The 72089-nt window shown below is 34.3% G+C and overlaps 5 protein-coding genes and 2 non-coding genes across 11 annotated transcripts in view; 3 read left to right on the forward strand and 4 right to left on the reverse strand.

Annotated features, from left to right (window-relative positions):
- The first annotated feature begins 7310 nt into the window (after positions 1-7310).
- Positions 7311-10344, forward strand: LOC122307975 (desumoylating isopeptidase 1-like). 2 transcript variants are annotated; one of them, XM_043121111.1, is made up of 5 exons: positions 7311-7520; positions 8101-8178; positions 8310-8407; positions 8775-9091; positions 9696-10344. In XM_043121111.1, the coding sequence occupies exons 2-5, from the start codon at positions 8170-8172 to the stop codon at positions 10097-10099; spliced, it is 828 nt and encodes a 275-aa protein (XP_042977045.1). In that variant the 5' UTR covers positions 7311-7520; positions 8101-8169; the 3' UTR covers positions 10100-10344. The 2 variants fall into 2 exon arrangements, with proteins under 2 accessions (XP_042977045.1, XP_042977047.1); XM_043121113.1 differs by lacking the exon at positions 7311-7520 and adding an exon at positions 7589-7761.
- Positions 10345-11984: 1640 nt separating this feature from the next.
- Positions 11985-24558, forward strand: LOC122306256. The gene is made up of 7 exons (XM_043118688.1): positions 11985-12264; positions 21735-21825; positions 22109-23201; positions 23352-23609; positions 23776-23893; positions 24009-24067; positions 24295-24558. The coding sequence occupies exons 1-7, from the start codon at positions 11985-11987 to the stop codon at positions 24556-24558; spliced, it is 2163 nt and encodes a 720-aa protein (XP_042974622.1).
- Positions 15421-15528, reverse strand: LOC122308629. Its single transcript, XR_006242148.1, has one exon. It is a non-coding gene; the product is annotated as a small nucleolar RNA R71 (small nucleolar RNA).
- Positions 24559-27032: 2474 nt separating the features above from the next.
- Positions 27033-33578, reverse strand: LOC122306257 (probable serine/threonine-protein kinase PBL25). The gene is made up of 5 exons (XM_043118690.1): positions 33471-33578; positions 29139-29399; positions 28842-29031; positions 27905-28293; positions 27033-27653 (listed from the first exon to the last, which is right to left on the reverse strand). The coding sequence occupies exons 1-5, from the start codon at positions 33576-33578 to the stop codon at positions 27276-27278; spliced, it is 1326 nt and encodes a 441-aa protein (XP_042974624.1). The 3' UTR covers positions 27033-27275.
- A 5183-nt stretch (positions 33579-38761) lies between these two features.
- LOC122307807 (guanine nucleotide-binding protein-like NSN1) lies at positions 38762-46218 on the reverse strand. Its single transcript, XM_043120901.1, has 9 exons — positions 45994-46218; positions 45644-45888; positions 43721-43850; positions 43432-43605; positions 42413-42630; positions 41246-41510; positions 40146-40325; positions 39756-39967; positions 38762-39489 (listed from the first exon to the last, which is right to left on the reverse strand). Exons 1-9 carry the CDS (start codon positions 46127-46129, stop codon positions 39106-39108), a joined length of 1944 nt encoding a protein of 647 aa, XP_042976835.1. The 5' UTR covers positions 46130-46218; the 3' UTR covers positions 38762-39105.
- TRNAM-CAU lies at positions 46198-46283 on the reverse strand. Its single transcript is given in 2 exon segments — positions 46198-46233; positions 46246-46283. It is a non-coding gene; the product is annotated as a tRNA-Met (tRNA).
- Positions 46284-67167: 20884 nt separating this feature from the next.
- LOC122307583 overlaps positions 67168-72089 on the forward strand; it is a 10358-nt gene continuing 5436 nt past the window's right edge. For 2 of the 4 annotated variants that reach the window (XM_043120532.1, XM_043120535.1), the window contains exons 1-4: positions 67308-67594; positions 68138-68338; positions 70057-70383; positions 70524-70746. In XM_043120532.1, coding sequence (XP_042976466.1) covers positions 68229-68338; positions 70057-70383; positions 70524-70746 — 660 coding nt within the window. In that variant the 5' untranslated portion in view covers positions 67308-67594; positions 68138-68228. The other 2 variants (XM_043120533.1, XM_043120534.1) reach the window with 2 other exon arrangements.

The raw sequence follows: 72089 nt of genomic DNA on the forward strand, positions 1-72089 counted from the left end.
ATTTCATTAATATAAATTTGAGCAATGAGTATTGCGTACTAGATTTTCTGATGAAGAGATTCCTATCTTGTCCTCAAGGGAACCCATGTTCAAGTAGATATGCTGTAAGGCTTTCATACCAAGCACAGGGTGCTTGTTTTAGTTGATAAAGGGCTTTTTTCAACCTGTAAACATGATCAAGACAAAGATGGTTAGTGAAACCTTTAATTTGTTCAACATATACCTTTTATTATAGAAGGCCATTTAAAAATGCACTCTTAACATCCATTTGGTACAACTTGAAGTTTAGATGACAAGCAATAGGAAGAAATATACGAATTGATTCCAAACAAGCAACAGGAGCCAAGGTTTTGTCAAAGTCAATTCCTTCCATTTGAGTGTAGCCTTGTGCAACAAGCCTAGCCTTGTTTCTCACAATAGTTTCATGTTCATCTAACTTGTTCTTGAAGATCTACTTGTTTCCAATGATATTATAATTTTCAGGTCAAGGAACTAACTCCCACATCATTTCTTGTGAATTGATGAAGTTCTTATGCATGACATTAACCTAACTTTCATCATTCAAGACCTCCTCTACCTTCTTAGGTTCAATTTGGGATAAGTAACACAAATAAGAAACTTGATCTAGCACTTTTCCTCAAAATCTCATACCTTCATCCAGATCACCAAAATGTTTTTTCCTTGAATGATTGTGTGTAAACTATGAGAAGGGTTCTTTGTTGATAAGTGTAATATTTACATAATTTTTATTATTCTTTTATTTATTAAAATTGTTAATTTTCCTTTATTTAATTTATTTGTTTTTTTTTTTTAATTTGTTTGTGTTTGAAGGAATGGGAAAAGGATTATTGATAAAGAACACTGATTCCTGGAAAGCACTGAACCAAGTCTAGAAGACATATAGCCGAAAGTTCAAACCAACAAGAATACTTTAGTCACCTGGTCAAAGTTAGTGGCCTTTACGCTCGAAGAAAATCAAAATTCAAAAGTTGGTTGAAGGCTAAAGTTCAGGAAGTGGGGTCTAGCGCTATACATCTCATCCATTAGCATGTAAAGGAAATGATGGCCTTTACATCATTTTTTCATCCCATGCCATTTAAAGTCTCACTTCCTCGTTCCTCATAAATAAAAAAAATGGCTTCGTTTTTATTTTTTGTAATCTAAAACATAGAGAGACAGACAGATAGATACAGGGCTGTTCATCTGGGTTCCGACCTGGGAACCCAGGTACACCCAAACTGAAACCCAGATTTGAAATCCGGACCAGAAATTGGACCGGGTGAGCCCGGGTCAGATCCGGGCCGGAACCTGGATCAATCCGGGTTTTGTAAAACCCAGATTCTAGATTCCGGATTGAACCCGGTTTTTTTTTTCTCGCTTTAAAAGCATAATTTTTTTTTTAATAAAAACCTATATTATAGCCCAAGGCTAAAAAGTTATCGAGTCTTCGGCTCATTTTGTCAAAGAATAAAAAGGCAAGGCTGGAAAGTTCAAAGAAATCAGATGTTAGTGTTGTGCATTCAGCCTAGCTTGCCCTGGAGAATTTGCTATTGAGTGAAATTGTTTTCCTCTCATGACTCATTTTGATTAGATAAAAAGCAAAATTATTTATTTTAGTGGTGAAAGGGGTTTGAGAGGGTTGTCAATGACAAAACCAGTTTGCCTCGTTCAAAAGGAGCATGTCCTGAACCAATCCAGTATAACAGTTTCGCTATATTGCTAATTAGCCAAGATCTATTTCAACCATTTGTAAAGACTGCCTTAATTGAGGAAGCTAGTTTGGACCTTCCACCCAAATTACAGTAATGTCTTCACCTGGTCAATGTGTTCATATTCTACCCACCAAGCCGTCACCATCAACAATGTCTAGTCTAGCCATCTTATTCTGTCATCCATCCCTGGCAGTCTAGACTTAGTGATGTAGAACATTGTTTGTAGTAGTTATATCTGAGTTCGTGAACAAACTATCTAAAAGACTACCCTTTTTGGAAGTTTTGCTCTTCATGTAAATATTTTCTCCATTTTCATGCGTGCACATAACCTTCATGTAATTTTTTTTTTTTTCGCTTATGACTGGATAAAATCATCCAAACTAAGTGGTCTTAAGACTAGACCTACACCACTTTTGTCTCCTTGTAAAAAAATTAAACGAATGCAAAAGACAGATAAAAGGAAATTATTTAAGATTTTAAAAATATCAGAAGTTGAATGATTAAACAATAAGGTTAAGACCCACATATACAAGTGTATTAGGAATGGAAAAATAACAGGAATGTAGTTTAATTAGATCATCAACATATATGCTAGAGAATCCATCTCCATCTGAGAGAGGGAGAGAGAGCAAGAGAGGTGTACATTCAGCCGCAGTTGAGGCTTCTTGAAGCCAGATTATGAATTTGCAGAAAATTTTACAGGTTTCTCTGATCATGCTTAGCAAATTCACAACCATGAATACGGAAAAGAAAAGCCCATAAATAAAATGAAAATTCAAGTTTTTGGCAAACAGAGTCCTAAAAAAATCACCTTCTTTCTAGATGTATATGGTCACGTTGGAATGTAAACTACTTCATCTTCTCTGATCATGCTCAGCAAATTCACAACCATGAATACGGAAAATAAAAGCAAAGAAAGTTTGATATGAAACTGAGATTATTTGTCTTTAAAAGAAGCAAAATCTAAGCAGAAAATATGCAATCATACATTCCTGGACATATAATAAATCCTATAGTTCCAATGCATAATCCAGAAATATTATCCTCCCATTTTCCAAAGAAATATCACATATATAAGTTGGGAAGGGAGCACGAATCTATATATATATATATATATATATAGAGAGAGAGAGAGAGAGAGAGAGAGAGAGAGAGAGAGAGAGAGAGAGAGAGAGTTTACTTAGGAGTTCATGTAGTTCAATGACCCCTGATGAGCAAACTGACATTTTTTTTTTTTTTTTATCACCAACAATGTAGAAACAGAACACGGTAAGATAATATTTTTCCTTCGTTCAACTAAACAGACCTAACCCAAAAAATACCTTATAGTTTCAGGCTTCGGCTAAGAAAGAACAAACCCAACAAAGAGAAGATAGAAAGCAGATCAGAACCTTCTTCCTTCTGCTATCAATGAAACTGAAAGAAACACAAAAACCCAATACGTAAACAGATCTAAACATGTACATAGCAACAAACCCAATCTTCTAGTGCTTAGAAAAATGTTTTTTTTTTTTTTTTCCTTTGTTCAACTAAACAGATCTAACCCATAAAAATATTCCTCAAACCTTAAAAAAATTCTCACGAAAACAAACCAGAAATCAACAAATAGAGAAGAAAGAAAGTATACCCAAACGTAATAGAACCCAGAAAGAAAAGAGATCTAGCCAAACACTTCCACTGTTCGGCATCGCAGATACACAGAGAGAGATGAGAGATAGATTTCGATAGGGGCTAGGGCATAGCAGAGCAGAAAGAGAGAGAGAGAGAGAGAGAGAGAGAGAGAGAGAGAGAGAGAGAGAGAGAGAGAGAGCAGATGAGAGAAGGTGAATCGGGGGGAAGGAGGCGTAGGGCATCGCCCCATCGGAGACCACAGAGAGAGAGAGCAGAGCAGAGAGAAGAGATAGAGCAGTCCTGTCTGAGAGTGAAACCATGGGGTTGTGGCCTTTGGGGGGGGGGGGGGGCGGGGGAAGGATGAAGGAGCGGCTAGGGCATGAATAATTTGCTTTTATATTAAACCTGGGTATCGGTTTTAAATCCGATACCCGGGTTTTAAAACCACATCCGGGCCGGATAGACCCGGATTTAAAGATGCGGGTACATGCCCGAATCTATTCTGGTTCGGAACCCGTAACCAGAATCCGGTTTGTCTGGATTCTGGACTAGGCCGGGTTTACCCGACCCATATGAATAGCCCTAGATAGATAGAGAGATGCGGTAGTCATCAAGGCCTTTACGGAACTGTATGGAAAACGGGTCAAATTTGGTTGATCAGATTACGAAGTCACGACATTTTCGGACCGTACCAGAATATTGATGTTCTTGCTCAACGAGATCATACAAGAAGGAAAAAAAAAAAAAAAAAACAGAGGAGAATGAAGGCTGTTGCCAAGTCTCAATGAAGACAGATTTTCATAAATCTTAAATGCTTCATCAACTTATTTCAAGCAAGAAAAGTTTTATTCTCTTTTCTTTAATTTTCTTTTGATGTATTTCAATAAGAACATAGTTGATTTTAGATTTGTTATGAACTAATTTTATTTTTCTAGAGCTTTAATGTAATTTAGCTTTAAATACACAATTTCAATTTCAAGTTATTTTATTTCTATTTTTTTTTTCATGTTGAATGTTTATCTTTGAACTTATTGCGTACAATTTTCTAGCCAATTATTATTTAATTTATTGAATTATAATGAAACTGAGAGGTAATTTGTGATTAGAAACTTTTAGGATTAAACATCATTAGTTAAGCGAAAGATAGAGATACTTTACTGTAGGGGTGAAAATTTAAACCAAAAAACTGAGAATTGGCCCGGACCGATTTTAAACCTGTCCGATTCAGAACCGGTTCTTACATTTTAAAAACCAGTTAAATTCAATCCGATTTCGATTCTTGACTTTCCGAGACCAGACTAGATCGGTTTATCAAATATATATAAATTAATTTATAATATTATATAAAATATTATATATATAATTTTTTTATATATAATTATATATGAAATAATTTTATATTACAATTTATAACATAAAACTTTAATCTCAAATATGAACATTTGTTTGATCATATAATATAAAATATATATATTAATTATATTTTATGGCCTGATAAATTTTCAACATATTCCTTTTGATAAATATATAATACATTAGTAATACTAATATATATTAGTATATTAATTACATATTTGCTTTAATTAATTAGTATACATTAGAAAATTATATATTTATTTTTATGACATTGGTATTTGATTAAAACCGAAAAACTGGATCGAACCGATAAAACTTGAAGTATAGGTTTGAGAGGGTAACGGGTCCAAAATCGATTATTAAGAATATAAAACCGGTGTATACTAGCTTGATCTCAAAATTTATACAAAATCAAACTAAATTGGACTGATTACACCCATACTTTACTGTAGCTAGTGTGATTTTAGATTAAGAAAGTTCAAAGAACTCAATAAATCTTCAAATAATTTAATTTATATAGAGATATGATGAATTATTAGGTGGAGATATTTATAATGTTACTCGAGAGAAAACATTGAATAATTAAGGGATTTCTTTTTCGTCAACTTGAAAAATTGGAATTTTATAATAAAGATTAATAAATTGTGTGAGATTAGTTAGGTGAAATCAAAAGCTCTAGATTTATTTGTATTATCTCTACAACCTTAAGTTTTATTCTCTTTTCTTTTACTCTATTTTTGTCAAGCACTTAGTTTAATTTAGGTGATAAAATCTTTAAAACTTTGGATTTATTTCCAAATAGTAAATAATTTGGTAAATTTCACTACTAAATAGCATAATTAGTCCTTGTAGGTATGGCACTCTTTTCTCTAAAACTTTATTACTTGTTGCGATTTTATTTACTTGCAAATATTTTGCCCATGCTACTGAAAAGTATGATAAGAAAATAGATGATGAAGACCACACAAAAGAAACTCCTCAAAATATATTTTTTTCATCACTCCATTTTGTCGATGAGTGATAGGAGCAGAAAATTCTTGATGAATGTCATATTCATCATAAAAAATAAAAAAAATTAGAGTTGTCAAATTTCTTACCATGATCATTGTGAATTCTATATATAGAAAGATCATTCTCTATTTGTAGCCTCTTGAATAGCTTCTTGGCAAACTTGAATACTTCAGATTTTTCCCTTACGAGGATAGTGCAAGTAAATCTTGAGAAATCATCTATAATGACCATGATGTATTTCTTTCCTCCTAGACTTTCCATTTATGTAGGATCCATCAAGTTCCTGTGAAATAGCTCAAGTGGCCGAGAGGCAAAGATTTCTATGATCTTCTTATGTTGCGCTCTTATTTGTTTTCATTCTTGGTAAGATCCACAGGTCATCTTCTTTTACTTTGAAGAATTTAGGCAAACCTACGACAGGTTTCTTTTTAGAGATCTTAAACAAGTGCCTGGGGTTGAGATTCATACAGATCTTAAGTTGTGGCCAGATGTGTCCATGGAAGGTTGCAGAAAAAGTAGAGATTCATCATTTTCCGTCCTAAAAATATAGACAAAAGAAGACCAACCCCTAAAGTCTTGAAAGATAAATTTGAGAGTGGAAAGTACTAACTAATTGTTATGAGAGATGTGCAAATGTCAAAAGTTGGTGACAATAAACTCAATGAATTTAATATGGGTTGGTGCTACTATGACAGTTGGGAGCTCTGGTGGGCTCCCCGCCAGTACAATTTTGTGTATTTTATATATATATATATATATATATATATATAAATTTTAACATTTTAAAATATTTTTTTAAAAAAAATTTATAAAATCATTAAAAAATACTTTTTTAAATACAAAATTTAAAAAATTAATAATTAAAATACCAACATTAGCATCCAGTGGTAAGCCTAGCATTATTCTTTAATATTATCATGAAAATGTTACTGTCATTTAAAATAAATTTTGAATTAACTCATATGTTTAATAAGAAATATCTGATATATAGAAAAAAAATAAATTATAAATTAACATAATTTAATATGAGACAACATATTATATTTAAAAGTTTGTTACTAATCATTCTCACATACCATAAACTATACTTATTTTATTTATTTTTTAAAAAAAGATTTGATTTTATTTTTTTAAAATAATTGAATTTTTCTACTCATTATTCATAAACCAAATATTTGGTAAGATAAAAAAATAAAAATTAAAAAGACTATATATAATGTGTTGTGTGAAAATTATGAGTAATTATTTACAATTTGACGTATAGCATATTCATTTTCTATTTTTTTATAAAATTAATTATTTAAAGTTAACAATAACCATCCTAATTTGAAATTCAGAAACTATATTAAATAATAAGATAAACGATATTTTTAATTTTATGATATATAAGTTTTGCACACTCTCTTTTTAAAACAAATCTAAGACTTATTATATATATAATCAATTAACTTTTAATAATAAATTTTATTTTTTAAAAAATATAATATATATTTTAAAATTGTATCAAAAATTACTTTATTAATAGACGGTAGATGTCAAATTTATCTATTGTTTATAAAGGAGTGAATAAAAAAGAAAAATTTATTAAATAAAAAATGGTCGCCGTTTTGAAATGTCAAAACAGCAACGTGTTGGTAATGGCAGAATCTAGAAGGCCATGAAACAAAGAATGTGGATTCGAGGAGTCCCCTCCCGGTGGTCGTAGAGAATCTTGATCTCTCTTTCTATATAAACAGAGTTCCCCACCGCTTTCTCAGTCTCCGTTTGGCTCCAGTTTTACGCGTTTTCTTCCTCAAGGCCAAGGATTCGTGATTCGCTCCTCTACCTCAGGTACATTCTATATCTTACTATTTTATTTATCAAAACATGTCAAACCAGGATCGATCTCTCGGGATTTTCTCCAATTGAATATGTGGAAGTTTTCTTCTTCTTCCCTCTATTTTTTTTTTTTTTTTTTTCCCCGAGTTTTGGAAAGGAGCTTTGATGGATTTCCCGTGGGAGTTTGAAAGTTGCCTTTGGTTTGTGAGATCCGATTTCTAATTTTGTTTCCTCTGCTCGAGGATTTCAATTGGTACATTTTATCCTCGTCAACTCTTATTATTTTTCAAATTCTTGAATATATGTGTAGGCATATTGTGGAGTTTCTATCTGATTTTTGGGATTTAGGCCTTCGGCTTGCGGTTAGTTTTGGAGACCAATTTCTATGCAAACTTAGAAGACTTTTATGACTTTTTTAACGGAAGCTTAAACAAATGGAAATCTTCTTTGTTGATTGCTTCGATTTCTTAAACCTCATTCTATCGAAGTCGGAGTCGTTTTGATTTGCATTTTTTGTCATGTTCGTGGCTGGTTTTGTGCTCTGATGTGTTTCATAGGCCATACTAATTGGTCCTTGTTCTGGTTTGTTTAGGTCTTCTTGATCGATTTTATTTACGATTCATAAAGCATCGTGTTCTGAACTTTTTGATTCAGTAGTATCATGGCCGAGGTATGTAGTTCTTTTAATTTTTATCGTTTTTATTTTATTTTTTTTAAAGGTTTACCGTCCTTTGTATGTGTGTTTCTTCTCCTCTTGTGTTCTGCAAGTTCTTATGTATTAGTTCCTTGAACTTGCGGCAGGAGGGTCAAAGGGTTACCTTGAATGTTTATGACCTTAGCCAAGGACTAGCTGGGCAGCTTTCCACGTCTTTTTTGGGGAAGGCTATTGAGGGTGTATGGTGAGTGCACGCATTATTGATTCATGGTCATGGTACAGATGTGGCAGTACCTTTGATAAGCATGATATAAGTTTTATGTTGGTGTGTATGGAGTGTGTAACTGACATATCAAATGCTGATACACAGATCAGATAGGTGTTAACTAGTTCGTATTGGTGTTGCATTTTTTGTTTAATCATTGTGTGCTTCTCTTTAAATATTTAGGCCATTTTTCCTTCTAAGGATATGTTGAATTGATGCTTCCAAGGATTATTTGTGGTTTTCGTTTAAGGTTTATATATCCTATATGTTTTACAAGAAGGAATAATTGACTCTGGTTTAATACTTTAATCCAAGACATTTTTTGTAAATATCTTTTGCATGACAGGCACACCGGAGTTGTTGTTTACGGTAATGAATACTACTTTGGGGGAGGCATACAACATGCTCCTGCTGGATTGACACCATATGGTACACCGATTAGGGTTGTAGAATTGGGAGTTACGCATGTGCCAAAGGAAGTATTTGAAATGTATCTTCAGGAAATAAGCCCTCGATTTACTGCTGAAACATATAGCTTGCTCACACACAATTGCAATAACTTTAGCAATGATGTTGCTCAGTTTTTGGTTGGTGCAACCATTCCAGACTACATTCTTCAGCTTCCTAACGAAATTATGAGTAGTCCAATGGGAGCACTTATCTGTAAGTTATTATTGACCTCATTTGTTGTTCTCCTTTAGTGTGAGATGTTAATAGGTATAGACATCTGCTGTGATATCTTTTGTTTTAATCCCAAGTAGCTTAGTGGTCGAAGGTTCTGCATCTTCCTGTGATAATTCAACCTACTGGATGGTGGGCTTATTTTATTTTATTTTTTTGGCTGGATAAATTTATTTTTTGCTCGAAGTTTCTGTTTGAGTTAATGTTATTTGCCACCTGCCTTCCTCCTGTGCGCATATGGAGGTGTTACCAGATTGAGCGAATGGTATTCTTAGTGCTATGGCCTTTTGTAGAATCTCCCTACCTTGGAGGGTTACTCGAAACTTCCATTTTTCTTGGTTCTATCTCTACATTTCTTTATTCATTGCTTTCTCCCCTTTCTGTGGACCCTTCCCCAGTGTGAATGGGTTTCCAATTCTATGCCTGTTGATAAAGAAATTTCTCAAATTAACAAAATTGAGGAAATGGAGTTATATTTATTGTTGGTTAATTCGTGGGAATATTGTTGTCCTTTTTTTTTTCTTACTTGATCAGTAAATAAGCAATATTGTCCTTTTGTCTTTAATCGTTAGAATTTATTTTGCAGTGCCCATGATACAGAATCTGGAGACAACAATGAAATCTGGTGCTGTTCCCCAAGTCCCACAATTTAGGCCTTCGATGGGCCAGTCTTCGCGACCGACCACAAACATCAAAGCGAGTGATAACAAAATGAAATCTGTAGAGAAACGGTCCAAGTCTGAGAAGCCAAGGACACCCGAAAACACAGTGCCACCTGCTGTCAAAGTTGCAAAGGAGAAATCTACAATCAATGGGATTGCGGGAGACCCACTTGGGAATGCTCGGAGCAAGGTGCAGAACGAGATAAGCAATGAATTCGCTGCAATCATGGCAACAGGGACATTGCGTGCAAGTGAGGCTGCTGCGCTGGCAACAAGAAGAGTTATGCAAAGATATCAGAATATAAATGCAGCAATGCCAAAGAGTTAGTATCTGGAGGAAACATATTCTTTTCAAGAGGACTACTGTTAATTTCTCTATTGTGGGTCAAGACCCAATCTATATCGACATTTTATGGTTTGACTCGATTAAGTTGTGCCCAAATTGTGGGGCATCTAAATTTAAGCTTGCTTTTATCGATCTGATGGAAAATACTTCAGAATTGAGCATGAATACGATATCATTAAGTTTGACGAGGTCGTGATTTTTATAATAAAAGTGAAGAGAAACTGACAGCCAAAGGTGTTATCTTTTTTTTGTATTTTTTTTAAATCTAAGACAAGTTAAGGAATATGCCAAATTAATGGGAATTAGACTAGAGAACTCGGAAATTCAGCCTCTTTTTCCAACAAGCTTCTGAGGTGCTTAAACAAGTTATCTGGGAACTGAACTTGTTCTGTATTTCTTGCATTAAACCTTCCAAACTTCGTTACCTCTCCAAGAAATAGAAGAGTATTCCTTTGAATAGAAAGTTCCAACAAGGAAATACAAGCTTTTGGGTGTTGGGCAGGTGCTATTCAGTATTCACATAGAAGAAGGTGTCTGCAAGGCAAGAATGTGATGAAAGTTATGCTTATCTTAGTAATGCATTTTTAGGATAAATTACACCTTGCATGTCTTTTCTTATTACATAATAAAGAGGATGCTGCATGTCGTTCTACAGCAGCTACATGCAATTTGGATAAAGGATGGTTAATTGTTTTATTTTGATTATTTACATTTTATACTATTATTTCATTCTTGGTAAATATATTTGTAATTAGTAGATTCTGTTAGAGCACAATGCCTATATTAGTTGGGTGTACTGTGTAAATTGGGATCACACGAAATACATGAGAATTTCTTCAGACTTGGCTCTGCAACCCGTCTTCTTCCTCCGTTTATTTTCGATACCTTACATGGTATCAAGAGCCTAAGCGCCATCTCCATGGAAGAACAACTTGAAAGCTCTACCGATTCCTCTTCTACCCACATCTCTACCCATTCTAACCCAAACACTCGTGCCATCGATATGGCCCGATACCTAAACTTGAGCAATCCCAATAATCCTTTTCGACTAGATAATGGCGATAATCTTGTCGTTATTCTGGTCACCGATTTACTCACCATAGATAATTACATCACTTGGTCGTGTGCTATGCGATAGGCACTTCGTGCCAAAAATAAATTGGGATTTATTTCTAGTGATATTTCCAAACCAATCGACTCCATGGATCCTCTTCTTCAGCTCTGGGAGTGTTGCAACAACATGGTGGTGTCGTGGATCCAAAATTCCATCAATTCTTCTATCAAGTCGAGCGTTGTGTTCGTTGATGATGCGTGCGACATATGGCTTGACCTTCAAGCCCGATTCTCCCATCAAAATGGTCCACGGATTTTCTAGCTAAAGAAAACTCTAGCCAGTCTTACTCAAGATACAGACTCTGTAAATATCTACTATGGTAAGCTCAAAACTCTTTGGGATGAGCTTTCAATTTATGATCTGATTCCTATGTGTACTTCTGGCACTGCACCAACACTCCTGGATAGATATCAACGTGACTGTGTGTTTCAATTTCTCATGGGTCTACATGATACCTATTTCAATGTCCAAACCCCCTCCCACCCGTGACCAAAAATTTTTCCCTCATTTAACAACAGGAGCGACAACAGCAACTTATTTCCCATAACCCATCCCTTGATTCCATGGCCTTAGCCATCAACTGATCCTTTGCACCACATACTAGAACCATCAATTAGTCCAGAAATACCCTTAAGAAAAGACTGTGCCTATTGCACACATTGTAAAATTTCTGGTCACACATTTGAAACTTGCTTTAAAGCTGGAAATGGAGAGCCCTCTATCTGTTCACACTGTAATTTGTCTGGTCATACCATGGAGAGGTGTTACAAATTGCATGGTTACCCACCAGGTCGTAAGTTCTTCACCAAAAGCACCAATTCCGTTGCTCTTGCTAAACAAACTACATTGTCCCATGCTTTTGACCTTGATAAGACTAGTGATGGAAGAGTGGATTTAACCCAAGCCCAGTATCAACAACTACTAGCTTTGCTTCAGCCAAGGGATTCTTCCGCTACTGCTCAACCTCCTTCACACCTAATTCAGTCCAATCTCACATCTACCAATCTACCTAACCCGCAACCCAACCTCTCTGGTATTTCTCTTTGCCTCTCTACATGCGCACACATTCCACTTCACACCACAAATATTCCCTAGATCATTGACACAAGTGCAACAGACCACATAGTCTGCTATACCTCACTACTCACAACTATCACTGCTCATGTTAATGATTCTGTTAAAATGCCAAATGGCATTGAAGCCTCTATCACTCATGTTGGCTCTGTCCAACTCACTCCATCAATTTGCCTCCATGAAGTTTTATGCATACCATATTTCCAATTTAATTTAATTTTTGCAAAAAAAACTGGCCGCTACTTTCACTTGTTGTCTAGTTTTTTTGTCTAATTGTTACCTTATTCTGGACCTTTTATCTTGGACGACGATTGAGAAAAATGAAGTATGGAGTGGCCTCTATCACTTCTTGAGCACTGAGGTCTCTCCCTCCACTTTAACCAATAAACATTCAACCTTCTCCATTGCTCCATTCACTGGTTCAGTTTCTATTTTACCCAATATAGATGTTTTTGACCTATGGCATTGTCGTCTAGGCCATCCTTCTTTTCCATGTATTAATCTGATTATAGATCCTATTGTAAAGAAAGATGTTTCATCTATTAATACAAAACCTTGTTGCATTTGTCCATTGGCTAAGCTCCATTGATTGCCATTTCCTCACAGCCAACATAAGACCTCTAAACGTTTTGAAATAATACACTGTGACCTATGGGGGCCTTGCTCAACCATTGCATATGATGGTTTCAAATTTTTTCTAACCATAATTGATGACTACACAAGAAGTACTTGGTTGTATTGATTACACCCAAAGAATAATGCGGTAGTTGTAGCACAACTTTGTGGTATCAATTCCACAGGGAGACAAATTAAAAGAATAGCAAGAGGAACAAAGAAACTAAAGAAAAATATTAAATAAGTAATGGAGAATAAAGATTAATTTTAAATGTAAGTTAAAGTGAAGCAAAGTGATTAACAGAAAAAATACTCAAATTTGACGAACAGTAGAGCGTCGGGAATCCCTTGCACAAATCTGGTATTTTAATTATTCTTAATTCATTGGATAATTCAATTAGGAACTCAATTTACGAAATTTTCAATCGGAAGGTATCGATTTATAAACCAAAATTAAATCAAATTTAACCCTTTGAAAAATCATTCACCACTTTTAAGATACGTAAATTACTACCCCTATTGAGAAAAATTCAATAACGACAATATATTCAGGGAGTAATATTGTAGCAAAAAACTAAATCAATATAAATAAATAATTGGTCTAAACATAATTAAAGAACTAATCCATTCAATAGAAAAAAATATGATTGAATCCATAAATAGAATAAATTCTATGATTATTCGGAGAAGAAAACATAAACGATGAATTGAAAATGATAAAACAAAAGAGTTTTAACAATTGAAAATCGAATACATAAATTAATAATAAATTAGAAATACCATCTAATGTGTAAGTTCATCCATAACCCTACTTGAAAATTTAGTTACCCATAAATATATTGGACAACAAAAATCTTAAGAGAAAACTGAAGCGAACGGTGGCCATGAAAGTGATTTTCTCCTCTTTTCAAATCTACCTCTTGTGCTTCCTCCTCTTCCCCTCCATTTCATACTAATGATATGCTTATATAGGGTAGGAAAGAAACCCTAATGTCCTCTTAATTTCTGCATAAAAAAATCGCCTAAATTTTAGGACTTATCTTGGCAGCCACATACATCTTTCAAGAGTTCGAATTTGGAAATCCTTATTAGAGACAAAGTTATAGCCATTTAAGATAGATTTCTAATGTATTAAGAACCACATCAATCCGATATATGAGTAAAAAGATACAGTCAAAAGACTAAAATATGTCCAGACTGTCTCCTAGCGAATTTCGAACTTGGACTTCTTGTGGTTTCATTTTATGATTTTTTTTCTTTTTCTTTTCTTCCAAATTGCTCTCAAACCCCATGAATGTCCTCCTTTAAATTTGACTAGGCTTGACTTGCTCTTTTATAAATTCTGAAATTAAACATAAAAAAACTGCTTAGGAGTATCCCAACGTAAATAGAAATTCAATTTAAGAATACAGATTAATTCCTATGATTTCTATTCAGATTTTAGCATTTTAGTTCAATAATAGGATATTTAGAGTGCACTTTCGTACACTCATCACAAGTTAAATTTGATTTAATTTTGGTTTATAAATCTATACCTTCTGATTGGAAATTTCGTAAATTGAGTTCTTAATTGAGTTATCTAATGAATTAAGAATAATTAAAATACCGGATTTGTGCAAGGGATTCCCGACGCTCTACTGTTCGTCAAATTTGAGTACTTTTTTCGTTAATCACTTTGCTTCACTTTAATTTACATTTAAAATTAATCTTTGTTCTCCATTACTTATTTAATATTTTTCTTTAGTTTCTTTGTTCCTCTTACTATTCTTTTAATTTGTCTCCCTGTAGAATCGACACCCCAAAACTGTGCTACAACTACTGCATTATTCTTTGAGTATAATCAAATTTTGGGGCTGTTACCGGGGAGACAGTAGAAGAATTGTGAGATAGTTTTTCTTTTCAATAGTTTGTAAAGGCGGTAACTTCGTTCCCTCTTTTAGCTTGCTGCATCTTTATTTTATTTTCTATTTTTTTTGTAGTTTTTTTTAGTATTGCGTTTTTCTCTACCTTGCATGCATAGTTATAGAGACGCCTTGAGTCGGTTTGCTTGTAGACCTGTGTTAGAGTCAGAGTTTAGTTTTTCTGATCATTTTTTTGATAATTCTTATAATTTTGAGAAAATGAGTGAACACGAAAATCAACTCACTAGGACCCTTCAGGATTACCTCCACCCTACACGCACAGCCACACCATCTTGTATCATGTTTCCAGCTAATACTCGCCAATTGGATTTTAAAACAGGGATGATACAATTACTCCCTACTTTTCAAGGCTTGGATAATGAAAATTCATATGTGCACATTAGGGAGTTTGAGGAAATAGTTGCGACTTTTCATAGTCAAAATGCAACTGATGATATTGTGAGACTTAAGTTCTTTCCTTTCTCTTTGAATGATAGATCTAAGAGTTGGCTATACTCATTAAGACCACGATCTATTGGGTCATGGAATGAGATGACTTAGGTCTTTTTTAATAAATACTTTCTCCAACATAAGACCAATGCTTTAAAAAGGCAAATCTCCACATTTGTACAAAAAGACAGTGAGACTTTGTATCAGTCTTGGGAGAGATTTAAGGAGCTATTGAGTATGTGTCCTCACCATGGATATGAGAATTGGCACTTAGTATTTTTATGAGAGACTTATACCTAGAGAGCATCAATTTGTGGGGATGATGTGTAATGGTGAGTTCTTACAGAAAGATGCTGATAAGGCCATAGAATACCTCAATGAGCTTACTGAAAAAGCTCACACTTGGATTGAACCTAGTGCTACTGAGAGCACAAATAGATCACGACCTACAGGAAACCTAAATGGTGGTGGAATTTACCATCTCGGGGAAGCAGATAACCTAAAGATTAAGGTTGAGATGCTCACTAGGGAGCTAGAGATGTTGAAGAATAAAGACTTAACGCCAACACACATGGCTAATCGTGCAGAGTCTTTTGGACCATGTTTTGTGTGTGGCGGGTTAGATCACCTTGCCCAAGAGTGTCCCACATTTGCTGAGATGAGATAGATGTATGAGGAACAATGTAATGCTTTAGGTATGTACATAAAGCATGTTGCACCTTTCTCTAATACCTACAATCCTGAGTGGCGTAATCACCCTAATTTTAGTTGGAAATCTGAAAACTAGCAGCCTGCACAACCCCCTAAATCATATCCTGCACCATATCATGCACCTTCATCTTCTAGGAGTTCTTTAGAAGACAATTTGCATGCTTTTATTGAGGCACAGAGTAAAACTAATCAAAATTTTGAATCTTTGATTATGCAGGTTGTTGAAAAAAATAAAGAGATAAAGAGTCATATATCCAAAATAATGAGCTCCTTGAGTGTGAATGAGCGTGACAAGTTTCCTTCTCAAGCTTAATCTGCACTGGTATGCAAACTTTGGATCCTAGTAATGAAATCTTGGAGAACCTCAGGCTAGTAAAGATTAACTTTCATCTTTTACATATTATTAAACAAGTTCACACTTATGCAAAAGTTCTTAAAGATTTGTATATAGTTAAGAGGAAGCACCATGTTAAGAAGACAATATTTCTGACAGAGCAAGTTAGTGCTCTAATTGAACAGCGAATTCCTCCTAAGTACAAGGATCCTGGTTGTCCAACCATTGCATGTAATATTGGGAATCATGAGTTTGGGCAAGCCTTGCTAGATCTAGGAGCTAGTCTTAATTTGATGCCTTATTCCATTTATTTGCAGCTTGATTTTGGTGAAATTAAGCCTATTTCTGTTGTGCTTCAGTTGGCTGATCATTCAGTTAAGAAACTGAGAGGAATACTTGAGGATATTTTGATCCAAATTGACAAGTTTTATTATCCTGTTGATTTTTTAATTTTGGACACTCAATCAGTTGTTGAGTCAAACTCTAAAACTCCTCTCATATTAGGTAGACATTTCCTTACTACGGCTAATGCACTTATAAATTGTAGAAATGAGTTGATGAAACTATCTTTTGGAAACATGACCATGGAGGTCAACATTTTCTATATTGAGAAACAACCAACAGATGATGAGTGCCACCAAACGTACATGATTAACGCACTCATAGACAAGGGAGTTCACATAACTCATGATTTTGATCCCCTTGAATATTCCCTTGTGAATTCTGAGTTTGATGCTATTAGTGATTCATCTGATGTTATTGATATTTATGTTGTTTTTGATGAAACTCAGGATTATGACACACAGGCTTGGCAACAGAAATTTGAGGAGTTGCCTAAGAAATGTGGAAAACAGATTCCTGTAAGTATGAAAGTACCAAGAGTTAAATTGAAACATTTGCCCAAGTTTAAATTCTATAAGGTTAAAATGAAAACGTTTCATGATAAAAATAATCTTAGGAAGAGGTTTGAACCTAATGATCGAATCTACTTATATGATTTTGGATTTCACAAGCACTAAGGAAAACTTCGATTTAGGTGGACTGACCCATTTGTAGTGAAAAATACTTTTGAAAATGGGGTGGTAGGAATAGAAGATCCTAAGTATGGTCGGATCTTTAAAATAAATAGTCAACGCCTTAAAGTATTAATTGATAGACAAGTTCCGGAAGTGGAAGACATTCCACTTGTGGCTCCGGTCTATCAACCTTGACCACACCACCCATGTATGTTTTTCTTTATTTGTTTTGTTTTGTTTCTCTTTTCTCTTATTTTCTTTCTTTTCTTTTTTTTTTGCTGTTGTTTTCTTTGTTTTTGATTGCAAGATAATTTCATTTCGTCATTTCAAGTTACCATCTTTGATGCTTAGCGAGCTACCATCGTCACTCATCAGGTATATTCTACCATTTTCAGTTACTCCCCGTTCAAGTTTGATTCTTAAACATTGAGGACAATGTTTCATTTAAGTTGAGGGTGGTGGTGTAAATTCAGTATTTAAAATGCTTGTTGAAACTCTGTGGCATATTTTTATGTGTCAATTTTTTTTTTTTTAATTTGCATCACATATGCATCATTTTCACATGTGTACTCATTCTCATTTATAATTATTTTCGTGAATTCACCAAACCCACCATAATTATTTTTGCTGAAGCATTCACAAAACCCTTAATGCGCTTATCCAAGTTTTGTGGTAAGATGGTAGTTTGACACATGTAACTAGAGAACTCTTTTGCTTAAGTATTCATGTGAGTTTGGAGAGGATTGAGAGCATACAAATGCAGCAAATTGTGATAAACGTTCATTGATCTGTTGAATTAGGCACTTCTTTTGAGAATATCATTACATGGTTTGTGGTACAATGATGGATATACTTGGGATATGACGAAGGTTAACTTAGGATTAACGTTTGACCCTTTCAAACTATCATTTTCCATCATAGACTCCTAATAGCCAACTTTGAACCAATAAACACATGTAGCTTTTTTTTTTCATATGCCCATATCATCCATGCCTCTCTACATTGGAGTATAACCTATACATTGAATTTATTACCCTTTTTACTTCCAAGTGTATACTAGGTGTGAAATTTACATTCTCTTTCTTTATTTTATCATTTTTTATTAAAAAAAAAAGAAAAAAAAAAGAGTACAAGTTGCATTCAATTGAGTGAGCTCTCAAAAAAAAAAGTTGATAGAAATGGAAAGAATACAAAAGTGGCATGTGTTGGTCCATCAAATTGTTAAAAAAAAAAAAGGAAGAAGAAAGAAAAGCATTATTATTTGATGATCTGAAAAGTTGGAGAGTACATCAAGTGAGAAGTATGATCTATTGAGATATTTAATAAAATTCCATTTGTATGTATTTGGAAGTTTTTGAATCCCTTTTATCCTTTTTTTTTCATATAGTCCCGAAACCAAGTCACATTACAACCTTTTGTGTTGACCGTTCTGATCCTAAGTAAGCTATTAGAAAGACTGGTGGAAGTTTCATTGGTTAGTATTCCTATCATAAGATCAATGTTTGTTTGTTGCTTGTACATAATTGCCTAATTTTTCATGAGTGTGTATACACCTATTGTCAACTCCATAGAAAGAGCCCTTACACGAAACACTATTATACCCATGAGTTATGGAGTTGAACATTTTGCTTGAGAAATTCTTGATATTGCATGTGTCAAAATTAGTAGTACGATGGTTATGGCTTGGAGAACACACACACATACTCTGTGGATTGCTATAGGTGGATTGATCTTGATGGGTTATTGGATTCCTTAAATTGTTTTGATATGTGAATCTGGAAAGTGTGACTTGATGACCTTTATGTGTGATTTTCTTTGGGCTCTTTCGTTGTTTTGATATGAAAATTGCTAAGAACTAACAATGAGTAAGTTGGAAGATGTGATGAGTGTGCGAAAGTGTACTCTAAATACCCTATTATTGGACTAAAATGCTAAAATGTTAATAGAAATCATAAGAATTAATGTGTATTCTTAAATTAAATTTCTATTTACATTGGAATACTTCTAAGCAGTTTTTTTACGTTTAATTTCAGAGTTTATAAAACAGCAAGTCAAGCCCAGTCAAATTCAAAAGAGGACATTCGTGGGGTTTGAGAGCAATTTGGAAGAAAAGAAAAAGAAAAAAAAATCACAAAATGAAACCACAAGAAGTCCAAATCTGAAATTCGCTAGGAGACAGTCTGGACATACTTTAGTCTTTTGACTGTATCTTTTTACTCATATCTCGGATTGATGCGATTCTTGATGCATTAGAAAGCTATCTTTTTTTTTTTTTAACCATAATTGATGACTACACAAGAAGTACTTGGTTGTATCTTCTCCACAATAAATCAAAAACCAGAAACTACATCACTTCCTTTTCTAACTTAGTTGAAAATCAATTTAACCACAAAATCAAAGTTTTATGAAGTGACAATGGAAGTGAATTTCAAATGACAGATTTTTTTAACACTAAAGGCATCATATATCAAAAAAGTTGTGTGGCCACCTCACAACAAAATGGTATTGTGAAAAGAAAACACCAACACTTACTTAATGTCGCTCGAGCATTGAAAATATAAGCAGGTCTTCCACTTGAATATTGGAGTGATTGTGTTTTGATAGCCGCTTACTTAACCAATCGAACCCCCACTCCCCTTCTTCAAAACAAAACCCCTTATGAACTTTTATTCAATTCAAAACCAGTGTATGCACACATGAAAACTTTTTGTTCACTTTGTTTTGCAGCCATACTTCCTCATGGGAGAAAAAAGTTTGACCCTCCGAGGTCGCATGTGTATCTTTCTTGGCTATCCCTTTGGCATCAAGGGATATAAACTCCTTGACCTTGGCACCAACTCAACCTTCATATCTCAGGATGTTGTTTGCCATGAGACAATATTTCCCTTCCACTATTTTCCTTTCAATTTTTCCCCATCCTCACATAATGATCTTGTTTTTACTATACCACCCATCCTTACATAATGACCTTGTTTTTACTAAACCACTTCCAGACCTCCTTGACTTTCCCCAAACAACTCCTCAAACTTCTCCTTTACCCTCCCAAAATAATTCTGGACAGCCCACTTCGTCTTTAGAAAACACAGCATCCTCATCTCACACTTCTCCCTCCACTTCTTCCACACATCCTTCTCCACCTTCCCCTCCTAAACCAATGTTTTTGATACCGTACCGTACCAACCGGTACATGTCGTACTGGTATTTAGACCGGTACAGAAATATATGTATTTCGTACCAATAAAAATACCGGGTGTACCGGCCGGTACGGGGACTGTACCGGCCGGTATTCTGGATTTCGGCCGGAATATGTGTTTCGGCCGATACATAAATTGAAATTCTGAAAAAATTTCAGCTGATTTACTATTATGGAAATTTTGTAATTTATGTGAAAGGTCAAGGTTATTTATGTCATTTACGCATTTAGTCTTTAGGTTTACTTTTACTCTTCCCTGTGCGTGGATTGCTTTCTCCTTTGTGCCGTGCAGTTGCAGCCCGTGCTCCTGGAGTCCTTCATCTCCAATTCTCCATTACAGGTAGCATAGATAAAAAGATAATAAATTAATAATTACTACTCATTAAATTGATTAGTTGCTTTTTATATTTTGGCTCATTTCTCTTTTTTATTTTTTTTTTCTCTTCTCTGATGATCTGATCTTGTTGCTGGCACTGTAATTTTTTTCTTCCTTCTCTTCTTGGCCTATGCAGTACACTTGCTGGTTTGCTTGTCCCATTTTACTTGCTGATTTGCTATTGTTTTGGTTGGCCATTCGGATTTGATGATGCAGGTATTTTAATTTTCAAGTTTTAACTTCTTGAATTCTTTTTTTTGTTAATCTTTATAAGAAATAAAAAAAAAAATAACATTTCATGATTTAGCAATAAGAATTAGCTATCTGATCTATTATCTAGTATCTACTCCCATATAGAATTTTTTTTTTTTTTTTCCCTTCAATTGCCTAAAAAAGAATAGAGATTTATTAGCCACTCATTAGGAGCTCAACACTGAAAATGAAAATTTAGTATAAGTAAAAGTAACACCATGATTTAAAAAAAAAAAGGATATTACCACAACCATGATCATCATGATCACGACCATAAGCACGGTAATTTTTTTGTGTCGTACATAAAATGCTTTTTTCTTTATTAGTATTAAGGTGTGTGTATCAACAATGGATATATGTTGTTCAACAGTTGTTTAATATTTATCATATGTCATTCCTCTTTAAAAATCTCCTACTTTAATTTGTGTGTGTCTAATTACTTGTTTTTAACATCATGGTCATCAATTAATATAAAAAGTTATCGTTACTCACGTACAAAAAAAAAATTATTGTTACTCTTTTAGGTTTTATAACTATATAAATCTATAAGTTATAACAGTTATATTGGTATTCATATGCAGAAATCATGATCATCACCACTCATGATCACAGTCATGATCCTGGTGTTTCTTCTATCAGCATAGTTTGTGAAGGGAGCTTAGACCTTGAAAAGTTTGAATCTCTCTCTCTCTCTCTCTCTCTCTCTCTCTCTCTCTCTCTCTCTCTCTCTCTCTCTCTCTCTCTCTCTCTCTCTCTCTCTCTCTCTCTCTCTCTGTATATATATATACACACACGCATGCATGCATGTATAGAAACTTGAATTTATTGAGGCTAATTAATTTACAAATGACAGCAGTATTTTTTAATCCATTTGATAAATTATGTTAAGTTTCAGTCTATTAAGTGTTGAACACTTAAATTTGAATAAGTGTTGAATTATGAGGTTGTTTTATAGGAGTATAAAAATGTCTAGTTGTCAATCAACCGGTGCTACATCTACAACACTTGCTCCTGTAAGATCAGAAGATCCAACATGGGCCCATGCACGTGCAGTGCCAGGGGCAAGAAATAATACTGAATGTTTATACTGTAATAAAATAATTAGAGGTGGCGGGATCACTCGATTGAAGTATCATCTAACTGAGATTCCAGACAATGTAGAGGCATGTAAAAAGGTCTCTGAAGATGTAAAATGGCAAATGAAAGAGTTGCTTGATGAAATGAAAAGAAGCAAAGAGAAGAAAAGAAAAATAAGCTCAGAGATTGGAGACGATATAGATTTAACATTTGATGATATTGATGATAGTAATAGTATGGAGGGACAGTCTCAGCTTTCAAAAGGTAAGAGGAAGTCGGGAGAATTTGGAACTAGAAAGTCAGTGGAGGGATTAAGTAGATTTTTTGCTCCAAGAACAACTCTTGGGGCCCAACCTTCAATTAAGAGTTCTATGTGTTCGAATGAGATGTTTGTAAAAGCAAAGATGGCTGTTACAAGCTGGCGGTATGATTCTAATCTGCCTTTCAATGCGGCTCAATCTAAGTTTTATCAACCAGCTATCGATGCCGTGACTGCTATCGGGCCAGGATTTAAGAGTCTTTCTTTATATGAGTTGAGAGGAAATTTGTTAAAAATGGCTGTAAATGAGATTCAAGATTATTTGCAACAAATTAAGAAGGTTTGGAATGACACCGGTTGTACACTAATGACAAATGGTTGGACAAATCAGAAGCAACAATCAATAATCAACCTTTTAGTTTATTGTCTGAAAGGTACAATGTTCTTGAAGTCTGTTGATACATCTGGCCTTAGAAAAGATGCTGAAACATTGTTTAATATCTTTGATGAGGTTGTTCAAGAAATTGGACCTGAGAATCTTATGCAGTTCATAACGAACACTGATGCAAGTTATAAAGCTGCAGGAAAAAAGTTACAGCAGAAGTATGGCTCTTTCTACTGGTTCCCTTGTGCAGCTCATTGCATAAACTTGATGTTAGAGAATTTTTCTGATCCAAGATATTTTCTCCTTATTGATGATACTATAAAAAAGGCAAAAAAGATAACAAAGTTCATCTAGAACCATGGTTGGGTTTTGGCATTGATGAGACAAGAGTTCACCAAAGGTCATGATTTGTGTCGTCCTGCAATTACAAGGTTTGCGACAAATTTTTTAAGTATCCAATGCTTGCTCTTGTTTAAGAAAGAACTGAGACAAATGTTTACTTGTGATAAATGGATTGCATCAAGTCATTCTAAAAGCATCATAGGGAAAGAGATAGCTGGAATTGTTTTAGAAGATAAAGAGTTTTGGGCTCAATATCAATTTATTGTTAAAATTAGTGAGCCTTTGGTTCGTGTTCTACGACTTGTTGACGGGGATGAGAAGGCTGCAATGAGATACTTGTATGATGCAATGGAAAGAGCCAAAGAGAACATAAAAGCAAGATGTAATAACAAAGTTAGTATATTCAGTCCATTCACCAGGATCATTGATTCTAGATGGGATAAGCAGCTTCATAGTCCATTACATGCGGCGGGTTGTCTTCTTAACCCTGGAATTTTCTATAGCCCCAGCTTTAAAAAAAAATGATGTTGTAAGAGGCTTCAACAGTTGTGTTATGAAGATAGAACTTGATCCTGATGATCAAGATAAGATCATTGCAGAACTTGACTTGTATAATAATGCAGTAGGTGAGTTTGGACATGATTTAGCAATCCGCCAACGTGATAAGCTTAATCCAAGTATTATCATTTATCAATATCATTTGTTAAATAGTGTGACTTTATACTTTAAATTTTATCTTATTTTATTTTACTTGCATTTAATTAATAATTTATAATTGCATTATTGTTATAGTTGCATGGTGGACCCAATTTGGTTGCGAGGTTCCAACACTTCAAAAGTTTGCTGTTCGAGTACTAAGTCAATGTTGTAGTGCAACTGGATGTGAGAGAAACTGGAGTACATTTGATTTTATTCATTCGAAGAAAAGAAATAGATTAGTACATAAACTTTTGAATGACTTAGTATTTGTTCATTATAACTTGAAGCAGCGAGAGAGGTAAATTTTTTTAATATTAATGTCTTTCAATTTTGAAAAAATATATAATATTTTTAATTACATTTGATTTTATTTTGATAGGAGCATAAAAAGGGAAGAGATGCTTTAAATCCAATCAATCTTGAAAATATTGACTTGATGGAAGAATGGGTAAGTGAAGAATCTGAGCTTCTTGATGGAGAAGATTTGAATTGGGCAAGTATTGAGGAGCCATTAATCTCACTAAATGAGGAAGACGTTGATAATGTTGGTGTTGATATTGATGATGGTGGTGACATTGATGAAAATATTTTGATTAACATGTCGAATCTTGATTCTTATTGTCTTTTTGATGAGGATGAGTGATTTTATTTAATGGTTGGATTAAGAACTTATTTAGTTTGTAACTTAAAACTTAAGACTTGTATTGAGAAGTATTGAATTTATGACTTATTTTGTTATTATTTTGGAATACAGTAAATGCTTATATATATCTATATATATAATTTATTCAAGTATAAACTATTCCGAAACGGTACACGAAATGGTGTCGGTACCGAAATGGTATCGGTACCAAAATATTATTCCGAAACGGTACCGGTACCAAAATATTTCGTTTCAGTACCTTGACCGGTACGACATTCGGTACGGTATTCAAAACATTGCCCTAAACCCCTCCTCCGCAGGTCAACTTGGGTAAGGAAAGCCACTCAGTACCTTCAACAATTTCACTGTCAACAGGCATCACTCCCTGCTTCCCCATCATTGTTGTCCAAGCTGAAAGACACTGTTTTAAGTAACAATTATTCCCTCTCTAACTATCTCACTTACCAGAAATTTTCTCCCTCGTTTACTGCTTTGACCACTTCAATGTCCTCTATTTCTGACCCACAAACATACAAACAAGCCGTTAAGGACCCTGGTTGGTGTGAAGCTATGAATTTTGAACTGCAAGCTTTATAACAGAATCACACTTGGCTCATCACTGATCTTCCTCCTAGCAAATAAGCCATTGACTGTAAATACGTGTACAAAAAAAAAATCAATTCTGATGGGACTGTTGAGAGGTTGAAAACTAGACTTGTTGCCAAAGGTTTCACCCAACAAGAGAGTATTGACTACACGGAGACTTTTTCTCCTGTTGTTAAATTAGTAACTGTTCGGGTCTTACTTTCAGTGGCAGCTATTAAAGGATGGTTCATTCATCAATTTAATGTTAACAGTGCAGTTCTCCACGGTAATTTGGATGAGGAGATCTATATGCGTAAACCTCCTAGATACACCAAAGGAGAACCTCACCAAGTGTGCAAATTGCTTAAGAGTCTATATGGCCTCAAGCAAGCTTTAAGACAATGGTATTCCAAATTCTCTTTCTCTCTTATTGCTTTTGGGTTTCATCAATATAAGGTTGATTATAGCCTCTTCACTAAGTTGGAGGGCAACTCATTTACTGCATTGGTTGTATATGTTGACGATATTATTGTGGCTGGAAATTGTTCTTGCTCTATTGCTTCTCTCAAAACTTTTCTCAATACTCATTTCAAAATTAAAGACCTTGGGTCTTTGCGCTATTTTATTGGCTTGGAGGTTGCCTGTTCATCTAAAGGCATCCATTTATGTCAAAGAAAATACGTGATGGATATCTTAGCTGACTCGGGTACACTTGGGAGCAAGCCTCTCTAATTACCTCTTGACCAAAATTTTAAAGTCAGCAAAGCCACTGGTGTTCCCCTAGCTGATCCAAGTCCATACCGTCATCTCATTGGCCGTTTATTATACTTAACAATCACTAGGCCCGACATATGTTATGTTGTTCAGCACCTGAGTCAATTTATGGATCATCCTACATCTACACATATGGCCACTGCACACAAAGTATTGAGATACGTCAAAGCTGCCCCCAGCCAAGGCATTTTATTGTCCTCCTCTTCTCAACTTCAACTCAAGGCTTTTTGTGACTCTGATTAGGCTTCTTGCCCCGACACTCGTCACTCAGTCATCGGTTATTGCATCTTCCTTGATCACTCTCTGATTTCTTGGAAAACAAAGAAGCAATCAGTTGTTTCTCGCTCCTCAGCTAAAGCCGAGTACCGTTCCATGGCTTCTACTTGTTGTGAACTCGCATGGTTGCGATATTTACTCACTAATCTCCAGATTTCTCACCCTCAATCTGCCTTACTTCATTGTGACAACCAGGCTGCCTTACTTCATTGTGACAACCAGGCAGCCTTACACATAGCTGCAAATCCAGTTTTTTATGAAAGAACTAAACACATTGAACTAGATTGTCACCTAGTTCGGGACAAAATTCAAGAAGGCATCATCACAACTTCTCATGTTCCTTCTCACAACCAACTCGCAGATATGTTTACTAAAGCTCTATCTTCTTTTCTTCTCAAGTCACATTTGTCCAAGATGGGAATAGTCAACCTCTATTCTCCTTCTTGCGGGGGGCTATTACATAATAAAAAGGATGCTACATGTCGTTCTACATCAGCTACATGCAGTTTCGATAAAGGATAGTTAATTGTTTTATTTTGAATATTTACATTTTATACTATTATTTCATTCTTGGTAAATATATTTGTAATTAGCAGATTCTGTTAGAGCACAATGCCTATATTAGTTGGATGTATTCTATAAATTGGGACCATGCGAAATACATGAAAATTTCTTCATACTTGGCTCTGCAACCCGTCTTCTTCCTCTGTTTATTTTCGATACCTTACATTTCTGGCACTATTGTTATAGCTCTTTTTGACTTGAATAAAATATATATTAATTGAGGAGTTTTCTCCCCTGATATGGAAATGTCATTTGAAACACGAACATCAGCCTCATGTCACCTTCAATTGAACTTAAACTTTCATGAAAGAGATAACATGATAGTTTTGTTCTCAGCCATTGTGAGGACTGAGGGTTACAATATGTATTTGCACACCAGGTGCCCCTGCTTGAATCCAATATCATCCTTGCCGTTTGAATAAAAATGTCACGGGAGAAATTCATGACAGATAGGGATTATCTTAGCATAGAGATACATCATACATTTGCAACAACACTACCATGCAGAATTGCAGATTTTACAAAGAAGAAAAACTTCCACGCCGTGATGCATTACGTCTGGAAGTTGAACCCCATTCTATGGCTTCTGCCACAGCTTGTTGTCGTTCACTTGTGCTTTCTTCATCATGAAGATTCCCATTTTCACCCACCATTATTTGGTTAGATGGTGGAGAAGGATCGTCAGAAGATGCTGCAGCTGCATCCGGACCACCGGTCCCAAGGAAACTGAGAGCAGTGACAACATCGGTCATTAAGGGTCGAACTGATGGTTCCTCCTGGAGACACATGGCTGCGACTGCTACTGCTTGGTGTTGTGCTCTGACAGGGAAATCTCCATGAAGAAGTGGATCGGCTAGCTCTTGGAATCTATGAGGATTCTTAAATACAGGTCGTGCCTGATAAGAGGAAACAAATTCAGTACATTCTAGTCTGATAAAGATCTTCGAGTTCCCTCAACTGGGAGAAAGATGGACACATGAAGTGTACTCTACAGTATTTATTAAGCATTTAATAATGTCCAAAAAATGCATACGGTTAAAAATAAATGTCGTACGGCTCATTTTATAAGTCTGCGATCTTTTTCCTTCAAGTCAATGAATTGACAAGATAACAAAAATTTGAAAAAGAATGGCCAGGAGAAACATACCCAAGTAACTAGATTTTGCTCCTCGATACATCTCGTATTGTCAATGGCTCTCCTTCCAGTGATTAGCTCCAATAAAACAACTCCAAAACTGTACACATCCGACTTCACTGTGAGTTGTCCTGTTCTCTGATACTCGGGAGCACAATACCCATATGTCCCCATGACTCTTGAAGACACAGACTTGTCCCCAGCAGGTCCAACCTTGGCTAATCCGAAGTCAGAAAGTTTGGCATTGAAATCCTTGTCCAGCAAGATGTTTGAGGATTTTAAATCACGATATATGACGGGTGGACTGGCCTCACCATGTAAATATTCAAGGCCCTTGGCAGCTTGTAAAGCTATTTTCATTCTTGTGAACCAATCTAATGGCTTTTTCCCAGGTGCTAGATCTGAACATCCAAATGTTTTTCATGATAAGCTCTAGTGTAGTTTCTGATGCAGGGTAAACATGGTTATTGAGAAAAGATGTATAGAGAAAGGAATTGACTCATTTTTCTCATGTTGTTTTAGTGCTTTTTGGGAGAGGTGTTTGAAGGTCTAAACAATTGGGTTTTCAACCCAAGACTCAAATGACAAACTGATAGATGTCTTAAGAGAAAAAACTGATGAACGTCTGTTACTTTTGCACAATCAAATCATTAGAGGGCTTTACACTTTACGTCCCAAACTACCAAACTTAACATCTTGTATCTTTCTACTACTAAAACTTGACAAATAGCATCATTGTCTAATTACGACTGGTAAGATAGACTAGAAATAGATAACGTGACAAAATCTTGACTATTGGATCTCAATAAAGAACGTACATTGCAACTTTTTATAGTTTGAGGCTGATAATGTGGAATGCAAAATGCCACAAACTTCTGATACTCACCCCCATATTTATCTATAACTTGTAATAATTAATTTTAGAAACGAAATATAAAAGGGGTAGTACCAAGTAGATGTTCCTCCACAGACCCCAATGGCATGTACTCGTACACCAGAAGTCTCTGCTCCCCATCGGCACAATATCCTATCAGATTCACGAGATTTTCATGGTGCAAGGCGCTTAACATCAATACCTCAACAAGAAACTCCCTATTTCCTTGCAATCCATTCCTATCAAGTTGCTTCACAGCCACAACCTGAATGAAAACAACCGCAAAATCACTACTAGAAATCTTCTAAAAGTTTTGCATGAACTGTGGAAGCTTTCAAGGCTAGACAAAGCATCAAACAGGACTGCTTTTACCCGGCCAATTTTCTCAAGTCGCCCCTTGTAAACTCTTCCAAATCCACCTTCACCTATTAGGCATTCATGTCTGAAATTCTTTGTCGCCGTAGCCAATTCACGGAAAGTGAAAGCTTGGGCTGCATTGTTGTTGTTGGCAACCTCTTTACAGGAATCCTTCTTGTTGGTGGTTTCAACTGGTGCCACCTTTGGCTTTTGATTTTCTGAACAAGATATCTCTTTTTGTGAATGTGACAATTTAATTAGATTTTCGTAGAGTACCTCCAAATAAGAAATAGAATTTAAGACAAGGTATTATGATACCATGTTAAATCATAAATTGTTTCAAGAAGATAGATTAATTGAAAATGGCAAATTTAATTACTTAACCAACTTTTTAAAAGAATTATGCTAAAAACCCAGCAGTCTCATAATAATTAAGGCGGTCGCTTAAGAGAAGCCATTTCCATTCACTACAATCTACCTAATTAAAGAAAACCTGGTAATTATAAAATGCTTCCATGAAATTGCAGAGGTGAAGGTGATGAACTGACCCAGCCTTGGCTGATGTGGAATGGCTGCTTCTCTACGAGGCGGGGCGCCAGGCAACTCTCCCTTGCTTCCGTCATCGATCTTCTTTGATGATTTCTTATCATGGGATGAAAAACAGGAAAAACAACTCATTTCTTGTACAAAGAATTTTCTCTGTTATTCTCCCCTATTTTGTCTTTGAATTCCCACTTTTGCGATACATCCCAAAAAAAAATTGCATGCACTAGCTAGATAAACTATTTGAAGAGAAAAAAAAAAAAAAAAAAAAACTTCTAAACTCGATAATGGATATAGCTATAAAAATGCTTATCGACAATGCAAGTTCAACCAAAATCCCAACGTCAAACCCCCCATGCATGAAACTTTAAAAAGAAAAAAGAAAGATTCAACTAACTCACCAAAAAGCCACGAAACGGGTTGACAGCTTTTGGCGTCCCCGCAAAAGATGGAGAGACGTAGGTAGAAAGGGAGGTTTTGGAAGTTCGGTAAGTGTGACAGTGCTGAATACAACACATGCGGCAACATTTTTCCAAGTTTTAGCTGTGTTTTTAGCTGTGTTTTTATCTGTGTTTTGAATACAACGAGAAAAATTCTAGACTTCCAAAACTCGCTAAAAGTCAAAATTTCTAAGAAGTTTGCCCAGAGTTAATACCTTAAACCTGTATTTAGTATTATTTTATAAATTAATTAACGATCATGGTGGCATCGTATACAGATCTTCCTTTAATTACTTAAATTATATCGTTAAGCTTAACTCAACACATGTAATAGATGATTAAAACTGCATTTGGATATTGAGATAATATCAGATGATTTTAATTAATATGTGAATAAGTTAATATTTTGTAGATCTCATTCATAGGTGTTTTTGTATGAAAGGAGCACCATAGTATGCACCTCTTCACATTTTCTTGAGAGTTATGAAGTGACTCTTAAATCACTTCATGAGACTTGATGGCTGGCCAGCCAAGGGGTTACATTAGAGGGGCTATTTACATAGCCCCTCCCTTCTTTGGATGAGACACTGGGATAAACAAGCTCTTTTTCTCAAATAGTTTTTTCTAATCCCGATATCTAGGGTGTAATCGGTCCGGTTCAGTCCTATTTTGGATAAAAATTTAGGATCAAATCGGTATGCATCGGTTTTATATTTTTCAAAACCGATTATGCACCGATTATTCTCCTAAACCGATACTCCAGTTTTACCGGTTTCCGATTCGATTCGGTCCGATTTCACCGATTTTAATGTACTATATTATATATTATATAATATATATATATATATATATAAGATAGTATATTATAGTATATAATACTATAATGATAATATATTGTAATATATTATAATATATAGTAATATAGTATTAGTATAACTATTAATACAATAAACAAAATAATATAAGATTTTAAAATTTAATATTATATTAATTAGTAATTTATCATATAATAAAAAACTATTTTATATATATTTATATATTATATATAAATAATATATTCAATATAAAAAATTAAAATATATATAAACTGGTCTGGTCCGGTTTTAGAAAAAGAAAAATCAGAACCGAAATGATTTTGACCAGTTTTAAGAAAGATAAAACTGATACTAGACCGAACCAAACTCAGGACCGAACCGATCCTACCGGTTTGGTCCGGTCTAGTCTAGTTTACTGGTTTATCGATTTTTTTTATACCCCTACCGACATCTAGGTTGTAGAATTTGTGGGTATTTCTCTAGTATTACCACGTAACGCACTCCACCATCGCCGGAAGGATTTTGGATAAACAACAAAGCCAGAGAATACGTGAAACAATTGTTCTAGATCCGAAATATTTTCAACGAGATAATATCGCTTTCACTGTGTATTCTAATCTAGTTTTTCTAATAGTTTGAATATAACTAAGTTGAAATATATATTTGAATAAATGAAATAAGTTGAGATAAGTTTAACTTCTTTATAAAAAGTTAAAAAAATAGTGAGTTTCATCAATGATTAATTTGGGATGAATTGAGCTCACACTCCATCAACCAAACACAGTCTAAATAGAGTAAATGTTGAATTAGAATTTAAATTCATGATTTATGTTCTGGTATCACCTTGTCTTAAAAACTTAAACCGATATAAATAAATAAATAAAATTATATCCTATTCATGTATTTATTTATTCACAGTCAATTATTCAATATATGGAAACACTCTTGTATGTTCCATAGTTTTTTTTAATTAAGTTCTTGAACTTCGAGATGGGGACTGCATGTTGCATGCATGTTTTTAAAATGCATGTGCAGGACTATATCATGGATAAACCAAGGAGGAGAAGAGTAGGACTTCTTCCATGAAAGAGTATCATCTCTCTATCGTTAAAAAGCATGCTTCACAGTCACTAGTGGTATCCTCCAATCAATTGAAAATAGATCTCATCAAGCTATTGTACTCTTGTTCAAATATAAAGCTAATCCCATCATGTTTTCATATATTCCAAAATGATTTCTCGTCACTAGAACTCTACTCATCTTCCTTTCAAGGCTTCTCTTTCTCTCTTTCTCTCTTCCTGATTTGGTTATTAAGACATCTCATCTCATATAATTATTATAATTTTTTTAAATTTTCACACAATCATAAACAATTCAACTTTTTCAAATCTTAAAATAAAAATAATATTAAAAAATTATATTATAATAATATTTTATTTAATTTTTAATTTTTATCTCATTTTATTTGTATAACGAAATAAAGCCTTTTTCTTTTTGGGTGTCTTCGCAATTGAGTATTTTTTATGTATGTCCTTGGAATTTCCATTTTCCCTTGACGAGGAATGAATATGAAGTGACATATTGCAAAGTCATGAGAAAAACTTGTTAAAGATTTAATTATTGATCCAAAAATTTTAAGATTGTTGGATACTAATTGGATTAATCTTTATTCCTCAAGATCATAACATTCTATTACCCTTCTAAATCCGATGTTTACAACAGTCTACTCTATCGACATCGATCCATTCGTAACCATTTTTATTTTGGCGGCTTCATTCATCTATCAATATTCAATGACTTAATATTATGCCCATAAATAATACCAAGACATTTTAATCTTGCCTATAAATTATCCTTTCCATAACTTGAACTCATGACGTTTTTCCTACTCTTATACAAATAGTTAAAGTTCCAACTATTAATCTGAAAGTCTTAAGACTGTTAAATACTAATTTGATTAAACCTTTAATCCTATGGATCATGAGTTGTCCATTTTTTTGCCAAAACTGGAAGGGTGCAAATGATACTTTTTCTTCACAAGGGTGGCAATTGATAGGAAATTCTAGATTTAGAGTAAGTTCAAGCCACAAATGTACAAACCCTTGCACAAACTTTTTGTAAAAATGTGAACCCCACGGAGAAAAACTCACTTTTCTCTTGATGGAAATCACTTTTTTGTACAAGGCTTGTACTAAGATTGTGAATTTGAAACTTATATATATCATTATTCATGGATGTAGGGTACCAAGTGCTGAAAATCCAATTTCTGAGATTTCATTCGTAAAATGGCCGATCTCTTCTCAAAAAGAATCTTGTGACATAAACTATCTTCCTCTTTTTCAGGTACCATAAGTTGTCACCATAACAACATAAACTAGACTATCCAACAATATGGAGTCTTCTTGTCAAAAAAAAAAAAAATTGGGATCTTGCCAAAAAACTAAAATAACGAGCATGCTGTTCATTTGAAAGGAAAGAAAAGAATGATCTAGTCACGGTTTACTCTCTCTCCATCACTCATCATCGAACTCGACACCGGACATAGGTACCTCTCCAATTAGTTGATTGCCATCATCCTCATCGTCGCTCCCATCACCGACATTCATGGCAGATTCTTTGTTGACATAGTCCACTTTGAAGTCATAGTCATCATCCATTGCATTTTCTGGAATTGATTTTTAAGCTTTTTTCCTTCTCTTCTTCTCAGCTCTTTTCATCTTTGTATTAAGTATATTTTCAACTGAATATAGTAGCTTCTCATTCTGCCTGCCAGTAGCAGTTTTAACCTTGTCCTTGCTGGCTTCACCTTCTTCCTGCCATCGACACATCGTCCCCATCATCAGCCATGCCTTTGAGGGCTTCACCACCTTGAGTTGATGGTTTTGGTTCTTCATCATTCTGATGCATAAAAAATACAAGAAAGAGTTAAGACAGTAATGACGTAGTTGCCTGCATTCTCAAGCCATTTGTAATGACACCTCCATTTAGAACTAAATTGCATGTAGATTTAGTGTCCCTGCAAAAGTTGGAGAGACGTAGGAAGAAAGAGAGGTTTTGGAAGTTCGGTAAGTGTGACAGTACTGAATACAACACATGCGGCAACATTTTTCCAAATTTTAGCTGTGTTTTTATCTGTGTTTTGAATACAACGAGAATAATTCTAGACTTCCAAAACTCACTTTTGTCAAAATTTTTAAGAAGTTTGCCCAGAGTTAATACCTTAAACTTGTATTTTGTATTATTTTATAAATTAATTAACGATCATGGTGGCAAAGTATACAGATCTTCCTTTAATTATTTAAATTATTTCGTTAAGCTTCACTCAACACATATAATAGCCGGTTAAGACTGCATTTGGATGCTAAGGTAATATAAGATGACTTGAATTAATATATATGTGAATAGTATAGTATTTTGTGGATCTCATTGAGAGGTATTTGAATGTAAATAAATTGAAATATGTATTTAAATATATAAAGTAAGTTGAGATAAGTTTAATTTTTTTATAAAAAATTGAAAAAGTAGTGAGTCTCATTTTGAGATGAGTTGAACTTACTCCAACAACCAAACACAGCCTAAACGGGATAAATGTTGAATCAGAATTTCAATTCATGATCTATTGGTCAGAATTTTAAACTGATGCAAATAAAAAAATTATATCCTTAACAAGATTCATGTATTTATTTATTCAGTCAATTATTCAATATATGGAGGCGCTCTTGTATGTTCCATGGTTTTTTTTATTAAGTTCTTGAACTTTGAGACGGGGACTGCATCTTGTGCATGTATTATTACTGGTATCCTCCGATCAATTAAAAAAAGATCTCATCAAGCTTCAAATTTAAAAATTTAAGTGAAAAAATAGATGCATAAACGCGGCCTTATAACATTTATTGTTATCTGTATAAACATTTTGAGTATTATTAAATGAATAGTAAATATTATAAAATTCATTTTATATATAATCTATATTTTCTTAAAACTCTCAAGTTCGGTCAAATTTAAAATTTGATTAAACTTTGACAGATCAAAATTAGCTAAGATGGTTTCCCCTTTCATGAAAAATGATTAAAAAAAGAGAATTCCTTAAAGCCGATCCGTCCAAGGATACTCATATAATAGCCCGCTAATAATGTATTGACACATAGGCTTTCCATCATAGTTAGTGTGAATCAGTACTACATGGAATTATCAACTACTGCAAAATAGACAACCCCCTACCCTTTGTGACACGGCCCTTCAAAAACCCCTTCGCAACTCACAACCCCTTCCCCTTCACACCTCCCTCGAACAACATTGCACCGTGTATCTCGAAGCCGAGGACAAAGGATTGGTACTAGCCACCCGCCGAAGAAGATGCAGCCAACACATCCTCAACATAGGTAACATTATCAACATAGAAGAGCTAATCTACAGGCAAAGTTTTAAACAAATTAAGGAACAAATTATTGCCTAGTTGAATCAAGAAAACCCATATTTTTTCTCATTGTGAAAATTCATTTCCATTTCCTTAGTTTGGTACTCAATATTTTTTCTTTACAGATTCTTAAAAAATTTGCAATGTCCTATCTGTTGGACTTTTTGCTCCTTTGATTAGTCCCACATGGGTGGGAAATGGGAAGGAGCAAGCTCTCAAGACTTATAAATAAAAGGCTTAGCCTCTTAGTTTAAGTGCACCAGTCAAATGCTTAACTAGTAACTTTTGACTCTAGTTAAATTTCTCTATTGTCCATTTTTGTAAAATAGGAAGAGGTGTGAGTTAAAGTTTTTCTAGTGGGGAAAGCTTTATGGGTGTGTTTGGGGTGAGGAGAGAAATTATGTGATTGTAATAATTTTTCACATAGTGTATTTTCTTCTCTGGGTTTGGTGGTTTTTCTCCTGTTTTGGAATTTTCGCGTAAATTTCTTGTGTTGTTATTATTTCTCTATTTTTCTTGTTACTCCTACAAAGGGTAGATCTTAGGGGGGGTGAATTTGGGAGGTTCAAATTCCCAACAATTGGTATCAGAGCCACTAGGTTCTTTTTGTGGGGTGGAGTTTTTGTGTGGTAGTGTGGATACATATAGTCTAAGGAGGTTCTGTCTAGGAGATTGGAAATTTTAAGTGTGTCCATTGTAACCCTCCAATCTTTCCTGGGAACTTACTTAGTGAGGTACTATTTATTTCTATGGTAAAAATTCATCAAGACGATGTTAGGAATGAGGTGGAGAAATTGGTTTACACAAGGTGTGGAAGGGCAGATCAACCCCTGAAGTCAGCAGTGATTCTAGCGACTGGTGAAACGGCTAGTACAAGGAGCAGGTTCGGCAAGTGGCTCCAAGTCAATAAATGGAGATACTGATATTGATGCTAATATTGTGTCTCTCTCCATGGAAGATTTTGAACTTTAAAAAGAGACATGTACATCCTCATGGCATGCCGCTAATTCCCAAAGTTGTCATGATAGAGGATGTGTTAATATTAGCGGATCCACAAGTTTGCACACAGGCATTGGTTTGGCATTGATGCAGGATGTGTGGTGGAAATTCATGTCAATGGCTGATGAACTTCCAGGAGAGCCAAACGTGGAAGTTACACCATAATTTTCAGTAAGATTGTTTTTCAACATGGGCCGAAGTGAAATGCTTGGAATTGGTTTATTCTAAGTGGGTATGCATTTTATGGTGAAACATGATAGCGGAAACTATGAAAATCTTCATTGAAGTGGAGTTTGGCTGTGGGACCAGTCAAAGTCGCAAGGTGGAGATTGTTGGACTTTTTGCTCCTTTGGTTAGTCCCACATGGGTGGGAAATGGGAAGGAGCAAGCTCTCAAGGCTTATAAATAAGAGGCTTAGCCTCTTAGTTTAAGTGCACCAGTCAAATGCTTAACTAGTAACTTTTGACTCTAGTTAAATTCCTCTATTGTCCATTTTTGTAAAATGGGAAGAGGTGTGAGTTAAAGTTTTTCTAGTGGGGAAAGCTTTGTGGGTGTGTTTGGGGTGAGGAGAGAAATTATGTGATTGTAATAATTTTTCACATAGTGTATTTTCTTCTCTGGGTCTGATGGTTTTTCTCCTGTTTTGGAGTTTCCACGTAAATTTCTTGTGTTGTTATTATTTCTCTATTTTTCTTATTACTCCTGCAAAGGGTAGATCCTAGGGGGAGTGAATTTAGGAGGTCCAAATTCTCAACACTATCAATATAATCAATTGACTGCAACAAATTCTTGCAGCATGATAAACTCAAGTGGGATTCGTGCCAAATCTTTCCCCCATCTAGCTCTAAAACTAAAAATATTTGCATGAGAACAAAACAAAACAAAACTATGATTTCATCATGAGATGTTTATATAATAGAAAAAATACCTAAGCAAAGCCACTAATATCAACCATGAACAACCGTTAGATGTTGGTGACTGAGATGGTGGGTGACCAACCAAAAGGGTGGAACTACACTTGCATAGTGGGCGACGGACTCGTGGGGCAAATCCGGCCTAGCTAAGTGAACAACTGAGATGGTGGGCAATACTCGGCGTCAGAATGGTGGTGGTGGATGCGAGCACCGGAAGTCTGGTCAGCGTGAAACTGGAAGCATGGGAAGAATTGAAACGTGAAGTAGGTTACTTTTCTCCTCAGTTTCCTATTGTGAAGTCTCTTTGCCCTTTACTATCCCGTGGAAACAAGTGTAGGATGAATTTGGTATAATTTTTGAGGTGGCATGATGTTAGTGAAAGGTTGTTATTTGCTGAAAAGTGGCCTGATCGCTTATAAGCGGCTTTGTTAAAAAAAAAAAAAAATTAAGCCAATCCCATAATGTTTTCATATATTCCAAAATGATTTCTTGTGTATGACTAGACCTCTACTCGTCTTCCTTTCAAGGCTTTTTTTTTTCTTTTTTTTTTTTTTTTTTGCCTAGTTTGGTTATCAAAACATCTCATCTCATGTTATTATTATAGTATTTTTAAATTTTTATATAAAATATAATAAATAATTCAACTTTCTTAAATCTTAAAATAAAAATAATATTAAAAAATTATATTCTAACAATATTTTATTTAACTCTCATCTCATCTCATCTCATCTCATCTATATAATTAGAAATAGTTTTCTTTTTGTGTCGTTTTCGCAATTGAGTTGGACCGGTAATTTTAATGCATGTCCTTGGAATTTCCATTTTCCCTAAACTAGGACTGTATATGAAGTGACATTTTGCAAAGTCATGAGAAAAATTTATTAAAAATCAATTATTGATCTAGAAGTTTTAAGATCGTTACATTCTAATTTGGTTCATCTTTATTCCTTAAGATCATAACATTTCATTACCCTTCTAAATCTGACACTCACGATAGTCCATTCTATTGATACTAATCCGGTGGTAGCTCTTTCTATTTTAGCGGCTTCACTCATCTATTAATATTTAATAACTTAACATTATATCTATACATTATACCAAGACATTTTAATTTTGCCTATAAGCCATTCTTTCCATGATTTGAACTCATAACGCTGTTTCTACTCTTATACAAATTATTAAAGTTTCAAACATTGATCCAAAAGTCTTAAGACTGTTAGATATTAAATTGATTAAACCTTTAAACCTATGGATCATGAGTTGTCCATTTTATTGCCAAAACTGAAAGGGTGCAAATGGTACATTTTCTTCACAAGGGTGGCAATTGATAGCGAATTATAAATTTAGAGGAATATTAAGTACAAGCTACAAATATACAAGCCTTGCACAAACTTTTTGTAAAACTGTGAACCCCATTTCTTGATGATATTCACTTTTATACAAGGCTTGTACTGAGACTAATGAATTTGAGACTTGTATATATCATTATTCATAGATTTAAGGTACCAAGTGCTGAAAATCTAATTTCTGAGATTTCTTTCGTAAAATGGCCGATCTCTTCTCAAAGTGGATCTTGTGACAAACTATCTTCCTCTTTTTCAGGTACCATAAGTTGTCACCATAACAATATAAACTAGACTATCCAACAATATGGGATCTTGCCAAAGGCCTGTGGCCTGACTAGCATAATCCTCAGCCTCTAAAATGGAGGTCTAAAGTTCAAAACCGCCCTCCCAAATGTATAAGGGAAAAAAAAAAAAAAAACAATATGAGATCTTGCCAAAAAACTAAAATAACGAGCATGCTGTTCATTTGAAGAGAGAAAAGCATGATCTAGTCACGGTTTACTCTCCATCACTCATCATGGAGCTCGACACCAGACATAGGTATCTCTCCACTTATTTGATTGCCATCATCCTCATCCTCGCTCCCATCACTGACATTCATGGCAGATTCTTTGTTGACATAGTCCACTTTGAAGTCATAGTCATCATCCATTGCATTTTCTGGAATTGATTTTTCAGCTTTTTTCCTTCTCTTCTTCTCAGCTCTTTTCATCTTTGTATTAAGTATACTTTCAACTGCATATAGCTTCTCATTCTGCCTGCCAGTAGCAGTTTTAACCTTGTCCTTGCTGGCTTCACCTTCTTCACCTGCCATCGACACATCGTCCCCATCATCAGCCATGCCTTTGAGGGCTAAACCACCTTGAGTTGATGGTTTTGGTTCTTCATCATTCTGATGCATAAACAATACAAGAAAGAGTTAAGACAGTAATGACGTAGTTGCCTGCATTCTCAAGCCATGTGTAATGACACCTCCATTTAGAACTAAATTGCATGTAGATTTAGTAATTTTCACATTCAGGTTTTCATCAGGTCTGCGGATATTAAAAAATATGATATTTTCTTCCTGGGGAGGGGGATTTGGAGCCCCTGAAGTCACTTGACTGTCCAAGACCATAAAAATTTGTAAACCCTCAAGTTACCAAGGAGATCACAAACCTCCAGCATGTCATTATCAAAACTGAGAGGGCAGCTTGGAGGAACTTCAACAGGATTCAGATCATCAACAGACTTGAGGTTTCTGATGAATGAAGATTCATTGTTATAAAGATCATCGATGTTAAACTCTTTCCCGAGCACAGTTACAATCTTGGCCTCCGAAGGTTCTCCTTGATTTCTAGTTGGGGGCATAGTGTAATACGGAATTTTACCTACACAAAATCAGATAAGAAAAAGTTACTTTGCACATATGATATTGTTGTTTGCTTTTTTTTTTTTTTTTTTTTTTTTGGGGGGGGGGGGGGGGGGGGGGGATCCTTTTTTGTAAATTTGTTTGTGTATTCTAGAGCACACATACTAAAACAATAACAATAGCCTAGAGACACATACCCCCATTCCAGTCGTGCAAAACAATTCTTGCTGCAGCATCAACATCCACAATCCCGCCCTTTTTCAGCTTACCCCGAACTGTAGCCACTTTCTGCAGAAAGTCATCAACCGATTCAAAGCTTGGGATCTTGTACAGAGTTACCAACAGTCTGGCAGGGCAAAGCTTTAGAATTTCCTTCACTGCACAGGTGGGGCAGGCGTTAGTATGACTCTCAAATTTGCTGATGTAGCTAAATATAAGCAAGGAAGCTAGAAACGTATACTTTCAGTAAACATCGGACTTATCTTTTCTCTTAATATATGTGTAAATATAAATATAAATATCACTCATCAAAAGATTATAATAATACAATATGAACCAGAATTTTCATCCACTATTTCATCTTAAAATGCCAAGGTAGATGTAAGTAAGAGAAATTGATGTCACTCTAGTTTTTTCTAACCAATGCTCACTCTCTTTGCCTTAATCATTTCCAGATCTAAAAATGCAAAAAGTGGTACACCAGCTACAAGTTCTCTTTGCCAGGAATATATATGTGGAAATACATCCCTATCCTACAAAATATAAAAATATGACAACTACAATTTATGTGCAGGTAAATAGAAGAAAAGGTTCAATCTGCCAATCAGGTTATAAAACAACTTGAGATATATTATTCTTCAGCCAGCTAGAAAAATAAACAATGAAATTCCTGCCATGAAAACAAATCTATAAGCAACAATGATATATTAGAGGGGAAAAAAGGAATAAAAATCCTTTTTCTTTTCCACATGGGGCGGGTTTTTGAGGAAGGGGAAGGGGGCCCTGTGAATGGCACGCATGGTAGGGATGATAAGTGCTAGAAATATACCATCTTAACTTAAACCTATGAAATCATAATATCATTCAGAAACTTTTCAAGCCAACACCAAAGAAAGATATCAATATACCACCATCTGAACTCCACCAAATCAAAAGCCCCAACTGTCCCTCCCCCAAGAGGAATAAAAAATAATGAAGGGGCAAATTTCTGTATAATTAAACCATTCCTTATCCACATGAAAGGCACTCAAGCAGAATAGCACATAAGCCAGCAAAAAATGAGAATGAGTTCAGTCACCTGGACCAATTGGATCATCCAACTTTTCAATTCTTTTGCAATTTCGAAGTGCTACAGATGCATCATTTGCTTCAGATCTAAGCATTACAACACCAGGGCAGTCCAGCAATTTGACATCCTTGTCTAAATGAACTTCTTGCATTGATCTTGTTAATCCAGGAGTAGCACCAACATTGGCGACATGGCACCTCTTCAAACTATTAATGAGACTACTCTTACCAACATTGGGCAGGCCAATAATACCCACCGTAATTGACTTCTTGATCTGTTAAAGATAACCATGTAGAGTAGATGGATTCAGTCAATATTATTATGGATTTAACAAAACTCAAAAATCCAAATTAAAAGAAATGGCATGGAAACTACCATTAAGATTCTGTAACCACAAATATACTTTGCAAAAGTAAAATTGGAAAATCTTTGGCAGGCATCTAATAATTTAGATCCATAACATCCACATTTCAAAGATATGGTAGCATACTACTTATCAGAAAAAAGATATGGTAGCATACTGGGGAAAAAAAAAAGAAAACACAGAATCAGAGCCCAAAGTCCTCTAATCCTTTATGGATCATCATCATCATCATAGTCATGATCATTGCTATCATCAAGATTAACACTATATATTTCTTTTACTTGTAAAAATATCACTCATCAAAAGCATTATCATTACCATGGTACCATCATCATTATTATTATTGCAACTAGTAGCTTTTATTCTTGGTATCTACTATACTTTGATAAGTCCACAAATATGCACAAAAACAATGAATATTCAATTGGCTAAACAAGATGTCAAACCTTTGTCGCAATTTCCTCAAACAAAAATTTGTTCAGATATGAAGGACCAGAAGCTAGTACCAGACGTGCATAAATCACTGGGTCAGAAAGCTAAACAATTTTATTACTTGATAGCATTCATGTTCATGAACCCATTGCAAAATTTGTATTAGCACAAGCATGAAGATGCGTTACGTATAACTTTTCAGTTTAAAATGCTTTTCAAGATGAAAGCCTAACCCAATGCATAGGAAAGATTGATGCTGTACAGAATCAGAAAACAATCTTTGTACCGAACAAACACTCCCATGAAAAATATTCTAAAACTTCAGAGAAGTTTTCTACATGAAATATATGGTAGTAGCAGAAAACGATTGATAGGCATACCTCATGGCTTCTCGAGTAATTCTTCAACAATTTAATAAGAGTTTCAGCTCCTAGACAATCACTCGTTTGCAGAAGATTGCTTGGTTTTGCTGCCTTGGATGACGACTTCCACCCTAAATTTGATCTTTGCTGTTGAGTACTGCACTTAAATGCAACCGTTGGTAATTCTTCCCTAAGATACTTGAGCCACTTCTCAACAGCTTCTCGAGGAACAAGATCTGAGACACAAGTAACAAAACAAATTATTATTTTTTATATAAAAGTAATGATTACAACCATAAAAACAAAAAAGTAGTCAAAACATTTCCTGATGTTCTGCATATGATATAGTCTATAAACTTAACTGGAAGCCAAGATATGATTAATTGTTGTCTGATAGTGAGATTTAGGCCTCGTTTGTATACACAGATGAGATGATATGAAATGAGATGAAAAATCTGCGAATAGTAGTGATATGGTTTGACTTAAGATTTTTATGGGGTTTTCGGAAAGGAGAGAAAAAATTGAATAAAAAAATCATAAAGTTAAAAGAGGGTTAGAATATAATTTTTTCATATTATTTTTATTTTAGGATTTGAAAAAGTTAATTGTTTTTTGCATTTTTTTTTAAAGTTTGGGAAAGTTATAATGATTAGATGAAAAAGTTGAAAAGTTGAAAATTTGAAATTGAAAAATGTTTGTGTTTGCATGGTGTTTAGATGTTGAGATGACATGACATGAGATGAGATGGGATGAGATGGTTTTAAAGGTTTGTGAAACCAAACTAGGCCTTAGCATACAGAACACTCAAGAGTTATATATGTCCACTCTTCCACTCTTAGAACAATGGTTCCCCAACATTTTCAGTCAAGCTGTTACATTAGACATCCAATCTAAGTTCTACTAATCATTTTGTGCTTTTGAACTGTTTCTACTTTATCCTTCTCTAAAATTTCTGTCTACACTAAATAATGATCAAACAGCTTAAGAGAGAGAAAGTGAGAGAGAGACACAGACAGAGACAGAGAACAAAACCTTACCAATTTTATTCAGAAGCAACACTAGATTCTTATTAGGACCGGATTTCATCACCAACTTCTCCATATCAACACAGCGAGTACCTAGGGGATCGCGAGCATCTAGAACCTCCACAATAACATCTGATGCTTCAATGACCTTAACCAGCTCCTTGTAGAAAGCCCTGTCTGCATTATCTGTATCAAAAAAGATATATTAGAAGTATTGAAAATATACTGTAGAGGTCAATTTAAGGGGGAAAATCATCTTCCAACACAACACATTTTTGTATAATATTAGCATCAACCATACCCCGATTTTTCCCAGCTCCCGTGGAATGCTTGCTAGCCTTTCCCTCTCTGGAATTCTGCCCATCTGGAGAAGTTTCAGCCAATTTGGAGATACCATCATCCTCTAGTAACCCCAACTTCCTCTTTTGAGCCTGAAAAAAATATATATGGGTCCATTAAAAATGCAGGATAAAGTACAGAGAAAAAGCCAAAAATTGTTGCATGGACATAATGGAAGGTCTACATTGATTAAACCATTGACCAGGAGAGTAAATATTATCTTTCTTTTTATAAGTAATAAGAAATTTATTAATGCAAGTAGATAGGCATAGCCTAAGTACACAGGAAGTACAAGTGGAAACACCTAAATACAGGCTATGAAACCAGGAACTAGAAAAGTCTAAAAAGGAAACATTTAGGTGAGGTTTGGATAGTGAGATGAGATGAGATGGTTTTAGATGAAAGTTGAAAGTTGAATAAAATATTGTTAGAATATTATTTTTTAATATTATTATTGTTTTGAGATTTGAAAAAGTTGAATTGTTTATTATATTTTGTGTGGAAATTTGATAAAGTTGTAATGATGAGATGATATGAGTTGAAACCTTCTTTGTATCTAAACCTAGCCTTAAAGAATCCCCATTCAGTACAAGAGTTTTCACCCAAAAACAAAGAGTTTGAAAGAAAAACTCTCTAAATTCTCCCAACAAGCGAGCTCTGTCATCAAAAGAGCGTCCATTCCTTTCTAGCCACAAATACCACATTAGACATAGAGGTAACATCTTCCAAATATCAGCAATGTGATGGCTGCCCATGGATCCTTTCCAACAAGCGAATAGATCCACCACTCTCTTGGGCATCACCCAAGCAATACCCGACCTGCTGAGAATCTCATCCCAAAAAGTCTTTGCAACCTCACAATGCAGAAACAAACGATCAACCGATTCCCCATCTTTCTTGCACAAATAACACCAGTCCAGTCATATTATACCTTGCTTCCTCAAATTATCCGTTGTCATAATCTTCCAAAGTGACACCAACCAGCAGAAAAAAGCAACTTTGGTCAGAACCTAGGATTTCCAAATGCACTTCCAAGGAAATTGATTGACACAATGACACGTCAGCACTTTATAATAAGAGCTGACAGAGAAAATTGAATTTCCAGCGTGTTTCCACAACATTCTGTCCTCTCCTCCCTGCACCATTTTAATGCCATACAGTCTACTGAAAAAATCACTAATAATCCTTGTCTCTTGCCATTCTATTGCTGATACCTCCATATACCCTCAAATCCTCTCTCCCTCCCTTACAAAATAAATCCAAACAGGGGAAAGAGTAATCACAATTCTGAAAGGTCAAAAATTGAATAATCACTTCAATAACTTGCTGATAGTATCTATCAAAAAATATAAAAAAAAAACTTGCTGAGACGTAAATTGTCTACAGCATCTCCAAAGTCTTTTTTTATTGGCACCGGGCTTTCAGAAACAAAATCCTGACTAACCCCAAGGCTGCACAGGCCCTCAGCAAGAAGTTTCCGCAATATATCTCAAATAATTCAAGGAAAATTTACTCTAGTCTGATGGCCACTACAATTTTTTGCACCTAAGAGGGTTCCAACCTTAGAACTGAAGGAGACATACCGCCAAGACCAAGGTTCAAAGCTCCAGACTTTTTATGGTTGACAACTCCTAGATCCGATTAGATGAGAGGACGCATATGTACTCTAACACTCAAAATCACTAACATCTCTCATGGATCGGTCCAATTTACTTCGACAATGCCAAATCGACATCGAGAAATAAAAATAGGAAAATTCACATATACGCACAAGTACAAGGATAACCATGTCAAAAACAAACGAATTAAGTCATACAACAAACAAAAAAACAACCATTAACACTACATGAGGAATCCAATAGAGGCAGGCAAAAGTGAGGAGTACCCTTTCTTTTCGGGCGGCTTTCTTTTGCTCCAGCTCCTCAAGAGCGCGGGTGCGGCGGGCTTCGAGGGCCTTGAGCTCCTGTTCCTTGAAGGGCCAGTCGTTGGGGATGCCGGGGTCCTTCTCAGGCTTCTTCTTTCGCGTAAGGCCCAGCTTCTTGGCCTCCTTGGCCTTCTTCTTATGGTGCTCCTTCACCTTCCTTATGACCTTGTGCTTCTGCTTCAATGGTACTCTCTTGCTCTTGCTCTCTGACAAAAAAGAAAAACAACATTAATGACGAAAAATAAGCAACAGAAGAGGAAGGGAAGGATTTTAGAGATTGGATTGTGGAAGGAAAAAGGGTCTTTGTTTACTTTTGCTCTTCTTCACCATCTTTGCTTCTTTTGCGAGGTTCGAATTGGAAGAGAAAAAAGTAGCCTTCCTCTTATGGAGTAGGTAGGGCTTTTGGCAAACTGTTACGAGTCGGCGACGAAAAATAGGGTTTATCATTTATGGGGGGGATTGGAGCCGACTCCGGAGTCCGACGGACCGACTGTTCGCAAAAATACATAGGGCCATGGGGTGAGAGAGGCTCGAACTCTCGACCTCAGGATAACTCAGATAGCTATGAGACCTACGCGCTAGCCAACTGCGCCACCACCCCACTTTGTCCAATGATTATAAATGTCTTATCTTATTGACTAAAAATAAAATAGAAATCTCTTTAAAACAGGTTTTAGGATATAGTTTAACTAATAGAAAATATATAATAATATTTTATTCCAATTTTAACTTTTACCTAAAACTATCTCATCTCAACTTACTACTCAAACGAGTCCTAAATGTGAGCTGGCACCTCGCCTTTTTTTCTTCTATGCTCCCTTTACAAATTTTGAATTATATATTTTATTTCATTAATGCTAGCTTCAAACACATATTTCACTACTTTAATTCTATTATATAAAATATAAAAATGCTTTTCATCATTCTAAGGTTTTCTTTATATTTTAAAAAAAATATTTTAAAACTAATGATGGAAAATCTGTCCGTTTTCCGATCCCAGCTAGACGGGCAGGTGGATTCCATTGAAGGTTTTGGTTTAGGTAGTGAGAAGTGACAAGAAGTGTTGAGAAAAGTAGGTGAAAAGTAATAATAAAATAATACATAAAAGTAAAAAAAAATAAAAAGTAATAAATAGTAATAAAAAATATATGAAAAATAATAATAAAATAATAAATAGTAATTGAGTATTCTAATAATATCTCATATACTCTCGATACCCAAACATAAATAATGCAGAGTTAGTATAATCCTATTGTAGAAAAAAAGGATTATAACCATCTTGATTTGCACGTGAAATGCCTTGGAGCTCGTAGATTAATATTGCTCGAATTCCATTTAACACAAAAGGTCTTTGTCCGATATAATATGTTTCTCTAGGAGTCGGCTTTGTTCCATAAATTCCATTAAAATCCTTTGATATTGATAATATTATTTAAGAGCACTACTATATTTACAAAAAAAATTATATAAAATAATTTCATAAATTGATATAGTTTCATCTGATTCGTTAAATCTATTTTACAATAAAAATAACTTTATAATTTAACGAATCACATCAAGTCACATTAATTTGTAAGATTATTTTTATATAGTCCCTTAATGGCTAGCGTATTTTCCATTATTTAATACTCTCAATATGAATTGAAATATAATGAAAAGAACATGAATGAAAACCTTGAATTATAATGTCTCCTACTATCTTTATGTGATGAATTATAAGGTCTGGATCCTTCGCAATTGCTGTTCGAACTATTAATTGGGTAAATATTCCAGAAAGATACAAGTCACCTTTGAAGCCCAAGCAACCCTTCTGGCAGCCTCTATGGATCGAGCGCTCGATCTGTGGAGAACCCCAACAATATTCGTCATAGGAGAGATCAACTTTAATTCTTGATGTCATATGGAACAAGATCAGTACTTCTCAAAAAGAAAAGAGAAACAGACGGAAGAAAAGAGAAAGAGAAACGAAATCTAAATATTGCAAACACATTATTACATGATGACATGAGTTAATGCAGAAACCCAAAAGCATTTATTTTAGATCATTCTGGTAACTGTAAACAGACTATTACATATGTTATGGCCATATATATATGGCCTGTAATACCGCATGCAACTCTGCAAGATTCAAATCATGCATCTAGGATCTACGTACGAAAACATAAACTTAATAGAAGATCATATAATAATTTTCTAGTTCTTCAAGAGGGTTGAGGTGCCAGGATCTACGCAGCAAGGTGGATGGAATTTGCAGCAAGTAGGAACAGTCCACGGCTGTGACATTCCCGTGAGAGCCACCAATATCAACAGCGCTATCAATGCAAACTTCAACACAAACCTCTCGATCGGAGTTTCCATTCTGACTGAGTTTTTTTTCAAAAAATGTTTAGCTTCTGTTTTAAGTCCTAAAACTGCGCGCACACATGAAAGTGACGAGAACTTGGAGGTCCCTCTCTCTCTCTCTCTCCTTCTCGAGAAAGTGTAGGGTAGTTTGTGCCGCTGTCTTACGACAAACGGCGTGGTCTCACTGCTTGTGAGTTTTGTTTTCTGTTTAAACTGGGATTTTGATTTCTTCTCTTTCATTCTCTGCTACTATGGCTGAAGAGGAGATTACCAAACGATGGGAATGTCTGAACCTGTCAAATGAAGAAACGGTTGTTATTAAAATACAAGCGGAAGACTCACGCACTAAAGCTGTTCGAGAAAATGCCTGTGTGGTTGGCCAAATCCTCTCAGAAAAATGGGTAAACAATGAAGCATCAGGAACCGATCAATATGGCTGGGCATCAGTAAGAAGTCCGTCCAAAGCTGGTTAGGGTGAGCCTGAACCCAAAAGCGGATGGTTTTTATTCGGGCCAGCTCCCGAATTGATAAAGGCTCCATGTTCGCCCACAAGCTCTTACATCAAAAAGGACACCCCAGATTGCCCTAACTGGAAAATCCCTTAAAAGAGCTTCAGAGGCAAGAAACTCCTAACCCTAGCCAGTGATAAAGAACCTACTTATCTGGTTCTTGGCGTTTGAATGCTGAGTCTTGAATTGAGCCAACGTTTGCCCTTTGTCCTTCTTACGAAAGCTAGCAACGTTGCCCTTAGTGGCAGGCCTCACATTGTAAAAAGACAAAAATTTCCAAGTAGTCAAGTTGGGGTAAATGTCCCCGAGGAATTCCAAAACCATACAAAAAACCATGCAGGCGTAGAGAAAGAGCCTCAATGAGAAGGGATGGAGTTAGGTGCCAAGCCCAGCAAATCCAAAATGTCGTGAAGGGGGCAACATAAATGAAGTCTTAGTCCATGAGACAAAAAGGAAGTGGTTAGGATAACTTTACCGATGAACCCTTTGTCGTCGCAGCACCCAGATGAAGGAACTTCTAGCACCGTGTCTTCAGGGATGCGGAATTCATCCCTAATTGCTGGAAAATGTTTCTGTCTCAATGCAGAATGCCACCCATACCCATCAAAGACTGGGGTTCCTGGAGTAGGGGAAGGTTGCTTAGAGTTGCCGCCGAATTCAGCTATGGAATCTTGGGAAGAAATATGGTAAGGAAATAAGTAAGACACGATGGGTAGATGCCAAGAAGCAAAAACAGGGACTAGCATGGGTGAGAATGAGAATAGGGAAAGGCAGTAAAGGAAAGAATGATCAAGATCATGTAGAGAGTTATTTAAAATGGATGAATAAAAAATGCCAGCCATAGGCATCATGACCTGACACAGGAGCATATAGGTAACCGTCACACGGAATCTTTACCGATGCAACGTTAATAGTCAACTAATAGCATTGGCTTATTGGCGTCTCCTTTTCAAACACATGACTACTATACCGTTTAAATATTTTTTTTCTTTACTCATTATCATTCTTTCTTTTTTTGTCGAAGATGATCACATTTTTCAAGTAGATTTTTTAATGATCATAATTTATTAACGATGGAATATACAAGCTAATCACAACCTGTCACCATAAAAGAATTGAACCCGAGTTACACATACATAAATATGTTACTCCAGAAATAGTATTTGGAGGGCCCATTTTATATTTAAGCCCAGTATAAAAGTTCTCTATAAGCAGGCTCGAACTGAAAGTCCCAATAGGGATCTGCACACTACACGCCACTTTATTCGGGAAGAAGAAAGTCTCATGCATGTACGTGACTGTTTCAATTACGTAGAGATAGTCTAAATTGATAAACAAAGTAAAGGATAAACACAGCACATGATAAACATCACATGACAATAATCTCATATAAGGATGATCTAGTCTAACAGGCACTCTCTGTATATACTAGGTAACTCCAAAAATGAAGGATCTTCTAAATTCTAGATTTTTGAGAGATATATTGCAATGACTTAAGCATTGGAGTATTCTTAGGTGCATCACACTGGAGTTTTCTTAATATTTGCATATGAACGGTTGCATAGGCGGTGGTGGGACAAGTCCTTGACATTGGTGCCATCTGTGGGATCTGGATTTGGTCTCTTGTCAAATTCAATAGATGATGTTTATTGGTCTGCTCCTTTGATAACGAATTTATATAAGAGTTTGAAAACAAAATGAAAATCAAGAAAGTAGGTATCGAAATGTCTATTATTTCGAATATTATGGATTTCAAGGTTAAGCTAGCTTCAATCCAAGTAAATGAATTGTATTGCTTATTGTTGGTGGTCTTAAATCAATGGGAATTGATATTGCTGAAAACTTCTTAGGGGAAACAGTTGTTAATAAATTGCCTCAGCATGGAATGATTACAAGCGGAAGATTAAGCTTGATGATAGAAAATATTTTTTAGAATCTCTTCAACTTCATTTACGTGTGGAAGAAGATTCTAGAAATAGAGACAGAAAAGATGATTCTTCTTAAATGAAAATAAAGGTTAACGTTATTGATGTTAACAAAAACAAGCAGAAGAAATAATTTCATACAAGGAACGATAACAAGTTCAAGAAAAATGGCCTAACCCCAAATATCAAAACAATAAGAAAAAGAAATCATTGTTTTGTTTGTTTGTAGCAAGCAAGGGCATTGTTCCTGTGAAGGGAGGAAAACGCCAAGCCCATACTTAGGCCCAGCCCACAAGGCCATGACTTGGGATAGGAAGGGAAATAAATAGGAGACAAGGGGATAATGGGAGAAGGCAAGTGGCAAGAAAGGTAAGAGGAAGTCAGAAAGGAAGTGGAAAAAAGGAAGGCACCTTAGACACGCAAAGACACTCAAGCACGCAAGGGAGACCGATCACCTCATTGTAGGCTGGCATGCACAGTGAAAGGCAGAATAAAAGTAAGGACCAAGGGAAGGGCTAGGGACTTTAGATTCTCTCCTTCTTCAACCTCTCAAGAAAGAGCTCCAAGGAAACTTCTACACATCTATAGCTTTCCTTGTATAGTGAGAGATGAGAGGTCATGAGAGACTGTAAACTAGCACATTATAATGGAATCTCCCCTCCCAAAACAAAGAAAAAGAGAAAAGAAAAGATGGAGAAAGAAAATGAGATCCAATCCTCACCTCCGGAGTTCAAAAACTGATCCGACGAAAACAATTTTAAAAATCATAAAACGACTAAAATAAATTAAATACCACATCAATTAAAATAAAACCAATTAAAATACAATAAATTAAAATAAAAGAACTAATATATTAATTAAATTAAAAAACTCATTCAGTGAAAATAAACGTAAAAACGGGATATCACAGGTTTTGTAGAATTTTTTAACCAAACCGGTAAGACTTGTTTTGCATTTTCAAGAACCGATTCTGCATCGGTTATCTTTCTAAACCGATACTTACAGTTTTACCGGTTCCAGTCTGGTTTGGTCTGATGTTTCTATTTTATTCAAGTGTCAATTTATATTATATATTAATATATCATAGTATTATAGTATTACTACTATAAATTGTAATATTATGCTTATATCATAATATAATACTAATATATAACATAGTATTATATTATATTAATATCATAGTATTAATACTAACATATTAAGTTAACCATATTATGATATAACTCTTATAACATATGATCAAACAAATTATAAATGTTCATATTTAAGATTAAAATTTGATGTTATAAATTATAATATAAAATTATTTTAGATATGATATATAATTATATATAAAAATTTCATATATAATTATATATATTATATATAAAAACTATATATAAAAAATATTTTATATAATATTAAAAATTTAATTTATATATATATATATATATTTAAACTAGTCCGATCCCGAAAATCACATAATCGAAACTAGACCAAATCCGACTGGTTTTTACAATATAAAAACCGAACTAGTCCAAAACCGGACCTACGGATCCCGTTCGATCCGATCCGGTTTTCCGGTTTAAACTTTCACCCTTGAATTAATTTTACCACAGTCTTCCCTCTTATTCCAACATGTCTCATATCTAAACAATCTGGTACCTTGGACATTGCAATTCTAATGCTGGTTCAGTTTTACTAAAATAAGATAATAATTTGAAGATTGTGCAGGCAATGTAATGATACAAGAAGTCTCATACATTAATAAAAGCTTAAGATCATGTCGATTTAGGACTTTTTTTTTTTTTCTAAACCATCACCAACCGGGAAAAAAAAAAAGAAAAAAAGAAAAAAAAATGATTGGGGAGAGAGAGAGAGAGAGAGAGAGAGAGAGAGAGAGAGAGAGAAATATTAGCAAAGAGCAAAGAAAGAGATAAATATTAAAAATGATCCTCATCCAATTTACAGCTTCCAACCAGAAAAAAGACATCCATAAAAAACAAACCAACCAATTAAATTGCTAATATGCAATCTTATAGTTGAGAATTCACATCGCGTTATCCTATTGTGTTACTAATGAATATATACATTAATATATCTACTTAATTAAACCTATAAGTTTTTATTTAAGATTAAATTTCTTAAATGGAAAGTACATATTTAATCAAGTTAATAAATTCAGTCTTTTTTTATTTTCGAAACATGTGTTTTTAATTTAAAGAGATTTGAAAAAAAAAAAAGGACTTATAACCTCATTATATCATGATATTATACAGGAAAAATGACTTTACAAAATATGGGTTCCTCAACATTTTTTTTTATTATTATTTTTACCGTAGATGGTATAATATGAGTCTAAAACATTTTATACACCTTTAAAACATATTTAAAACATTTTAAAATATAAGAATATTTCAAAATATTATGCATATTATTCTTATATCATTCTTGAGCATTGTGCGAGCCTACGACTAGGCTCATTAGGTCTTATAGATAAAATGAGATGAAATGAGAAATATGTGAAAAATAGTGAGATAATTTATGAATAGTAGTGAAATAATTTAAATTAAGATTTTTATGGAGTTTTAGAAAAAGAGAAAAAAAATTGGATAAAAAGTTATAAAATTAAAAGAGGGTTAGAATATAATTTTTATTTTGATATTTGAAAAAGTTGAATGATTTTTTGTGTTTTTTTCAGAAGTTTGAGAAATTTAAAATTGAAAATATTTGTATTTGATTGGTATTTAGATAGGAAAAATCTTGGCATCAGCCACTATTCGGCAGCAGGAGCACACCTTACGTGGCCTAAGTAAATTTCCATTTTTCTCACTGTATAGCTGCACGTTCCTCTCTCTCTCTAGTTTCACCCATTTGAAATTCGAAAGCTTCAATTCTCTCCGCGCGTCTCGCCCATCCTTCCCTCCCACCCCCACCCTTGCGTTTCGCCTATCCTCTCCCCCACCCCTTACCCCTGTGTCTCGCCCATTCTCTCCCCCAACCCTCCCGAGCCTCAGCCCTCGAAGCCAAGCATAGCCACCAACGTCAGCCAAGCACGACCTCAACCCTCCCCCCCCACCACGACCTCAGCCCTCCTGAACCTTAGCCTTCCCAAAGAGATGAGTCCCCAAGTGGCATCCCTCAGTCCCTTACTTTTCCATTGCCAATTTTGTTAGATTTGCGTTAAAATCTGTCGGCTTTTATGCTCCATCAATCCAAGGAATGGTAAAAACCAGTTTTTCCATAACTGAGTAAATAGCTTTCTGTAAAATTTCCAGGTGGGTATCAATTTAAATGCATAATCTTAATGGTTTGGCCCTTTTCAAATCGGAGGTTTCAAAGCAAAATTTTATGTAGTGTTGAATTTAAAATTATAAAGATAAATATTTTTCCTTGCATCTTTTTTTTTTATAAATATATGCTAAGATGAGTGGTCTTTGTGTGAAAGAGATGAAATCGAAGTGATTGATGTGGGAAGTGTCAAAATATTGGCATGTGATGATCACTTGGGGTCTTGGATTTGTTTGTATTGTTGTCTGGAACACGTACAAACTATTAATTCGAGCGGAAGAAACAAATCTGTATATTCATGGAGGACAGATTAATCTTTTTAGGTCTCAGAACTAGATCCAAATTGTTTATGGATAAAGCTACTAACTTAATATTTGTTCTTGTTATTTTCCTATCACTTTCTTGTCTATCCCTACTTGAAATGCATTTGTTTTTGTAGCTTCTCGAAAAAACCAGTGGTGAACTGCCCTTTGCCTTGGAAAAGATGCATGGGTTCTCTCCACTGTTGATGGCTTTGTGGAGATAACGGAATGCTTGGCAGAGACAATTAAATACATTGCAAATGAACTCTCAGTTGGGCTTTTCTATATTCAGCAGCATACTCAAAATGTAGTGCCCAACCTCATTACTCTCAAGAATAATGTTGTGGAGAAGTATCGAGAAACGACTTTGCGCGCTAAAGATCTAGAGGATTCTATCACCTTGATGAGTTCATTGAAAAAATGTGGATTCCCTATTGCCGATGAGATGATTAGAGACATCGAGAAATCTCTAGTGATCATATCAACACAACCAAAAAGATGGTTAATCTATAAAGTTTCAGGTTTTCAAATGGGAAGAACCAACTCATGGGGACCAACCACATGGGGCCGTAGTGCAATTTATGCCCAAGAGGATAACGAAAGAAAAGGTAGTTAATTTTTCATCCGTATTTAAGTTAGCAAAACAAAAGGCCAGCCATTTCAAGTGGCCACAACTTGATCCCGAGGAATCAATACAGACTGAGGGTGAGATGCTGCTGCCATATCCTACTTCAACACTGTTAGGGACATCTACTACTACTAGCTCATCTTTGCTGGATGAGTAGATAGATAGTCTGGCATTGTCAAGGCAAGTTGAAGATGAACCACTCAAGTCACTGACACTCCCACTATGTATTGGTTATGATGTACAAAACGGCTACTCCAACTATGTTTTGGTTATGATGTACAAAATGGATATTAAATTAACTTTTGTAATGAAAAGTTTTGTAATGAAAACAGTTTGTGCACATCGTTTGATCTCGACTTTATTACAATGTTGCTGAAGATTATTATTACAATTCATCAATTCGTTTAACATTGTAATAAACACTGTAAATGATACAGCAAAGTAAGAAGGCACGAACATAATTGTTTTGTCATTCATCATTTACCTATGTGAAGAGAAAGTAAACAGTATGCTGCCTTTGTGCATAAGAACTGCAAACCTAATAAAATCTCGTATACAACGAGAAGGTGACATGCACTCTAATAACAGCCAAAAATGTAGCTTCAAATCATTTACAAACACGCCAATATAATTGAAGTACCAAAGCTAAATACATTATCCGTTAGGGCCCCCACCCTCTTCTAGCTCAATATTAAAAAATACAAGGTGTAATACTCTGTCATAAGGCACAATGGAAGACAATGTAGATCCTTTGGGAGCGTTTTTGCAGTTAATTGTGGAGGGAATGATAAATCTAGAGCCGGCACTCATTGCTCTTCCCGTGTAATATAAGTCAGGGGTCCTTTCTCTCTTTCACCAAATCCATCATTCAATCCACCCACAATGCCAACATCTGCCAGAGATACCTTCTTATCTGCAAGTAAATTCAAATGAGAAGATAGTTATTACGAGAGGCAACCCATTTGATTATTGAAGTGATAGAGTTGTGTAGAACTCCATCACAACCATTGAGTGTGATTATATTTTACTTTTATTTTTAAAATTAGTAACTGGAACAAATAATACTTAAAAAAGATCCTATTTCGGTACTAGGGGTGTCTAATCGTGTTAACAGGTCGTGTTCGTGTCGTGTCAAATCGTGTTAACGGGTTATATAGGTCAACCATAACCCGACCCGTTAAGCTTATCGTGTCAAAATCTCAAACCCTAACACGACCCATTAACATAACGGGTCATGTCGTGTCAACCCGTTTTGATCCATTAATAAATATTACGAAATATATTTTTTTTATAAGTAAACAAATAAATTAAGAAAATATTACGAAATAGGTTAATACGACACAATACAACTCATTTTAAACTATTTATGTAAATGAGTTGAATAGGCCCGAAATTAACCTTTTTAACCTTATTAAATTTAGCATAATTTTATATAAATGTTAAAATTACAATATCTATAAAAATTATAAAACTAATTATAAGTCTAAAACTACAATCCAAATAATAAAAATATCGAAATTGAAATTCTAACAATTTTATTTTTAGATATAAGGGTATAATTGTAATTTTAACTTTCTTAACGTGTCATAACGGGTCAAAACGGGTTAACCCGTTATCAACCCGTTAAGCAATCGTGTCTTAACGGGTCAACCCGTTTTGACCCGAATCCATTAAGGTTAAACCCTAACCCGCTATTATCGTGTCGTGTTTGTGTTGGGTTAACGGGTCGTGTGACATATTGCCACCCCTATTCGGTACATACTCGCAACACCATTTAAAAATATATATAGTTTTATTGAAAGTGAATGCCATATAACATTAATACCATTATGTGAGGTTTCTGAATATACTAAATCAGATTGAGTGAATACACCGAAGAAACTAGATCCACTGAAATTGTTAAGTGGAACAGCAGTAAAGCGATCAACAATGTTAGCATCTTCTGGTGCAGAGTTTGGATCTTGAATTTCTGGTAGCATGAGGGATTAGGGATTGCAAAACGATCAACTATTGAAAAAGCTGAAGCAGATATGGTAGGTTGGGAAGCAAATAGATCAACCTTAGTTTGCACAAATGGTACTAACAGTTAGTGCAGGAGAATGGTCAATAGAACCTAAAGGAGAAAAAAAACACCCTTTATCCTTCATGGGGATAATTAATGGATTCATAAATAGAAATTAAGAAAACAGACCCGGCCTATGTGAATGATCTAAATAAATATCAACTTCCATAGTGCAACCTGTATTTCAAGGCGACATACACCTCTTGAAGGAACTGTCAAATTCCAAGCCTTAATAGTGGGATGTGCTCTAGCCAAACAATCCATAGAACAGTACCAAAATTCGTTAGCATTACTATGGCCTAGACTTAGAATACTTTAGATTATGATAACCCACTTCCTACAATTTCACAAAAAAGTTAAAAAAAAAAAAACAAATCTATACAAAAACTTGGTTAATGAAGCAATAATATATGATCTATATTATGTTATAGCACTAGTACTTGCAGAATTAGTACATACTAAATATTAATTTATGGTAACTAATGATCAAGATCACAGCTTAATTCCTTTGGTATATATATACTCACATCAGCTAGCTGTCTAGGCCAAAGATCACCACAAGTACACAAACCAAATAATTTCAAAATGGTTTCCCTTGTTTCATGAGATTCAAATTACCTTCCAAAGAAAATGAGAGAATATTTGAAAGGGGGATCATTTTTAACTTGTTTCATGCCACAATGCCATAAAGAACTCTTAACTTTCATAGGAAAAAGCACAACTAAAATTCTTATAGCACAATGTTTCCAGAATTAACAACATGGGCCTATGCCAGTTAAAGCTATGAACTTTTTAGGTATATGCACCAGATGCAGACAAAGAACACACATGCTTACTAGTTGAACTTAGTTGTCCAACGAGGATCTTACCTTCATTTCCTTGTAAAGTCCCTATTCTGCAGCATGAAGTTTTTTAAGTGTGATGCAGTGAGCTCTAGGCCTGCATGGTTCACTAGATCCACAAAGCTCAACCACCTCTTTGGTTACTAGAAGAAACTTGGAAGACCAACTTCAAGACAATGCACTAAAGACGTTTGCAAAGTTCTTCCCTATAAATGATAGAATAACAATTAATTCCAACATGAATGTGATAGCTAAAATCATTCAGCGGGCATGATCACAAGCACAAGAATAAAGCCATGCTTTGAGTAGAAATTAATTAATCAAAATGGGATTTCCCTGAACAAACTATTCACAAATGATCATATTAGGCGCCAAGTGAATAGAGAGGCAATGAAGCTTAGATCTCAGGAACAAAAGAAATACAAACAATAGTCATGATCATATGATTGGTTTAGTATTACATAAAGAATAATGAAGAATCATCCATGGTCCTATTTTTCTAAGAGTAACAATCAATTCCAACAGAACTTAGGAAGGATCACAAGAATAAAGCCATACTTTGTGCAGAAATAATTAAACCAAAATAAGATTTTTCTGAAAAAACTATTCACAAGATCATATTAGGCACCAAGTGAATAGAGGGGATCTAGACTACTTGTGTTGAGTTTACGGGTTTGATTGTTGAATGTTCCCTCTCCTGTATTTTTTGTTTAAGATGGTTTGGAGAAATAAAACAATTGATTTTGAAACTTATTTGTCCTAGATTACTTGTAGTGACCATAGTGGCTTGCCGATGGCATTCATCGAAACTTGGGGGATCAATGAGCTAATATTGAAATGGAGATGAGAATTTTTCTTAGGACGATTCAGTCTTAGTGTATGGTCATGTTTCTGTTTCCTTTGACAGTCCTGATTTTTTTTTTAAAAAAAAACTAAGAATGTCAATTTCGAATTCTTAGAATATATGAATCATGCAAACTGACCAAATAGATATGTACAAAAACAAAAAAATCATGAATGATAAAACAAATATAAATACATTAAAAATCAAAAAAATCATTTTCAAATCCAAATCATTGATTCATGGCAAGACTGTGTGACGGTGAGGGGTATAAACTTTCTAAATTCAGAGCAGAAATAATCGTCCAAGAAAACAAAGATTAATGCGGGAGAGAGGATTCCCAAAAGAGAAAATACCGGAGAGAGAGGGGCTGCGCCTACGTGCGAGAGGGATGGAGAAACAAATGACAAATGACTAAGGAGCGAGGTCGACAGATTTTTGTAAAGTTTTTCCTTCTGATGCACAATCTTTCTATCTCCACAACTTAGCTGCAATTGATTTAACCAAGAGGACTAAAATCAACATCGAGAAAAATGGGTAAAAATTGAAAAATAATATTATTTCCAGATTACTTACTTTGAGAAAGAGAATGAACAAACAAAAAAGAATACAACTGATTTTCTTTCCGATCTGAGCTCCTAACAGATAGGGCAAGAAACCCTCACACTTTGATGGGGATGTGCAGATGGATTGTGCAGACGGGCTCGATGTCGCTTGAAAGAGAGACGGCGTCATCATTGACGACAGTGGGCAGAGGAGGTTTGACGCGGGCGGGAAGGAGATTCGACGCAGGCTGGAATTCAACGCGGGGAAAGAAATTTGAATGGGAATAATATCAAAACTTCCTACCAAAAATGGTGTGTTTCAAATTTTTTTTTTTTTTTAAAAGATTGCTACGTAGGGTGTGCAAAATTGCACACTGCTACAGTGGTTGATCCCTATCAAAACTCATTCTAAGGTGGAGATAGTAAGAAAAATTCTCACTCTATCAAAATACTTGGAATCAAAAGTGACAGCGATTCTTGAAATTAGAGACCTTAAGAAACTCAAAGTGAATAAACTCATTAGGGTCACTTATCACTCATGAATACACATTAAAAATAAGAGAAGAAGAAGGAAAACCAAAGAAGAACTTGACACTCAAAGCTGTTCCTCATGAAAGTGAAAGTGATGAAAATGAGGAAAATAATGACAAAGATGAAGAAGTTGCGATGATAACAAGAAGAATTAAGAGGTTCTTAAAGAAAAATAAAGCTACTCTAAGGAAATCATTCAAAAATTTTTTCAAGAAAGATTCAGATAAAAATGACACTTTAATTTGTTATAAATGCAATAAGTCTGGTCATATCAAGCCAGATTGTCCTTTGCTAAAAAAAGATCGAAACAAGAGCAAGAAAGAAATGAAAGCTACATGAGATGATGATTCAAGTAACTCGGATAGTGAAGCAGGTAATGAAAAATTAACAAATTTTTGTCTTATAGTTAAAGATGACATTGATGTAACAAATCTTGATAATATTGAATATCTTTCATATGAAGAATTGTAAAATATTTGAGAAGAGGTATATGAAGAATTTGAAAAATTGGGTATCAAGTATACTGTTTTGAAAAAAAAAAAAAAATCTTCCTTAACAAATGAAATTGATATTTTAAGAAAAGAAAGTATTATTTTGAAATATGAAAATCTTGAGTTGAAAAATAAGAAAACTGATTTAGAAAATATTGTTGAAAACTTTACGAATGGAAAAAGAAATTTTGAAAAATTTGTTAGTAGTGAAAGATATGTTTTTAACAAGGCTAACTTAGGATATATGCCAAAACAAAAATACAAACATTATAAAAACTTCTTTAATAATCCTTCTACATCAAAATCCAGTATTCAAAATTCTTTTTATAAAAATAATTTTGTCAAAAAAAGATACTATTATAATTATTCAAGTTCTTCATATATGCCACATGCTATTTACAATTTTTGTAATATAAATGATCATAATTATCATGTTTGTCATATTAGAAGAAAGCATACAATGACTATTAGGGTCATATGGTTACCTAAAAATTTTATTTCTTATAATACTAATAAATGAAGGACCCAAAGAACTTGGGTATCAAGAAAAATCATTTTAATTATTTTTATAGGCATGCATGAAGTCATCTACAAGCAAAAACAAATGGTTTTTAGATAGTGGATGTTCAAAACACATGACGGGAGACAAGATTAAGTTCTTTGATATTAGATCTAAACAAGAAAGACATGTGACATTTGGAGACAACTTGAAAGGGAAGATAATGGAAATAGGTAAAATTGGTAATGAATCTTCTCTCATAATTAAATATGTTCTACTTGTTGAAAGTTTAAAATATAATATTTGAATATAAGTCAATTATGTGATAAAGAATTTACATTTACTTTCAAAATGGATAAGTACATTATTTTGAATGATCATGATTTTAATATTTATTTTATTGCTTTTAGAAACAATAATGTTTATACAATCGATTTTGAAGAAATTACCTCACAAGATACTATTTGTTTTTCAGATCAAAATAAAACTAGTTAGTTATGGCATAGAAGACTAGCTCATGCCAACATGAAACTTATTTCCAAACTTTCAAAAAATGATCTTGTGAGAGGTTTACCAAAAATAAATTTTCTTAAAGACAAAATTTGTGATGCATGTCAATTTGGTAAACAAACAAAAATTTCTTTTAAAACCCAAAAAACATATTTTCACTGATAGACCACTGCAACTGATACACATGAATTTTTTTAGACTAAATAGAGTTACAAGTGTAGAAGGAAAATATTATACATTTGTTATTGTTGATGATTTCTCTAGATATACTTAGGTCATCTTTATTACTCATAAAGATGATGCACATAATGCATTTACCAAGTTATGCAAGAGAATTCAAAATGAAAAGATCTATACTATTTCAAGTATCTGAAGTGATAGGGGAAAAGAGTTTGTTAATAAAAATATTGAAACACTTTGTGATGAAAATAGTTTTGTGTATAATTTTTTACTCTTTGAACTCCTAAAAAAATGGAGTAGTAGAGAGGAAAAATAGATCTCTTCAAGAGATGACAAGAACAATACTCAATGAGAATAACTTACCTAGTTATTTTTAGACCGAAGCAGTAAGTACTGCATGTTATGTTATAAATAGAGTTATTCTAAAGTCTAAATTAGATAAAACCTCTATAAGCTTTGGAATAAGAGAAAACCTAAGATTAGTTACTTTCATATATTTGGATGCAAATGTTTTATTTTGAATGATAGGGATAATTTAGGTAAGTTTAATGCAAAATCTGATGAAGATATCTTTTTTAGGTATTTTACTAATAGTAAAGTTTATAGAGTATTCAATAAAAAGATTTTGACTGTACAAGAATCTATGCATGTAGTATTTGATGAATCTAATTCTTTACTCTCCAAGAAATCCATTGATGAAGAAACATGAAGTATAAATAATACGAAAAATCTCAATTTCAACAAAGAGAACATAATAGAGGAAGTCCAACATGGAAACATCAGGAAAGATCATCAAAATTTAATACAAGATGCAACCAAACAGTAAAAATTTGTGAAAGATCGTCTAGTGAAACAAATTCTGGGAGAACCTTCACGAGGTGTAAGCACTCGATCATCTCTTAGAAATATTTGCAATCATACTACTTTTTTTTTTATCTCAGATTGAACCCAAAAATATTGATGAAACACTTCTTGATGAATCTTAGATTCTAACTATGCAAGAAGAGTTGAATCAATTTGAAAGAAATGATATTTAGACACTTATTGTTAGACTCAAAAATCATACTATTATTGGAACAAAATGGGTTTTTAGAAATAAGAAAGATGAGTCCAGAGTCATTACTAGAAATAAGGCTCGACTTGTAGCTCAAGGTTTCAATCAAGAAGAATGAATCGATTATGATGAGACATATGCACTAGTCGCATGATTAGAAGCTATTTGAATGTTACTTGCATATACTTGTTATAAAGATTTCAAAAATTTTCAAATAGATGTTAAAAGTGTTTTCTTAAATGGTTTTATAAATAAATAAGTATATGTTGAGCAACTTCCGGGTTTTGAAAATCATATTTCTCCAAATCATGTTTTCAAACTCACAAAAGTATTATATGGATTCAAACAAGCTCCTAGAGTTTCGTACGAGAGATTTAGTGGTTTCTTGATTGAAAAATATTTTTCAAGAGGAAAAATCGATACAGTTCTTTTCATTAAACACAAAAATAATGATATTCTTTTAATTTAGATTTATATTGATGATATAATATTCGGTACTACTGATGAAAATACGTGTGAAGTTTTTGCTAAGACTATGTAGGAAGAATTTGAGATGAGCATGATGGGAGAATTTACATTCTTTCTCTGATTGCAAATTAAGCAAGCAAAAAGTGGGACATTTATCAATCAATCAAAATATATTAACGAATTAATGAAAAAGTTTGGGATGGAATGTGTTAAGGAAATTAGAACACCAATGAGTCCATCCACTAAACTTAATAAAGATGAATCCAGTAAGCCAGTTGACTCGAAAATATATCGAGATATGATTGGTAGCTTATTATATTTGACAGTCAGCAGACCAGATATTATGTTTAGTGTGTGCTTATATGCACGCTTTCAATCATCTCCAAAAGAATCTCATTTAATTGCAGTTAAGCGCATTCTTAAATATTTTAGTAGTACAATTGAACTAGAGTTATGATACCCTAAGCATACATTTTTTTTATCTAATCAGCTACACTGACACAGATTATGCTGATTGTAAAATAGATCGAAAAAGTACTAGTGGAGCATGTCATTTCTTAAGTCATGCACTAGTTTCCTGATTTAGTAAAAAATAAAATTATATTGCATTATCTACTGCTGAGGTAGAATATATTGTTGTAGGTAGTTGTTGTGATCAAGTTCTTTACATGAAACAACAACTTGAAGATTTTAAACTCATGTATAATCACATTTCAATCAAATGTGATAATACAAGTGTTATAAATCTTTCAAAGAACCCAATACAACATTCTAGAACTAAGCATATTGAAACAAGATATCATTTTCTTCGAGATCATGTGCAGAAAGACGATATAGTACTAGAGTTCATAAACACATAAGATCAGTTAGCAGATATTTTTACAAAAGTTTTACCAGAGATAGATTATATATGATTAGAAGAGAAATATGTATGATTCATGTTATCAATATATCTTAAATGATAGACCAGAGTCAATAGAAATAGAGAGAGATTTTTTAAATACTTTACATAAACTTGAGATTCTTAGCCTCATATTTGAGACGCTCATTCTCTTCATACAATATCATGTCATCCTTATCCATGAGAACTGGTAAGCGGAATAAAGAATCTAATAGAGATTTTAACTGTTTATTCTTCTGCCGAATGATTCATTCTCTTGTGTGAGACTCTTGAACAATTCGTTGAAATATAACAATTTGTTTTTTAAACTTTTCAATCTCATGGCTTCTGACTTGTAGCCGCTGGGAAAAAAACAATAGAGGAGGAGTAGTGAGTCCCAAGACTAACAAGTCATAAATAGTATCGGAGTGTGACCTATTAACCAAATTATTATTTTCTTGTTATAATATGACATTAATGGTAGCTGCAGAAAGGATAGGAGGTTGGATGGATTTAGAGAAATGTTAGAAGAATAAGCCATCAAGAAAAGAATTGAAGACTTAAAACGAGAATGTTGAAAGAATGCATATGAGTTATAGATATGAAAATAAGATTTGATGCGAATTGGATGAACCTTAAGACTGATTTTATAGGGTATCAGATGAGTGAAAATGATCATTTTTTTTAGAAACTCAATCCTTAATCTTGTTTGTCAACAACATCAGGCAATTGTTTAAATCTCCAGCCACACTTGTCGGGTTATGGGTGGCTCCAATTTTTCAACTATCTATAGTTTTTCTTACTAACACACTGTTTTTTTTTTTGTCTATTTACTTGCTGCGGATCTTTTTTAATGATGCCAAAAGGGGGAGGAGTTTTAGACTAGAACATTAATATTGTCTGAAGTACTAAACTTGTTATATATGTTTGGAATTATATTTATACTTCTGCTTGAAAAACTAATGGACATTCTCAGGGAGAGTTTAAGTATTAATACAGGTTTCAGATTCTATCAAGTATTTGTCATCATAAAAAATGGGGATATTGTGGAACCCAAGATTTCAAATTTCGTGTAATTATATATTTACACATAGATTTTGATGATAACAAATGAATTCAAAGAATAAAAGAATCTCAAGTTAAGTTGTCTATACAATGGAGTCAAGCACATCAAGGAATCAAACATGAGCAAGAAGAGAATAAATTTACATTAAAGTCATAAACTAATATTGTAAATCTCTTAAAAATTTGAAATTAGGATTAAGGGTCAAAATTAATATTTTATCACAAAGCATTAAAATACATTTTCTACATGTGCATGAATATTTTAAAAATTAAATTTGAAAATTCTGAAAGATAATTGATTGTCGTCTTTCATATGTGCATGACATGATGAAATGTTTGAATTTTGAAAATATTAAAGATGATTGATTGTCATCTTTCACATGTGCATACTTTATTTGAATATTTTCAAAATTGATTATTTTTTTTTTATTTATGTAAAAAGTAGATGATTTTGTTTGAAAATTTTGAAAAATAAAGTGTGCTCATTTTGTTATATGCAAAAAGTAAAAAGATTAGGTTTGAAATTTTTGAAAAGTGAATAATATTGTCTTTGACATGTGAATCTTTTTAAATTTGAATATAAAGTCTCATATGCCTATAAATAAATCATTTGAGAGTTTTACATTTACAACACCAAGAGCATACAACATTCATTGAAAGCTTTCATTCTCTCTTCTCTAATCATTGAGCCTTAACTCTTTTTCATTTTGAAAGATATAGTTTGTGCTGTATTGTTTTTATTTCACTTATTGATGAGTGTTTTCTGATAACCTACCCACTATCAGTTCTTGTATCAGTAAAATTGTGTGTATAACCCTTGTGCGTGTAAAAAGTGTTTTATACAAGGAATAGTTGAATCACCACGTGTAAGGTGATTGCAAGTGTAGAGGGTGTTCTACATGGATCCTCTGTAGCGGTGTTGTTCAAAAGTGTAATAAGTTTCTATCTCCACCTGAAAGAGATTGAATAGTGAATTTGAGGATCCTCAAGAGGTAGATTGATGCGAGGACGTACGCAATGGACCGAACCTCATTAACATATTAAGTTTGCTTCTCTCTTACCATTACTCTTTATATTTATTATTGTTTCATATTTTGTTTATGTTTTATATTGTGTATTTGATTTATAATTGTTAATTTTTAAATACAACTCAATTCACCCCCTATTGTGTTAGTCATCTGGGCAACACTATATAAATTATATAATACTATATTATTATTAATAGTAGACTATTAATATAACTATATTAATATAAGTATAACTGCAGTCTATATTAAACTATTAGTATTTTTTTATACTATAGATAATTGTATAATTATTTATATACAACTATTATATAAATAATATTTTTTTTATAAATCTCCATTCAGTCCGATCTAAGGTGAAAAATCCTTGGATTGAGACTGAACTAGAAAATTGGACTAGGCCGTATCTAACCCAATTCGATTCGGTCCAGTCTGGTCAAAAAATGGTCGGTCCTATCAATTTCTCTAGTCCAGACTGGCCAATTCTCAACTCTACTCATAACGCCGTTTGGCAAAATTTTTCACCCATATGAAAGATTGGCGCATTGGAAAACGTGTGGTAAGGCACGTGATGGTTGTTAGATGTTAGAGAGCAACAGATTGACCTTCTGCCATATTTAGTCCTATAAGAACAACTAAAAATAAAGAGAGATAGAAGAAAACTAGAGAAGAGACGGAGGAGGGATGAAGGATAAAGGAGGGAAGAGGGAGCCCTCCTCGGGAGTCCTCTTCCCTATATGTTTTGATTTGGTGGTTGTGTATAGTCTTCTTTTTTAAAATGATACATTAATGTGGGAATAAATTGCTAAATATTGAAATTATATTATTTCGAAATCTGATCACATGACAATTGTCTTTTAGTAACTAACTATTTTTATTTTTTTAAATTACAACTTCAATCTAAACATTTATCAATGTAAATACAAGTCAACTTCTTATTGAATCCTTTGCTAGAATTTAATGAAAAGCAAAAGATATTATTATAAAAATAACATAAAAAGTGTAGTGTTACGTATACTTATACTTTTAAGTATAAGATTCATTTTATCAATTTTATTTTGAAATTCAAATTTAAAATTTAAAATTTTATAATTTTCAGTATATCGAGAAATAAATTTTTTATAAATTTTTCTTAAGTATTTTTCAAACAAAAGTTATCCAAAATAATAATTTTTTAATTTTATTAAGAAATACTACTCTTATCTTACACCATCCATCAATATATAATTTATAATTTTATAATTTTATTTAAATATACATGTTTACATGTTAATTTATATGCTTAAATAAAATAATAATAATTTATATGGTAGTATGTGGTGTAAAATCCATCGAACAAATACATAGAAAATACGTAGAATAATTTAAAATTTCAAAAGGTGCCGGGTTTTTTTATTTACAAAATCCAACGAACAAATACGTAGAAAATATTTTCGAACATTCTTAAAAGAAAAATTCTACACGGCAATCTCATATATTTTTATACTATTTAAATATGTCATTTTATTCTCTTACTCGATGGATTGAGTACGAGGCTGTGTAGCACGTCTCTTTTTAAAATGTCGCTTATCACTGCGGGCCGTAGTTGCCCTGGTATGTGCTGACGAAAGAAGGACAAGAGAGTCGTAGGAGTTGGAGAAAAAAACCTGGTACGCACAAATCCAATCCTCCCAATCTCTTTAGCTTCGAGTTTTTTTCTGATCAATATCTCCTCCGTATTTGCTACCTCTTATCTCATACATAAATCTCGTAAAACCCTTACCCTAAATTTGACTTCAACATTGCTTTGTCTCCGCTGCAGCCTCTCTCTCTCTCTCTCTCATACATATTCTCTGCCTGCTTATTTAGAGTTGGTCAAAATTATTGCTTCGAATCGAATTTGTCATTGGTAGCTGCATTTAGTGCACATATGAAGGATTGGGGCTTTACCATTTTAGTATATGTAAGTGATTGAATATGGATCTTAATGATTTTGGTTATATTTAGTGGCGAGATTTTTGTTTTTGTTTTTTTTTCCCAATTTGTGTCAAGTTGTTGCATTATGCTCATGTGGAGAACGGAGCTAACCCAACTTGAGAGCTTTATATTACTGATGAATTTGAATCAGCAGATGTGTTCAAGTAGATTCACATTTTTTGCTTATATTGAATGGAAGTGTGTGTCGGGTTCTCGAAATGTGTGTATTAATCTGGGGTAGCAACATGTATGGTTTTATGGATTACAACCGATAGAAAGTTAGGTTTCCTCGATAATCCAGGATGAATGAGAAGCGCAAAAAATAAAGGGTGCTGCAATTTCTTTGTGGCTTTTCGTTTTTCTCACTTGAACAGCCTTACAGAGCGGTGGAAAGCTAATTTCTCTTCCTTAAATTTATGTTTATGACCTTGTGCCTTTTTCAATAATTATTGGTTTTTGCTGCATTTTTCATTTGACCCGGTTTTTTATGGATTCTGGAAACTGATAATATTGTATTGGGTTTGCATAGGATCTGATTTGGTAGCTGTGTTCATTCAAATGCATTCCAATATGCTTGCGAGCTATGCAATGTTTTGATCGAGGATCTAGATATTATACCAATGACAGAATATGTGGCTTCACCATCGTGTGTCAAGCTTCGTATGCAGAGATGTTATGTCAAGGAGAGGGGTTGCATGGCCCGGAACACTCACTTACGGATAGCTCAAAGGTGTTTGCTTATTTCCTTCCTGGTCTTTTACTCTGCACTTTTGTTGCTCTTGTGACTTTGGCCCCACACTCGGTACTCTATGCTTTTGTGATTATGGCTTCACCATCTTTTTCTTATATGTAAAATAGAATTTTATTGAATCAAATGAGTAGGCATAGCCCAATTACATAGGAAGTATTCAAGAGGAAACAACTAGTGAGAATTAGGGCTTGAAAAACAAAAAAATAATGAAATCTAGCTCCATTGAAATCAATAACAGATTCCCATAAGAATAAAGCATTGAAAAAAAAAATCTTATTAGTTCTTCCAATGAGTGTTCCCTATTTTCGAAGCTCCAGTCATTCCTCTCCAACCAAATGCACCACATAAGACATAATGGAACCATCTTTCATACTGCTGCTATTTGGGGATTACCTTGAAGACCCCTCTAGCTGGAAAGGAGATCCACCACCCTCTTAGGCATTACCCATGAAGCCCAGTTCCTTGAAAATATCATCACATAAGACCCTGGCCACCTCACAATGGAGTAACAAATGGTCCACAGATTCACCACATCTTTTACACATACAACACCAATTAATAATAATAATCCGCTGCTTCCTTAAGAGGCGGTCCAACCAAAGAAAGCAACCTTAAGAGGCACCTTACTCCTGTAAATACCCTTCCAAGGAAAAGGGTTATAGTTCTGGCCCGTCATAGCCTTGTACACAGACTGAACAGAGAATTTCCCTCTCTCGGACTGAATTCAAATCATCTTATTTACCACAAGACTGCCTGTACTTTTAGAGTACAGAAGGCTGAAAAATTATGTAATAGCACCCACCTCTCAGTCCTGAGTTGCTTTGAGAAAACTGACATTCCATCACAAAGAACCACTAGGACTTTCCCTTAGGTCCACCACCAAAGCATCCTGTTTAAGTGCATTCTGAAACAGAGCCGGGAATGCAACCTTGAGATTTCTATCTCCACCAAGTTTTTCATGCCAAAATCTAATCCTGGAGTCATTGCCAACCACAAATCTTAAGTGTCTAGCAAAATCTCCAAATTAAGTACTCCCATACTTGGAAGCAATAACAGCCCTCCAACCCTTAGTGGTTGGCTCAAGTGGTAAAGGTCTTGGTCTTGGTGGTAAGCTCATTCCAAGTCTAAGGTTTGAATCCTCTTGGGTGCAAACAATTTCTAGGGGCCATCGGACCGGGGGAACTTCCCTTTGAATTACCTAAGGTGCACTTACGGGAAACTCTTTGTTGAGGGCCTGTGTATCCTTGGGATTAGCTGGGACTTTGTTTTCGGATACTTAGTGTGAATTAAAAAAAATACTTAAAAAAAAAGTAACAGCCCTCCACAATTCCTCCCCTTCTTTGTGGTACCGCTAAAGCCACCCTTAAGGAGTGCCTTGTTAAAAACCCTTAAGTTTTGAATCCACAACCTCTTTATGCAGGTTGTATGTTTGGTAAAATTATTCTTTTTGTTTTTAAGAAGAACATGGAACAACGTAAAATGAATTTCAGGTCTTCCGTGCTACCTTTTTCTTTTGGTCTAAGAATGAAAACCTCAACTAAGCCAAATATTCTATTTGGCCATGCTGAACACATGTTTTTAGGGTCCTAAATAAGGGGGAATCTGTTATTTTAGATTCCGGTGCATTTTTCTAGTTCCTTTTCAACTGAAAACTAAAGTGACATGATATTTTTCATCCTCCCATTCTATCTTTGCAGTTGTAAAAAGTATCCACATGGAAGCTGTAAGGTTGTCCAACTCTCGGCATGGAAAATGTTCAAGCTTAGTCATAATTTCTCAAATTTGAAATTAAGTGATTGTTTCATAGAGACTTCCTTAAAGTCTACGTGCCTGGGGTCTTTGGTAAACACCGAGGGTGTAACAGCCGCTGATTGGATACCTGTTATAGATCAAGTGCTTTTGATCTCCAGTGTATTGCTCACATACATTGCTGGAGTTACTCCAGTTCGGAAGTTCTATCCAAATTTTCCAAAGAATATTTACAATGATGATGTGATCTCTGAAAGCTCAAACTCTTCTGGTAGGTAAGGGTAAGCATGTCAAAGATGTCAAGATTGAAGCATGTTTCCATCAGACATAGATGACTTTTTTTAAGCTGATAGGAGTGAATGCATTTGATTTTCTATTCCTTCTTTCTCTTTACTGGAGACTTATTTTGTTTCAGTGCCGTGAAGGACAATGACACAGTGGATTCAAAGTATGCCTTGGACGTGGTGAAAGGAAAACTTTTGGGCTCTCTAAATGCTCTTGAAAATGGCCATAATTTGGGATACAACAGTCTTGGGTTTGAAGAACATCATGCCAAACAACCTTTAAGTGTGAATGCTGTTGCTGAGGGCCCAAGACTGCGTTTGCTGTGGGCTTCGTTTCAGCAAATTGAGGAAGAAGTAGGCACCGTCACTTATTTTTTTTCCCACTATGGTCACTTTGCTGAGCTCTTATTACATTAATTGAAACTGTGCATTTTACCTGCCTGCATGACAAGTCACACTGGTCAGAAATTGTTCAGGGAAAAGAAGAAAAAGTAAATTTTCCAGAAGTTCTTTGAGAATGTAATTGTAATGATAATTTACTCAGTCTAGACTCGTTGGGATTACATGATTGTTTCCTTTTTTGTGTCCCTGCACAGTATCATTTGTTCCTTTTGTTGGGAAAGTGAGATAGATACCTCACTTGCTAATAATTGTTCAATAAGAAACTTTTGAGAATGTAAGAATTCTATACATAAGGATACTTATCAAAAAAAAAAAAAAAGAATTCTATACACAAGGATAGATATTCTTAGGTATATGTGTGTGTATATACTTACAGACATGTTTCTCTGAAGGTGCCTTGGTACAAGTGGTATGTTAAGATGGAATTAATTGAAATTAGGTTCCCATGGCAAGGTTTCATTCAATGTTTAGCCGTCCAGTTGATTCTTGTTCCAACCAATATTTGAGTTATATTCCATTATATTTGGCCGATACTTTTTGTTCCAAAATTTTGAATATTATCCTAAACAGATACGGCGAACCTTTTAGGCTTGGGTCATAGAATGAAAGATTAATCGTAATATTGAGAATCCACATCTCTATTTGATCCTGATATTTGTCTGCCTTCTGAAGTTCAACATTTGTATTCAACTAGTATTTTTTTTACACCTCACATTTCCAAGATTGGCTGATTTTGTAAATAAAATCTTAAACTGCCCCCATTCATTGTTTTGGGTGCTAGTAACTAGTCCCAAACTGCTAGAATTGCCGGTTGAAGTCTTCCTTGATCAAATTTATAGTATTGAACTAGGGACCAAATAAACTGTCTAGGGGAAAAGCTTTTTCTATCATGTAGAAAGATATATGTAAAGCTAAGAGTGAATATAAGCAAATATAAGCATTTTATTTAAGAGCTACTTTTCATCGTAAAATTTGTCATCCCCAGTCCCACTGGGGGATGTGGCACATGTCAAGTGGCTTCTTATATCAATCACTTGAATGGAAATCACTTAGATGTGCCACATCACCAAGTGTAACTGAGAATGACAATATCTAGGATGAAGAACATCATTACTCTTTATTTAAAATCCATAAGAATGAACAGTTACCTAGATAGTCAATTTAAGTTTTTCTTCTGTATGGTGGGACCTGTATGACCTTTACAAAGCTGCAAGCAATCTCTAATTTCGTTGCTTGCACCATGAAGTGCAACTGGACCATAATGAGTTGTCTTTATTTCTCTTTGTTTGCAATGA

This window comes from Carya illinoinensis, chromosome 4 (assembly GCF_018687715.1).
Source record: "Carya illinoinensis cultivar Pawnee chromosome 4, C.illinoinensisPawnee_v1, whole genome shotgun sequence".
Classification (NCBI taxonomy): Eukaryota; Viridiplantae; Streptophyta; class Magnoliopsida; order Fagales; family Juglandaceae; genus Carya; species Carya illinoinensis.

Coding starts and splice junctions, on each gene's coding strand:
- LOC122307975 (XM_043121111.1), top strand. Junction 8,408..8,774: donor AAGGCTATTGAGGGTGTATG/GTGAGTGCACGC, acceptor TTTGCATGACAG/GCACACCGGAGTTGTTGTTT. Junction 9,092..9,695: donor TCCAATGGGAGCACTTATCT/GTAAGTTATTAT, acceptor TTTATTTTGCAG/TGCCCATGATACAGAATCTG.
- LOC122306256 (XM_043118688.1), top strand. CDS start 11,985: ATGGAGAGGTGTTACAAATTGCATGGTTACCCACCAGGTCGTAAGTTC. Junction 12,265..21,734: donor CCCGCAACCCAACCTCTCTG/GTATTTCTCTTT, acceptor ATTCATATGCAG/AAATCATGATCATCACCACT. Junction 24,068..24,294: donor TTCAAAAGTTTGCTGTTCGA/GTACTAAGTCAA, acceptor TTATTTTGATAG/GAGCATAAAAAGGGAAGAGA.
- LOC122306257 (XM_043118690.1), bottom strand. CDS start 33,578: ATGGATGATGACTATGACTTCAAAGTGGACTATGTCAACAAAGAATCT. Junction 29,400..33,470: donor GCAATCAACTAATTGGAGAG/GTACCTATGTCC, acceptor TCTTATTTGGAG/GTACTCTACGAAAATCTAAT. Junction 28,294..28,841: donor TGTGGAGGAACATCTACTTG/GTACTACCCCTT, acceptor TTGGATGTTCAG/ATCTAGCACCTGGGAAAAAG.
- LOC122307807 (XM_043120901.1), bottom strand. CDS start 46,129: ATGATAAACCCTATTTTTCGTCGCCGACTCGTAACAGTTTGCCAAAAG. Junction 45,889..45,993: donor GATGGTGAAGAAGAGCAAAA/GTAAACAAAGAC, acceptor CTTTTTTGTCAG/AGAGCAAGAGCAAGAGAGTA. Junction 39,490..39,755: donor TTGATAATGACATGCTGGAG/GTTTGTGATCTC, acceptor TTTATGCATCAG/AATGATGAAGAACCAAAACC.